Genomic DNA, 66,863 nt, shown 5'->3' with positions numbered 1-66,863 from the left:
GTCCATCGCCAAGGAAAATAAAAATGGGCTAAGGGCTGATCCCTGATGCAACACCATCACAATCGGGAAATATTTTGAGTCTCCTCCCGTTGTACTCACCCATGTCTTAGATTCATCATACATGTCCTTAATCATTCTACTGTAGGCTACAGGCACACCTTAAGCCTCTAAACACCTCCATAGAACCTATCTAGGGCCTTTATCGTATGCTTTCTCTAGGTCAATGAACACCATATGCAAGTCCTTCTTTATTGTCCTATACTACTCCATCAATTTCCTCACCAGATGAATGGTTTCCGTAGTCGAACGACCCGGCATGAAACCAAACTGGTTCTTAAAATAGACACACTCCTCCTCACCCACCCTTCCACTACCCTCTCCCAAACATTCATCGTATGATTTAACAGCTTGATACCCCTATTGTTATTGCAGTTATGGATATCACCCTTGTTCTTGTAAAACGATATCATCGTACTCCACCTTCATTTATCAGGCATCCTTTTTGTCCTAAAAATGACGTTGAACAACCTAGAGAGCCATTCCAAGCCTACCTTACCCTCACTTTCCTAGAATTCTACTGGGATCTCGTCTGGTCCAATTGCTCTATCCCTGCCCATTCTACGCATCGTCCCCTCAACCTCTCCCACACTTATGTGCCTACAGTATCCAAAGTCCCGATGACTCCCGGAGTGCTCCAGATCACCCAGCACAATTTCCATATCCCACCTCCCCCATATTCAAGAGTTTATTGAAGTATGACTGCTACCTCCGACTAATCTGTGCCTCATCTATTAGCACTCTACCCTCCTCATTTTTTATACACTTCACTTGATCCAGATCATGATCCTTCATTTCTCTCACTTTGGCCAGCATGTACAGCTTCTTATCCCCGTCTCTCTCCCTGTCATGACCCAATTTCTCCTTCTGTGAACTATTGTGATGGCACCTAGTCTCTACGACTGGGTAAGCCTAACACTTTGCGGAAATGAAACCAAAATCATTAACCTTAACTACTAATAGTAAAAAATATCTAATAATTAACTGAATACCACTCGGCATATACAATTACCACCTCTGAAAAGTACGAAACAATTCCCAAAATCTGTAACACCGCAAGTCACAAGCTACTAAGAAGTCTTAACTGTTCTATATATCATTTCTACAGAAATAAGGAAAAATGAACATAGGGGAATACAGGGGGACTCCGAGAATCTACGGGCGCAGGCAGATGTACCTTGAAGTCTCCAATAAGAAGCAGCAACTGCAACTAGTGATGAGGATGGTAAGATGAACCTGGATCTGCACACGAAAAACATGTGCAGGAAAGGGCGTGAGTACACCACAACGGTGCCCAATAAGTGCCAAGCCTAACCTCAGTCGAGTAGTGACGAGATCAGATCAGGGCCCTACTGGTATAAATATAATAAAATAATATAGAACGAGATAACACAGTCAAAATAAATATGAAAATCTAACAGGAATATGACCAAAGAAAGACACAACTCAGAATATATAGATAACAACAGGGGATCTCCCGAGATACCGTCTCGTAGTCCCAAACTTAAATGTGTAGGGGGATCTTCCAAAATACCATTCTGTAATCCCAAAGTAAATATACAGAACAGAGGAATCTCCCAGAATACTGTTCCGTAGTCCCAAAGTAAATATGCAGTATAGGGGATCTTCTAGATGTAGGTCAACCAATAGAAATAACAGTTACAGCAAGAAAACCTACAGTTTAGACTAAGTTCAAGTAAAAAAAAGCAAGTAATTTCACTAAACGTGCTGCATAGAGTTCAAATAGGCAGTTAAAACACGTAGGCATGCTATTCTAACTAAACAGGATAGTTGCCTATGCTAGTGTAGTTCAAATAAGGAGAAACAGGTTATGACTTAGTGAAAAATGAGATTTTATAACAAATAACCCATATACGTACTCGTCACCTCACATACACGACGCTCACATATCAAAACAATACCAAATCCTAAGGGGAGTTCCCCTACACAAGGTTAGGCAAGCCATTTACCTAGAACCAAGCTCCAATCAATCCGTTATAATGCTCTTTCCACAACTATCTGAACTCCGAATGGCCCAAATCTAGCCAAAGCCAATTACATAACATAAATATAACTACAAGAAACTAATATAACTAGAAATCAAAGCTAAGGCAAGAAATTGGAAAATCACCCAAAAAGCCTCCCTGAGCCCACATCTCGGAATCGGGTAAAACTCACAAAATACGAACACCCATTCAGTCACGAGTCTAGCCATACCAAATTTACTCAAATTCGATACCAAAATCTCGATCAAATCCCAAAGTTTGATCTAAGAACTCTTCTTAATATTTCCTAATTTTTCACCCCAAATTCGATTAAATGATAAAATGAATGATAGATTAATGGGATATAGCAAAAACCAAGTTAAGAATCAGTACAGAATTGATATCTCTGAAAATCCCTCAAAATCTCGTCCAAATCCGAGCTCCCGAACTCAAGTTTAGATAAAAAAAATGACTAACCCTCGCTTTTGAAAAGTTTATACTGTCTGCCCAGATTTTCTTCTTCGCGAATGCGGCCGCTCTCTCGCGTTCGCGTAGGGCAAAACTTTACTGATAAAAAATCCCTCTTACGCAAATGCGAAGGTCCTCTCACGAACGCGTACTTTCTATTTCCTGAAGCTTCGCGAACGCGACCTCCACTACACGAACGCGTAGAAAAATCCATTGAGGTCCCAGCTGATCCATTTCCTCAACGCAAACGCGATGTCCTTCACGCGTTCCCAATACACTGATGGAATAAACTTCGAGAACGCATCCCTAAATTCGCGAACGTGAAGAGCAACTTCCCCTCTTGTCCCAGGTCCTCTTCGCGAACGCATGACCTCCTCGCGAAAGCGTAGAAGGAAACTAGAGATGGAGTCTCCAGCAAAATCTGCAATAATTTTCTTAAGTCCAAAGGTTCGTTAACCACCCGAAATCAACCCGAGGCCCCCGGGACCTCAACCAAACATACCAACAAGTCCTAAAACATCATACGAACTTAGTCGAGGCCCTCAAATCACGTCAAACAATACTAAAATCACGAATCACCCTCCAATTCAAACTTAGAGAACTTGAAACTCAAAAAATTTCCACAACCGACACCGAAACCTATCAAATCACGTTCGAATTCCCTTAAATTTTGTGCACAAGTCATATTCGACATTACGGACGTATTCTAACTTCCGAAATCGTAATCCGACCCCGATATCAAAAATTCCACTACCGGTCCAAAACTCTAAAAATTCAACTTTCACCATTTCAAGCCTAAATGAGCTACGGGCCTCTAAAACACAATCCGGACACGCCCCTTGTCACACCTCCTTTTTCCCTAACGAAGCGGGAGTTTTTTCAATTTAAGTGACATTAATCTATATGGGATTATTTATTTATTTCAGAGTCGCCACTTGAGATAATTATGACGTCCCTAGTCACCGGTTTATTTTTGTCACGGCCCCAAATGTCCGGTCGTGATGGCGCCTATCACAATACTAGGCAAGCCAACCCAATCAAATATCCACAGTAAATTTCTTTTAAAAAAATGTTTTTCTAACATTAATTAAGTCTCAATTTTTCATAAGAAATATCTAAATCACTGAAATGTACGGAAAACAGTAAAACATCAACCAACACAGCCCACGATCTGGTGTCACGAGACGAGAGCCTCTAAATATAACTAGTCTGACTGTCTATTACATAATAAGTCTAAAAATACGGAAAACAAGGATAGGAAGGAGGAAAGTAGGGTTGCGAACGCTGTGCAGCTACCTTGCAGTCTCCGATAAGCTCCAAAAATGTTGGGGACCCTCACTCTACCGCTCGGGCACCTGGATCTGCACACAAGGTGCAGGGAGTAACGTGAGTACGCCAACTCAGTAAGTAACTAGAGTAAATAAGGTCTGAGTGCAGTGACGAGTAGTTAAAAATCATAAATAAGAGTACACAATAGAGTATCACATCAAACTCAACAGTTCAAAAGTCAGTTACTTCGTAAAACTTCAATTTCAATTGAAATACTTTGAAATCATTTACTTAGCAGCTTTCAACAGAGGCTCATTTTAAAATAAGAGTGAAATCAGCAAGGATATCATAAATGGGCCCCTCCGGCAAGGTATCACTCATAAATATAGCCTTTCGGGCAAGCCTCTCAATCACTCGTGACTCAGCTCTCATCACTTAGTGCTCACACTCAGCACTCAGGCTCAATAATATCTCATAATAGTAATAATCATAATAACCGTTGCGGCGTGCAACCCGATCCATAGTTTATAGTCGACTATGCTCACTGGGGGTGTACAGACTCCGGAGGGGCTCCTACAACCCAAACGTCATATTGCTGCGGCACGCAACCCGATTCAATATATATACTGCTGCGGCATGCAGCCCGATCCATATAAGTATCGCTACGGCTTGCAGCCTGATCCATAATATATACTTATAATACTACTGCGGCGTGCAGCCCGATCCGTAATATTTACAATCCTCACCATTAGGTCCTCAACCTCTCTTAATCATTAACCTCACAACCACTCGGGCATAACAGTGGAAATCAGGGAAACTCAGCCCAAACAGGTTTCACATTTTTTAAGAAATAGAGTGATAAAAACCAGGTTTAAACAGTAAATAGGTAAAACATGATTGAGGATATGCTTTCAAACAAATAGAGCGAGGAAAACAGTAAAAATGCCCCTAAGGGTCTCAACACGTCAGCACAAGGCCCCAAACATGGTATACAACCAATAATATAGTATCAATTTCTAAAATAAGTCATATCATAAGATTTAAAATCAAATACGCGGCTTAATAGTCGCTACGGAATGGACCAAGTCACAATCCCTACCGGTGCACGCTCACACGCTCGTCACCTAGCACGTGCGTCACCGGGGTTTGTACCCTCAGTTCCAGATTTACAATGGCTACTTACCTCAAACCGGATGAAATACTACTCCGCAACACCTTTGCCTCTCGCCTCGGCCTCAACTCGCGCCGAATCTACCCAAAATCAGAATCATAACATTAGAATATGCTGAAGGGATGAAGCCCATGCAAAATTAATTAAATTATACCAAAAATCCCGAAATTGGTCCAACCCGAACCCCGGGTCCACGTTTCGAAATTCGATAAAAATCACATCAACGGAATTCTTATCCTCCCACGAGTTCATACATACCAAGAATACCAAAAATCCGACCACAAATGGCCCCTCAAATCCCTAGATTAAAGTCTCAAGTTTCCAAACCCTAATTCCCCAATTTAGGCTTCAAATCCCCCAAATTTCATGTTCAGTTAGGTAGAAATCACAATAGGATCGGGTATTAATTCCAAAATTCTTCCCTTCAAGAAGTTCTCTTTGATTCCCTCTTCAATCTCTCTCAAAAAGCTCCAAAACCGAGTCAAAAATGGTGAACTTAGGCCAAAAATTACGAAAATAGCCTTTTAAACATTCTGCCCAGTGATTTGAAATCCTTCTTCGCGAACACGGTCAAAGCCTCGCATTTGCGAAGCACAAAATACCATTGACAAAAAAAATTCTCTTACGCGAACGCGACCACCCCTCACAAACGCGATGCCTCAGCCACTTGAACCTTCGCGAACGCGATACCCCATCGCGAACGCGATGAACAATGACCCAGCCCTTTGTGAACGTGGGACCCTCATCGCGAATGCGAAGGCCAACGCTCCTGCCTCACACCCCAACCCTTCGCGAACGTGAGGGTCCACTCGCGAACGCGAAGCACAATTTGTCTGCAACACTACAATAGATTTTCTGCAAATCCTTTTCGACTTGAAATGATCCGTTCAACCATCCGAAACTCACCCGAGGCCCTCGGGACCTCAACCAAACATGCCAACCTATCTCATAACCTCATTAAAACTTGTTCCAACCATTGGAATGCTCAAAAAAATATCAAAACACCAAAATCACATCGGATTCAAGCCTAAGAATTTTAAAAACTTTCAAATTCCGCTTTCGATCAAAAAGTCTATCAAACCTCGTCCGAATGACCTGAAATTTTGCACACACATCCGAAATGACACAATGGACCTACTGCAACTCCTGGAATTCTATTCCGACCTCTATATCAAAATCTCACCTATCAACCGGAAAACGCCAAAATTCCAAAACGCCAATTCAAGCCTAAGTCTACTCCGGACCTCCAAAACACATTCCGATCATGCTCCTAAGTCCCAAATTACCTCCTGAAGCTACCCGAACCATCAGAACTCTCATCTGAGCCCTTTATCACATAAGTCAACATCTGGTTGACTTTTCCAACTTAAGCTTACTCAAAAGAGACTAAGTGTCTCAAACCTTACCAAAACCTCTCCGAACCCAAGCCAACCAACCCGATAACACATAATACAGATAAACAAGGAAATAAGAAGCAGAAATGGGGAAACGGGGTGGTAACTCATGAAACAACCGGACGGATCGTTACAATTTTAAATCCCAAATCGAGGAAAATGACTCTATTTTTATGATCCACGAACACAGAAGATCGGGTAAGAAATTCTATTAACCGGGAGAAGGTGTGAGGCACTCGCGAGTTCCGTGGTTTTAGCATGGTCGCTTAACTATTAATAATTCGCCTGATTATCTATTTATTACATGTTTTTAACCCTATTGTGCATTTTACCTTTACAATCGCTTTTAGTTATTTATGGAGTTTACTTGAACAAGTTGCGATATCGCGCACTCGTTTGTTTTGTACACATTGCGAATCGCGTCACGGGAATCGTACCCACGATCTACAACATGTTTAATTTTATTAATATTAAAAGTTATGGTCTGGTCACATGAAATGCATACCCGAATGAGATTTACGTATAGTGACTATGCCACGGGAACCGTACCCATGACCACGATAATTTATTAATCGTGCCTAAAGCAACTAACGCTTGTTCGTAATTTGTTTAATTACTTCCTAACAGTTGAGGTGATTTGCCACTTATTTATGGAAGGAGTGGATAAGACCAAATAATACGCAAACACACGCAGCTGCTTTTGAGCATTTCTGAGATATGCAAAAACTTCAATCCTTACAAAAATAGGATATTTATATTAATTTAGCTTAAGATTTTTTGTTCAAATTTGTTCAAAAATATTTTAAACCCACTGAGATATGTATAGTAAAAATATAAGCAATATTCAAAAAGTATCTTATACTCTTGTCTCAATTGACCGTGTTGATTTTTCAACATTTGAGGGAAAGCAAGTTATATTATGCTCCACAAAACCTTATATAATCAAAATGCAGAAAAGCAAATATAAAGGGCAAAACGAGAAACTTGTACATTTTTACACTCTAACACAGAGACATAATATTAAAAATAAAAACAGAACACTATCTTTAATACTAAAAAAAAGAAGATCTAACTAGCAAATTCAAGCGTACTAACGTGTCTGAAAACTTTCTTTCAATATTGATGGGATAATGACAAGAGTCTGGCGTGTATAAAATTTAAACTCGTACTCTGTCAAATTATAGTATAGAAAGATATCGAACCCACAAAGAATGGTTTATCTATTCTACAGACGTTTCTTGTTTTAATTACTATTTGAGAAAATTAGGAAGAGTTGAGTTGTGAATTAACTAACTAAAAATGCATGAATAGAGCAATAGAAAATATTTTATTTTTCACAAATATAATAAAAAAGTGTTGGGATCATAACTTCACTTAATATTTCTATTATATAATAGATAAAATTATCCTTGAATTTTTATTTCTCACAAATGTATAAATGCCTTTCACGATTACATTTATATATCATTACTTAAGTTGAACAATTAATTGCATTCTTCTCCGTTATACAAATTAATCGTCAATACAGACAACTAGACAACTAGACAACAGACAACTTGCTCTTTATCCGAACCCATATCATAACATGAAATCTACTTTACTTCCCAACTAGACAACAGGAAAAGGTCATTCAACACACCCACACTCGGGCTACACATTAAATCAAGATGGAAATCAAGCACTAAATAGTTCTTTCTACCCTCAAGCAACCTCTTCTTGCCACGTCCGAACAATCCGAACACATCTCACAATCAAATCATACTCATCACGAAGCTATCCAGTCATCACTTACCTTAATAGGGACACTATCAAACATACAAATCCATATACACGTGCTTACACAATCAGCACCTCTGTGCTCAAGCTGCAGGCAAAACCCGACCTTAAGTCCTCCAGACCGGCCCAACCTCAACGCACAGAAAATCACATCTCACCCCTCGATCAGGGAATCACAAGCCATCGATGCACATCTGATACTGAGTGCTCACGTGCGCATACGAACACGTGGAAGGAATTCAAAGAGTTACATTTCAAGCTGAATCAAGGACGCACGACAAGAATTTCAAGAATGTGAAGCTTGTGCTAAAGGTTCTGCAGCCTCTCGAGGATAAATACAGACGTCTCCGTACCGATCCGCGAGACTTTACTAAACCTGCTCATGACTCGTGAGACCTATGTAACCTAGGCTCTGATACCAACTTGTCACGACCCTAACCCGGACCCGATCGTGATGGCGCCTCTCGTGAAGACAAGACTACCCGACACTTCCCATTTTCCAATTATTAATAGTTAAGCATTTAAGAAATGGTCTAAACATGATAAAATAAATTCGAAATAACAATGATAACATAAATACGCGGAAGTACACCCATACACAGCCCTAACCGGGGTGTCACTGGTCATGAGCATCTATAAGTCATAATACAAATCCGCTAAGTCAATAATCTAGTACAACTGTCTGAAAAGAGATAGGAATGATAAAGGAGTAGAGACACGGGGTTGCGGATGCCAAAAGCTACCTCGTGAACTCCAAATGTCCGCCTGAAGCTGGAGGGATCAACACTCGAGAGCGGAACCAGCTACGCCTGAATCTGCACACAGGGTGTAGGGAGTAAAGTGAGTACTCCAACTCAGTGAGTAACAAATGTAAATAAATACTAAAAGCAAGAAATCACGTAAGGCACACAGTATTCTATAATGAAACAGTAAAACCAATTTAAATCAGTAAATTAGTGAAAGATAGGTAAAATCCTTTAACTCAACGTAGTTTCATGAAAAGCCCTTTTTCAATAATTAAGCAGGTGATTGACAGTCAATTATGAAAAGTAAACATATAAAGGCTTGCCCCTCGAGTACAGTATCAACAAATCCACCACTCGGGCAACATCTCAGAACAGTACCATCCCCTCGGGCTCAAATCACAGATCACAATACCAGCCCATCAGGCTCAATCTCACATCACAATTGGTACCCGCGCTCACTGGGGGTGTACAAACTCCTGGAGGGGCCCTTAAGGCCCAAGAGCAATGTCAAGCCACCTCGTGGCATCATCACTAGGCCCTCGGCCTCATATCAATCAAGCCACCTCATGGCGTACATATCTCAGGCCATCGGTCTCATAATCGGTATCAAATGTTTCCTCACAACATAGGCCCTCGGCCTTACTCGGTCAAAAATCCTCACAAGCCACTCGGGCAATAGTAAAACAACATTTCTCAGCCCAAACATTATTTAAAATATCATTTAAGTATTAAAACTGAGTAAACATGGCTGAGTATGAAAACAATGGAAAATAACGTGACTGAGTGCAAGTATATAGTCAAAACAGTGAGGAAATATCAATAAAAATCCCCGAAGGGATCAAATAGTTGGCACGAAGCCCAGATATGGCATTCAACCCAAATAATGATGATAGCAAATAGATTTCAATCAAATACGTGATAAAACCATCAATCGGGATGGACCAAGTCACAATCCCCATTAGTGCACGACCCCACACTCGCCATCAAGCGTGTGCCTCACCTCAATATAGCATTACAATGTGCAAATCCGGGGTTTCAAACCCTCAGAACATCATTTACAATCATTACTCACCTCGAGCCGGCTAAATCTTTAGCTCGCGATGCTGTTGCCCCTCGAATCGGCCTCCACTCGCGTCGAATCTATCCAAAGACAGAACGAAGATGTCAAAATATGCTAATGGAACGAAGCCCAAGCGAAAACATTCAGTAAATGGAACAAATCCCGAAATTACCAAAACCCGAACCCTAGGACCACATCTCGGAATTTGATAATTTTTACATCAACGGAATCCTTATCCTCCCACGATTCTATACATATCAAGAACACTGAAATCGGAGTCTAAATGACCCCTCAAATCTCCATTTAGAGGCCTCTTAAACTCAAGCCCTAATCCCCAATTTCTCTTCCTTAATCTCCACTAAAACCATGATTAAACAATGGAAAAATGATCTTAAACCCAAGTAATTAAGCTTAGGGAACTTACCCAACTGATATCCTTTGATTCCTCTTAAAATCCTATGCCTTAACCTCTTTCCCGTCTTCAAAAATGATAAACTTAGCAAAATTTCGCGAAGAAGACAATTTATACCTTCTACCTACACCTTTTCGTTCTGCAGTCCCATACCCACTTCTGCGGTACCGCAATTGCGATTCAACGTCTGCCTCTGCGGAATCACTTAAGTTCCCAGCCATCCGCATCTGCGGTTCCTCGCCCGCATTTGCGACATCGCAGATGCAGTTCTCCTAGCCGCTTCTGCGGTCCCGTAAAGCATACCTCTAGTCGCTTCTGCGGCCACTCTCTCGCATATGCGGCGCCGCACATGCGGTCCCCAATTCACAGGTGCAAAAATACCAGAAGCAGCAATTCAACAGCTGCAATAACAATTCAAACTTCTCGTTAACCTTCTGAAATCACCCCGAGGCCCCCCGGGACCTCAACCAAAAGCACAAACATATCCTAATACCTTATTCAAACTTGTTCCAATCATCAAAACACCTTAAACTTCATTAAATCACCCAAAACACATCGGATGCAAGCCAAACTTTCTAAAATCTTCTGAATTCCGCTTTTGATCAAAAACCCAACCAAACCACGTACGAATGACCTAAAGTTTTGCACACACATCCCAAATGACACAACGGAACTACTGCAACTCTCGGAATTCCATTTCGACCCCTATATCAAAATCTTGCCTATCAACCGGAAATCGCCAAAATCTCAACTTCGCCAATTCAAGCATAAATAAACTCTGAACCTCCAAAATGCATTCCGATTGCACTCCTAAGTCATAAATAACCTTCCGAAGTTAAACGAACCATCAGAACTCATGTCTGAGCCCTCTAACACATAAGTCAACATCCGGTTGACTTTTCCAACTTAAACTTTCTTAAAAGAGACTAAGTGTCTCGAACCTTACCAAAATCATTCCGGATTCAATCCGACCAACCCGATACTATAAAACACAGATAACGAAGCATAAAGAAACAGAAATGGGAAAAACGGAGCGGTAACTCATGAGACGACTGGCCGGGTCGTCACAGTTCCACACTTTACTTTATCGCTCAAGCACGATTGTCTTCCATATTTCTTTAAGCAATCGACATCCCCCTTCTTCTTCTTCTTCTTCTTCTTCTTCTTCTTCTTCTTTTTTAACCCATTCACAATTTTTATTTTTTATTTTTTTGAATTTCAGAAGCAACTATTTTTTTCTTTTTATAAAAACATCTCAAGAGATCAACAAGCTCAAATACTTGTTCTTACATCATTTCTTTCCACAATTACACCTCACCCCTAGATTTTTACATTTAGATCAACTCTTAAAGTGCCCAAAGTGAATTGGATGAACAAATAATAAGTCTTAACAACAAACAAGATAAGAGTTAAAGCTTGGCTACCAAAATAATAATAATAATAATAATAATAATAATAATAATAATAATAATAATAATAATAATAATAATAATAATAATAATAATAATAATAATAATAATAATAATAATAATAATAATTTGTTTCGGATTCATTATAAAGCAATTCAAAGATCATCAAGGTAGGTTAATTTAAACTGTGGTTCAACAAAGAAGGCCTACTTTCATTTCTCAACTCAAAGATCTACCTAGAATTTTGCTTCAAACCACATTCAAGGCAAGTTCTAGATTTCCAAATAAGCAGGAGAACTAGACAATATAAGTTAACCGCACAATACACTTGGAACCATAAAAATTATGATTTCAATCACCAATAAGTAAGTATGAGCTTAGAAAGGTAATCATAAAACCCGTGATTGGTACTTAATCAATTTCGTTTTTTTTAAGTCTCATATTTTTCAAGTCAAATCAAGTTTAGCCAACTTATTTACCAAAACAAATTAAACAACTAAAAGTCCTAAAAAAATATTCGATTCAAAATATTATGACCATGGAAAAGAACCGAACAAGAAATCCATGGAAGTACATGAAATAAGTCGCCTTAGGAATAAGGCAACTCAATTTTTATCAAGTTCTTTTTTTCAGTTTTTTTTTACCTTTTGCTTTTAATAGAGGAAAAAGATTTTTTTTAAAGAAACACATATATAACAAAAATATTCCTCTACCCCAAGCTTAAATAATATCATGTCCTCATGATAAAAAAAAAATTTTAAAAAAAAGAAGAAGATAAAGATGCTTCCCTGATTTTTTTCGATTCTGGACTTATTTCCTTTTCCTTGGCTTCTCAAGGTTTTTATCATATTCTTGGGAAATCCTCTCTCTAGTTACCTCAAGACTTTCACAATGAAATTTCTTAATCAAAATCATCAAATCCCTCCCAAACCACCAAACATTGATACAACACAACCTACCACAACGCCTGAACCTCCTAACATAAGTTTCAAATAAATACTTTTGGATGGAATACATGAAGATCAAATATATATGGTAATTGATCCCACTATAGATAAGTTTCAAGAGTTCCATAATGAAACTAATACCACCCATGCAAGCAACCCTACGGATGATCAAGGACAAGGGATCCATCTATCCCCGGAAAACCTTAACTACCACCCATGGAGATTCTCTACCATAATCAAGCTTCAAGAAAAAAAAAAGCTCAACACCACATTCTTAAAAGAAAAATTCAAGAATTTTGAAAAATTAAAGAAAATTTTCCTCTAATTGATTTGGGATCGGATTTCTACATCACCAAGTTTAACAATGAAGATAGTATGCTTAAAGCTCTCCAAAATGGCCCTTGGTTTATCTTTGGAAATTTTCTTTCAGTCCAGAAATGGGTTCCAAATTTCATTGCTTCAGAAGCTAAAATCGCAAACACAGCTATTTGGATCCGTCTTTCTCAATTACCTACTGAATTCTATGATGGTCTCATCTTAACAAAAGTTGGTAACAAAATTGGTAGGTTACTTAAAATTGATGCTTGCACATCATCAACACTAAGAGGAAGGTATGCTAGGCTTTGTATTGAAATCCCCCTTGATGTACCCGTTCCCTCTTACGTCTTCATAGGACAACACAAACAAGAAATTCATTATGAAGGTGCAAATTTTTTATGCAAAAATATGTGGCAGACTAGGCCACTCAATGGTAAAGTGTCTCTACACTTTTCCTAAATGCTCTACTACAACTACCTAAGAAACTCCAGCCAACAGCCAATCCAGGAAATTGGGTGATCCTCAAGACAAAATGGAAGGTTTGACTGCCCAGGCAAACAAAAGTAATTGGCAAACGGTTATGTTTCCCAAGAAGAAAAAATCCAATCAAAGCCTAAAGGTGATGACTCACACTTCTGGTAAGTTGCAACACCCCATCACATTATTTCCAGGTATGTCTCAATATCCCTTATTAAATGAAACTACTACAGGAAAATCTATTGATAATGACAATGCCATTACTCCTACACAGCCTAAAATCAGTGGGAAAAATCAAACCACAAAAATATACATTGCAACGGGCAACATGTTTGAAGCATTGGTTCCTCCACCAAAGTTAATCAACTTTAATTATAATAACATTGATAATAACTCTATTAGCACTAATACTACTTGCATGGCTGCTGACGTGGAAGGGGTCCATGAAATGGACGTCCAAATGGCACCCAATGCAAAGGACCAATTAAATTACATGCAAAATAATCATTCCCTACCCAAGGTAATGAAGACCTTACTTACCCCATCAAGAGCCTAAACAACCCCCCCGACACAGCTCCCCCTAAACAAGCCCCTAATTTCCTCTAAAAATGATAATTCAACTTGCATGGAAAATAACCCTCATCTTCACCCTAGCTTACACGTGCCCATGCAAACTCTAGAATTTGCACAAATGGTTGAACCTATCAACCAAAATCTCCACTCCAAATCTAAACAAAATCTTACGAATACCACTCCATCAAGCAATATCCCAGATATGCATTTAGACTCTACTATAATTACTAGCTCTACTTCATTGGAGAATTCAAAAACAGTAGAAGACAATACTCATTTCCTTCATAATATAAACGACCAACCTCCCTATAAAGATGCGAAGAAATCCAATCTCCAAAGTAGAAGGTTCCGACTAGATCAAATAGTGAGACATCAAAGAGCCATAACCATGTCGAACCCTCCAATTCCTCCAAACCATCAAACAACCAACCAAATCTTCTACATCCAACCACCACTACCCCAAGACCATCAACCACTCTCATGGGTAGAACAAGCTCTAATGGGCCATGCTATAATCTTCAACATGATACTCGATGGCCACGAGACAGTGATAGTCCTTCAAAACTCTCACTTTCTAGCCCAACTAGTGTCGGAGGGAATGCACAAGGCAATGAACAACTACCTCAATCACGTATGGATGAACAACATACTTCATCCACTTGCACCATCGATGAACTTGGATCAAGTCCAAGCCATGAGGCACCAATGGAACCTACCTCCTCATTTCAATCTCATCCAAAACCACTCCTCCCAACTGGACCTACCCTTCTTTCCACCGGGAGAAATCTCAAACATGATTCCTATCATCATGCCATGGTCCCTATCATCGAACAACCCACAAGTCTAGGGCAGCCACAGCATGCAAACTCCCCACATGCAATCCCAGTACAACCGGAAAATCCACAAGTTGCACCACTCCAAATACCTCAAGTTGTCCCACGCCCAGTAGCAAACCTAGATCCACCTTTCCAAGCCCCTCCTAATGCTCTAGAACCAGAAAATGTTCTAATGGAAGAGGAAGAGGAGATAAACTTACTAGGGTCAGGTCTAGTCCTATAATTTTCAAGCCTCAACGAGGTAAAAGTCTATCTCTTCAGGGACCTCCTAGAGAAGAGGTATGTACTCAGTTGCCCCCAAACTCTATACAAATGCTCAATGGATGTGAGGCCACCCCAGATCCTACAGTAGGGAATCATGCAATGATCCTAGTCCCCAGCTTAAGGAGGAACCCAATGTTTCAAAGTCAAACGGACAATGGTCCAACCAACAATCAAGCCATGATATTTTGGCCCACAAACATTATTATCTGGAACATTCGTGGGGGTAACAATGAAAATTGTAGGGTTAACTTCAGAGAGATGATAGACACCCATAGGCCATGCATGGTTACCTTGTTAGAAACTAGAATGGAAAGTCACTTTTCTCTTCTAAGTGACTATGCCTTCTCTGAAATGATTGAAGTTCCAAGTGATGGCCAATCTGAAGGTATGGTTATTCTATGGGATGCTAGTCTTATTATGGTGCATAAATTTGTTAGGAGGAATCAAGAGATCCATGCACTGATTGAGGTAACTCCCCCCCCCACTCCACTTGGTTATTCTCTTCTATTTACGCTAGTATAAAAATAGACCAAAGGAATATCCTTTGGAATAATATAGAAAATATTAGTGCTAATTACAAAGGCCCTTGGTTGGTAGGGGGGATTTTAATGACATGATTAGTTCTAATGACAAACTAGGGGGTAATCCTATTAATCATAGACGTAGTAACTCTATTTAGAACATTATTAATAAGTGTCGTCTATTAGACCTGGGTTATAAAAGCCCGAAATATACATAGTCTAACCTCAGAAAAAAATCTAAAGGACTTATTTTAGAAAGGTTAGACAGATTTTTTTTTAATGAGGAATGGCTATCCTTATACCCCAAAGTTATGGTAGTTCACCTCCCTAACACACACTTGGATCACAACTCCTTACTACTGACTCTTTGCCCTAAAAATGTTAACCACTTTAATAAACCCTTTCGTCTAGAAACTATTTGGTGTAGGCATTCGAATTTTATTAATCTAGTTAAGCAATGTTGGATTAATGATAACCTTGCCAATGGTCAAGACACTTTAGAAATGAAGTCATTAATTGGAAAAATGAAACCTTTGGTGACATTTTCAAAAAGAAAAAAAGGATCCTAGCTAGACTAAGTGGCATCCAATACTCTCCTAATTATCACAAGAGCCACTTCTTACAAGACCTGGAATCCAATTTACAACATGAGTATAACTCCATTCTATCAATGGAACATGATTTCTGGAAACTTAGATCTAGAATAAGCTGGATTAACGAAGGTGAGGCTAACACCAAGTTCTTTCATATAACGGAAAAGCGTCGTAATGCAATTATGTATTTTACTGACGATAATGGTCAAAGGATTTTGGATCCCAATTTAATTCTAGACCATGCGCTAAGCTTCTTTAAAAGTGCTTATAGGACCTCAAAAATATCCTTCCCTAATAACATTAACCTTGATGAGACCTCCTTCACTAAAATAATTGATTTAAGCAGCCTCGACAACCCTCTTAATAATTCTGAAATTACGAATGCCCTATTCTCCTTCAAACCTTTTAAGGCCCCGGGTCCGAACGACATTCATCCATTTTTCTATCAAAAATATTGGCATACTATTGGCCCCTCCATTACTAACTACTGTCACAAAGTTTTTGAATCTCAATCACTTCCTAATGGATTCAATGATACTTTTGTTCGTCTAATACCTAAATTTTCCAACGCAAATAACCTCAAAAATTTCCGGCCAATCGGCCTTTGCAACACCTCCTATAAAATCATCACTAAAATTATTTCTAATAGGATAAAACCTTACCTCCCTTATTTAATAAGCCCAATGCAAGCTAGCTTCATTAAAAATAGGAGAGCGTGTGACAATTCTATAATAATCCAAGAGATTATGAATAATTTACACAAAAACAAGAAGTCTAATTTTGACATGATCATTAAATTAGACTTAGAAAAAGCTTTTGATCGGTTGGAATGGTCCTTTGTTTATAAAACTCTCAGGTTTTTTAATTTCCCCCTAAACTATCCCGTCTAATAATGCATTGCATTTGTACAAGCTCCATGAGTATCATAGTAAATGGTGTGAGAACTAGCTTCTTCCAACCAAGTCGAGGAATTCGTCAAGGTGACCCACTTTCCCCCTATATTTTCATTCTTTGCCTTGAGTTATTATCTGGACTAATAAATTATCAAGTAGATACATTGCAATGGGACCTCATCTATTTTAAACATAAAAATCCTAACTTCTCTCATATCTTCTTTGAGGATGATATTACCCTGGTGGGCAAGGCTAACAAAAAAATGAGTTTTTTTTATCAAATCCTATCTTGATTTATTTTGCACTGAATCTGGACTTGCCATTAACAAAACAAAGTCCAAAACCACTGCCCCCTTGAATTAAAATTTTTTTGAACGGACCTCTTTTGTATTAAATCAACGAAGGAATTTGGCAATTACCTAGGCTTTCCAATTCTTAGCCACTCTCCTAAAGCTAAAGACTTCCAGTTTTTAATTGACAAAATGCAATCCAAATTGTCATACTGGAAGTGTTCCTTCTTGAACATGGCAGGAAGAACCACTCTGGCCTCAAGCACTTTGAGTGTTATCCCTACTCACTCCATGCAATACACTCTTCTACCTCCTAAAATCCTAAAAAAAGACCGACAAGGTCCAAAGGGACTTTATCTGGGGTTTCTCTAACTCCAACAAAAAACTACATTTAATCAATTGGCAAGTTGTTACTAGGGATAAAACTGAGGGAGGATTAGAGATTCATCAAGCAAAGTCAAAAAATCTTGCCCTTCTTTCTAGTCTTGTTTGGAGACTCCTTAATAATACTTCATCTCCCTGGGGTCAAATTTTCCTATCCAAATATGGCACTAGGAATACCATACATAACTCTTCCTTCATCTGGAAATCTATTTTGCAAGGTTGGAAAGTTTGCAATAAGGGGATTCTATGGCACCCTTGTACCAACTCCAATATTAATATTTGGAACAACATTTGGATTTACAATTATAAACCACTTAGAAGCCTAATTGAAGGTCCCCTCAACATAAATGATCAGGACCTTTGTTTAAAAAACCTCATTCAGAGGAATGAATGGAATAGCAAGGTCATCTCTTTTGAACTACCTGACAATATCCTCAACAACAGCCTCTCCCCTCCTACTCCTGACAAAGGTTCAACAACTGACAAAATAAGTTGGCATCCTAATTCTTCAGGTAAATATTCGACTAAGTCTTGCTATAAACTAATCTATGATTATGACCCTACCACAAGACCCTTTAAATGGATTTGGGAGCTCCATTGCCCGGTTAAAATTAAATTCTTTTTATGGCAATGCATGCACAACCATATTCCTTGTCGGACCTACTTAGCTAAAAGAGGTATCAATATTGATCCCAACTGTACAATCTGTTGAGCAGGAGTTGAAGACATAAAACACATCTTTACTATTTGTTCTATCTCAATGCACTTTTGGGATAAAATGGGCTTACCACCTCTGAATATTGAGAATAATAAAAACTGGCTAGCAAACTTAAGAGATTTCTTCATTGGGATTTGCAATTATTCCGGAAAGTGGACTACTATATTTCCCTATTGTATATGGGAACTATGGAAAAACAGGAACAATAATAACATCAACAACTTAAATAACAACCTAGACATAAGAAAGGTCATACATGCATCTTGGGAATTTACTTTTTTCACTGAAAGAAAACTTTTTGTGGAAAGAACAATCAAGGTAGAAATTACTTGGATAAAGCCTGACAAAGGCTTTATTTAATTAAACTGTGATGGTGCTTTTGATAACAAGAGTAGTAGGGAAGGACTTGGAGGAGTCTTTCGAAACAACAAAGGTGACTGGATTGTAGGCTTCCATAAACCATGCAAAGCAATTTCTCCTATCCATGCAGAGCTACAAGCAATATTAGAAGGGTTAAAAATAGCAAGAGACATGAACTTCACAAGGATAGAAATTGAAACTGATTCCACTGAGGTTATTAAGCTCATTTACGAAAATAACTCTAACTATTCTAATGTTGTTTGTGAATGCAGATGGCTAATGCACCAGTTGAAGATCCTAACGCTGAAGCATCATTTTAGAGAAGGAAATATGGTGGCCCATATACTAGCCAAGGAAGCCATCAAAAATGTTTCAACGTCTAAATGTTATTACCATGCACGTCCACCTTTTTTTGTTGAGCAAGAAATTACAAAGAACAAACATGGAGTTTGTAATGACATTAGAACTTTATCTAGCAATGTCTGTAACTATTTGGCATCCATGGGTAATGTTAGTGCCCTCAAACTTTATGCCATGACTATATAATTTTGCTTAGTAATATATATATAATATTCGTGTGTTATGTTAAAAAAAGGTTTTTCTCATATAACAAAAACCAGATTATGGCAAAGAAAATATTCTTTTTCATGATAGGACACACACACACACACACACACACACACACACACACACACACACACACACACACACACACACACACACACACACACACACACACACACATATATATATATATATATATATATATATATATATATATATATATATATATATATATATATATATATATATATATATATATATATATATATATATATATGTGTGTGTGTGTGTGTGTGTGTGTGTTAATACAAACATGCAATTATTATTTTTTTACTCTTTTTTTTATAAGAAGAAAAGAAACTAAATTTATTAAATAAACTTACTAAAAAGGAAATATTATATGTTACTACTAATTACTTAAGCAATTAAAGTGAGGGAAAGAAAATAGTTCTGAGTTTAACGTCGCCAGCTCGACTTATTTTAAAAATTAGGCAAAAAGGATTGTTGAAACCTGTTTGTTGAAGAATCTGCTGATATAAGGCTTCAAACGATGACCGTTTACTTTGAATTTGTCTATGTATGTTATGTTGTATTTCAATGGAACCATAGGGGGTAACTTCTGTTACAATGTACGGTCCTGACCAACGTGACTTGAATTTTCCCGGGAATAATCTCAACCGGCTATTGTATAAAAGAACTTGGTCTCCAATTGTAAACTCCTTATGGCGAATGAAGTTATCATGCCATTTTTTTGTTTTTTCTTTGTACATTTTAGCATTTTCATATGCTTGAAGTCTGAACTCCTCCAATTCATCAAGCTGCAATAGACGATTTTTACCTGCATATGGCAAATTTAGATTTAACAACTTTATAGCCCAATATGCTTTATGTTCAAGTTCCACGGGTAATGACAAGCTTTTCCAAAAACTAATCTATAAGGAGAAGTGCCTATGGGAGTTTTGAAAGCAGTTCTGTATGCCCATAAAGCATCATCTAACTTTAAAGACCAATCTTTTCGAGAAGAACCAACAGTTTTTTCTAAAATTCTTTTTAATTCTCTATTGGATACTTCAATTTGTTCGCTTGTTTGAGCATGACATGGAGTTCATGTTTTATGATTTACTCCATATCTTGACAATAAACTAGCAAATTGTTTATTTACAAAATGAGTTCCCCGATTTCTTATGATAACTCGTGGAGTTCCAAATCTAGAAAAAATAATTTTCTTGATAAAAACACAAACAACATGAGCATCATTTTTTCTAGTGGCCGTTGCTTCTACACATTTTGAGACATAGTCAATAGCAACTAAAATATATTCACAACCGTTTGAAGGAGGAAAAGGACCCATAAAATCAATGTCCCAAACATAAAATATTTCACACATAAGGATAGAGTTAAGAGGCATCTCATCCCTTTTTGAAATGTTACCGCTTCATTGGCATTTGTTGTTACAACCCATATTCACGTACGTTAGTTCATGCCATAAGGTAGTCGACGTAAATCCATGAAGAGATTATCTTTAAGTTGATAAGAAGTTAATCCTATTGGTATTAAATGATACAAAGGTGTATAAGGGTGGTTAACAAGTATTAGAACTTAAACGAATCAAGGATGTTGTCAGCCATATTTTTGGGTAAACCTAGAGGTGCTTAATATACTCAAGAGGTTGTGTTTTAAGGTATTTGAATCATATAATATCCGTATTATAAGACTTGAAGTCAAACTAGTTATGAAACAAAAGTCAACAAAAGTTGTCGCAACTTATGTTCATAATTATACTTAAGCATTAGGTCAAATGTTACTAAGATTTTCTCTCAATTTACTTAGAATTACGGGGTTATCTACCCACTAAATTGAAGATCTATGAGTTTCGTTTCCAATACATTAAACCGTTTGTCGATATGATCTCGGAATAGAGAGATATTTGCATTTTTGGGAGACTGCGCCAAGCACCTCTCTATGGGGCCCCTTAGGTAGTTTAAGACATTTGGATATATATATATATATATATATATATATATATATATATATATATATATATATATATGATGCCTCCAACCCATTTTAAGTCATTTTTTCAGTATATTCAGACCTTAAAACCCTAGAAACACCCTCTCAAGGTTCTCTCAAGATTCAAGACCCAAACAAAGGGCAAACAACAAAAATCAAGTGTTGGGTATCCCGTGGCACTAGTAAGTTTCTTGTTCTTCTTATTGTTGCTCATTTTTGTGTTGTTCTAGCTCGTGTGGGAGGTTGTTTTAAGGGGTTTATGTTCTGTAAATACTCCCTCAAGTTCTTAATATCAACCCTAGGTGATTTCAAGTCTTCTAAAGTGATTCTAGTACCGAAAAACCCTAATTGATTGCTAGTTTTGCTTCCTTGTTGTTGTGGCAGCATTGGAAGGTCAAATTGGAGTTGTTCTTTCTATCTAAAGTTAAGGAAACTCTTACTCTACATGTATTTAAGATTATCCAAGTTGCGGCTAAGTCATTGAAGCTAGAACCTGTGAAATATATATCGAAAGGCTTGGTAGTAATGTTATCGGTTGGTGGACTATTTTGGGAGGCTCAATATGATTAACATTGATGTTGTTTGGTCTGTTTGGTGATTGTTTTCACTTGTGTGAAGTCATATAAATAGGGGAGGTGCTGTCCGTTTCATCGTAAAATAGGTTATGGTCGGTACATAATAGTTATGACGCTTAAACATTAACGATAGTGTCATTTCTCCTACTGTAGACTAAGGAGTCATGACATTTGCATAGCTTGAGGTTGGGAAGTATATATAAGGTATGTGAGGCTATCCCTTTCCTTCTTTTGCATGACTCCGATTGTACATAATGTAATGAACGAGCTTCTAAAGATATTCTACTCTTAGAAGCTAGCAGTACTTACATTGTTTCCTCTCTTATGGAACGATTGATGTTGATGTTGCTTCTCTTATTATTATGTTATCAATGTTGTTAGTAATTTCTGATTCTTATAAGGCTCATGGTGAAGAGTTGGTCCTAATAACGTGTACAGAGGATACCGACCTTACGTCACTCCGAAAGGTTTAGAACGTGATTCCATGAGTCGAGCAATAATATATATGTATCTATTTTACTCTACCGATCCATGCTATAGTCGACCGGGTACGACACCTATTGTGCAACCACTGATCAATTGGGTTTTACCGAACTCCATATGGCTGGGTACGATTTTACCAAACTTTTTGATGGCCGGATACGTTTTTACCAAGCTTATTATGGTCGGGTATGATATGATGATGATGATGCCCATAGAGGCATATGTTTTAAAAGTTTATGTATATATACACATGTATCATGCATTTCATGTCAATAGCCCTCAGAGGTACCCAGATGTTACAAGTTGTATATTCTCTATCCCGGCTTACATTACTATTCGTACTTATGGTTCCCTACCTTACATACTCAGTACTTTATTCGTGCTGACGTCCTTTTATTTGTGTATGTTGCATGTCGTGCTGTAGGTCCTGATAGACAGGCAGGCGCAACTCCCCCACCATAGTAGGCGCTGTCCAGTTTAGCGGTGATTGGCGAGATCCCTTCTTCGAACTTGCCGTGGTCTTGGTATGCATTTTTGTTATAGACATTATAGGTATGTCGGGGTCCTGTTCCGGCAATATCGCAGCACTTACATTTCTTTAGAGGCTCATAGACAGGTGTCGACTCATGTATAGTTTGGTATGTCTTGTCGGCTGATTTTTGTTGTATAGTCTTTCATGGTAGTGTGGTAGCTCGTACCTTATATATAGTTTCTTGATTGTATTTGTCATCCCATGTTATGTATATTCATACCATCATCTTTTATTGTTGGTTGTCCATGATCAATGTCTACCATTTATATTGATCTCGTCGGCCCTAAAAGATAATAAAGAAGGTTAGATAAAAAGGTACGTTGGTGCTCGACAAGTATGGTCGGGTGCTAGTCATGGCCCTCCAGTTTGGGTCGTGACATTTGTCACAAGTGGCGACATAATTTCTTGCATCTCTAAATAAAGTGGGCCAAAAAAAAACCAACTTCAAGCACTTTTGCAGTTGTTCATCTTCCTCCATAGTGTCCTCCTACAGCTCCATCATGACAGTGGCTTAGGATATTGTTCATCTCTATTTCTGCTACACATCTCCTGATCATACCATCTGCACAAAATTTAAAAAAGTAAGGATCTTCCCAAAAATAGTATCTTATTTCTTTTTCGAGCTTTTTTCTTTGTTCGTAAGATAAATCTTTTGGGATCCATCCTCCAACTAAGTAGTTGGTAATGTCAGCAAACCAAGGTGTCTGATTTGTAACTGTAGCGATTGTATAAACATGCTCATCAGGAAATTCCTCCTTGATATCTGTTGTTTCAGTTGGAGGATTTCCAAACGTGATAGGTGGTCAGCCACCTGATTTTCTGAACCTTTTTTATCTTTTATTTCAAGATCAAATTCTTGCAAAAGAAGTATCCATCTTAGCAATCTAGGTCTAGCATCTTTCTTTGCTAAGAGGTATTTTAAAGCAGCATGATCAGTAAATATTATAACCTTCGTTCCTATCAAATAGGAACGAAATTTGTCAAATGCAAATACTACTACAGGTAGCTCCTTCCCAATTGTGGCATAATTCTTTTGAGCTTCAATGAGGATTCTACTGGCGTAGTAAATAGGCCTGAAAATCTTGTCTCTCTTTTGTCCCAATATTGCTCTAACTGCTATATCACTTGCATCACACATTATTTCAAATGGTTCGCTCCAATCAAGAGAAACAACAATTGGAGCATTAGTCAAATGTTCCTTGAGAATCTCAAATGCTTTCCTGCAATTATCTGAAAATTCAAACTTCACATCTTTCATCAGTAGGTTAGTTAGAGGTTTTGAAATTTTTGAAAAATCTTTTATAAACCTTCTATAAAAACCTGCATGCCCTAAGAAGCTTCTAATACCTTTAACAGTGGTAGGAGGGGGTAATCTAGCTATAAGATCAATTTTAGCCTTATCAACTTCTATTCCTTTAGCAGAAATTTTATGTCCTAAAACAATTCCCTCCATTACCATGAAGTGACATTTTTCCCAATTAAGAACCAAATTTGTCTCTTCACATCTTTTAAGCACCAAAGTTAAATTATAGAGACAATCTTCAAATGTCATACCAAAAAGTGTTAAATCATCCATAAAAATTTCGAGAAACTTTTCAGTCATGTCTGAGAAAATTACCGACATGTAATGCTGAAATGTAGCAGGAGCTTTACATAGTCCAAATGGCATTCTTCTGTAAGCATACGTACCTTGGAGGCATATGAATGTAGTTTTTTACTAATCTTCTGGAGCAATTAGTATCTGATTATATCCTGAATATCCGTCAAGAAAGCAGTAAAAACCATGGCCTGCAACTCTTTCAAGCATTTGGTCAATAAAAGGTAAAGGAAAATGATCTTTCCTTGTGGCATCATTAAGTCGTCTATAATCAATATAGACTCTCCATCATGTGACTGTTCTAGTAGGTATGAGTTCATTATTTTCATTTTTTATTACTGTCATACCTCCTTTCTTTGGTACTACCTGTATAGGACTCACCCAAGGACTATCAGATATTGGATAAATGATACCTGCTGCTAAAAGTTTCACCACTTCTTTCTTGACGACTTCCTGCATTGCTGGGTTTAGTCTCCTCTGGGGTTGGACTATTGGCTTGTAATTATCCTCCATAAGAATCCTATGTGAGCAAATAGCTAGACTGATTCCATTGATGTCAGCTATAGTCCATCCTAAGGCTCTTTTGTGTTCTCTTAACACCTTCATTAGTTTTATTTCTTGTTCTACAATCAAAGAAGATGAAATAATTACTGAAAATAATTCAGGTTCAAGAAAAACATATTTCAAATGAGAAGGAACAGTTTTGAGTTCAATTTTTGGTTGAACATCTTCTAGTGAGACTTTCTCATTTTCAGAATCTTTTTCCAATATTTCAGCTTCTTTTCTGATTGTGATATCATCATCACTTATGGTACCTGACTGTGCCAAACATCTTTCCAATGAATCAGTAATCAGTTGATCATCTTTATATTCATCTACAAGGTGATTCAATAAATCAATTTGAAAACAAGATGATGATGACTCATCCTCAGGATATTTCATTATTTTCTGCATAAAAAAATCACTCTTTCCTCATCAACTCGCAAAATTAATTATCCTTGACGAACATCAATTATTGCTCTTCCTATTGCAAGAAATGGTCTGCCTAAAATTAATGGCACCTTAGTATTTTCTTCCATTTCAAGTACTATAAAATCTACTGGAAATATAAATTTATCAACTCTAACAAGGACATTTTCAAGTATTCCTTTCAGTTTTTTAGTACTTTGATCAGGCAATTGTAGAGACACACCAGTGTCCTTCATTTCACCAAGTTCTAATTTCCTGAAAATTGAAAAAGGCATTAGATTTATTGAAGCACCTGAATCACATAATGCTTTTTCAAAGTGAGCACCTCCCAAAGTACAAGGAATTGTAAAACTGCATGGATTACCAAGTTTCTGTAGAAGCTTATTTTGAAGTATAGCACTATATTTTTCTGTAAGCTTAACTACTAAAACTTCTTCCAGTTTTCTTTTAGTTAACAAAATTTCTTTAAGAAATTTAGCATAGGCCGGCATTTTCTTCAAAGCATCTGTAAAAGGTATGTTAATGTAAAGCTGTTTTAAAATTTCTAGAAACTTTGAGAACTGTTTGTCAAGCTTTTCTCTTTTTAGCTTTTGGGGAAATGGAAGGGGTACAGAGTAAGGATTTGTCATCAATTCATTTTCTTGTACTTTTTTTCCTTTATCTTTTTGTTCTTTTAGAAGTTCAGGGTCTATTTTATTCTCACCTTCATTTACGTGTTTCACTTCTTGTGGCTTTCCTTGTCTATCTACATATGGATCATCAAGAGTTTTACCTGACCATAGAGAGATGGCTTTGAGGTGTTCCTTTGGATTTTTCTCGGTGTTACTTGGTAAAACACCTTTTATTTGCTCAGATATGAGGGTTGCTAATTGGCTTACCTGAATTTCCAAATTCTTGATAGTTGAATGTTGACTTTCAACCTTCTCGTAAGTAGCCTTAATGAATTTGTACATCAGGTCTTCAAGGCTTTGTTGATGAGCTCTGTGGGGCTGGTGCTGATTTTGATTAAAAACTCCTTGAGGATTTTCAGCACCATTAGGATTACTCCATTGAAATCCTGGATGTTTTTGTGCCATGGGACTACCGAATGAGTAATTATTTCTATAACCGATCATACTTACATGTTCCTCTTTTTGTGTTGAAGTTTGACATTCATGATTGGGATGATTACCTCCACAAACGTCACAATTCTCAAGTTGAGATGATGATTGAGTATTTACTTGAAAGGCCTCAACTTTTTGTGTCAGAGTTGCAATTTGTTGCGCTAATGAATTCCAAGCTTCCACTTGATTCACTCCTGCTGCTTTTTTAACAATCATTCTGTCAAAGGGCCATTGAATAATATTTTTTAAAATTTCATTAAGCAATTGCATAGCTTCTGCAATGGTTTTGCTCATTATGGATCCTCCTGATATTGCATCAATAACATTTCTAGTAGATGGTTTAAGACCATGATAAAAAATATATAAGATATCAGGATCTTGGATACCATGGTGTGGACATTTTCTTAACATTGCTTTTAATCGTTCCCATGCTTGGTATACAGATTAAGAATCTGTTTGCATAAAATTATTGATTTCTTGCTTCATTTTAAATGTTTTTGCAGGTGAAAAATATTTATTAAGAAATTTCTGAGTCATTTGGTCCCACGTAGTGACTGAACCTCTTGGCAGACTTTGGCACCATATTTTTGCTTCACCTTTTAATGAAAAAGAAAAAAGTCGTAACCTAATAGCGTCTGTTGTGACTCCATTATACCTGCAAGTTTCAACTAATTCAAGAAAATAAATTAGATGGGTGTGAGGATCTTCACTTGCATCACTAGTAAACTGACATGACTGTTGAATGGTTTGAATCAAGCCTATGCGAATTTCAAAGTTGTTTGCTGCAATTGGTGGTCTCCTCACACTTGATTCTCCTTCAAAATAGTTCGGCCTTGCATAATCTCTGAGTATTCTGTCACGTCGTGGAGCCACCTCATCGAATTGTTCTTCCACTTGATGTGGTGGAAGTTGGTTATTATTAAGCTCTTCATTCTCCATTTCTTCACAAGTTATACTTTGAGGAGATGATGTTTGTCCTTTCCTGCGCAATCGAAGATATTTTTCAATTTCTGAGTCGTAATTCGCTAACTCTTTTGTAGAAGAGCAGGTCATAACTACTTGAATTCCTTAAAGAAAAGAATTTTTTTTGAAAGAAAATCAAACTTAGTTCCTAAAATAGTAGTGGTGATACTAAAAAGAAACAAAATGTATATTAAAATAGTAGTAGTAATTAATATAACTAGTGATACTAATTAAAAATAGAAAATAAAATATGTTTTTTTTATGAAATGAGCTAGCTGATCCTAGAAACAACAGAATGATACAGTAGAATAAAAATAAAAATTAAAAAGATGAAGAAAGAAACGATAGGAAAACAGTAAGTAGTAATATTATTAATAAGAGAAAACTAGAAAGGCATTACTGTAATAATAGTTACACTAGTAACAAAAAAAATAAAGATAACAATAATACTAATACTAGTACTACTACTACTACTAATAATAATAATAATAATATGTTCTCAAATTAATCACAAAACAATTAATCTGAAGTAGATGTTGCCAATCCCCGGCAACGGCGCCAAAAATTTGACGAGAGTCTGGCGTGTATAAAATTTAAACTCGTACGCTGTCAAATTATAGTATAGAAAGATGTCGAACCCACAGAGATTGGTTTATCTATTCTATAGACGTTTCTTGTTTTAATTACTATTTGAGAAAATTAGGAAGAGTTGAGTTTTGAATTAACTAACTAAAAATGCATGAATAGAGCAATAGAAAATATTTTATTTTTCACAAATATAATAAAAAGGTGTTGGGATCATAACTTCACTTAATATTTCTATTATATAATAGATAAAATTATCCTTGAATTTTTATTTCTCACAAATGTATAAATGCCTCTCACGATTACATTTATATATCATTACTTAAGTTGAACAATTAATTGCATTCTTCTCCGTTATACAAATTGATCGTCAAAATAGTAATATTAAAGAGCCAGAAATATATGTTTAAACCAAAACTTGCTCTTTTTAGTAAGTCCCTTTCGAACCCCTACTTGTCATAACTGATTACTACAATATTCGTCTCTTTCGATTACAAATAAGTGTAGAATCAATTTTAACATATAAGAGTTAGATGTCACTAAATAAAAGTTAACATTTATCAATACCAACATTAACTATATTACTCTTCCGCCTCTTTCGATTACAGAATTAGTAAGAAGTTAATGTTTAGTGCGAAATAGATAGATGTTAACAAATTAAACAACACCTAACTATAAAGCAGACAAAATTTAAATGAAAAACTTCAGCTCAAACATGTGAAATTGAGGGATAATATCTACTATTATATAGAAATATTAAGATCCATCACTTTCCCAACACAAGAAAAGTTACTCCATAATGGAGTTAGTACTGACAACGGAAATATTCTTGCCCATTAAATAAGAAAATAGAGAGAAATATTCAAGATAATAATTTCCCTTATTTAATTAAAAATATGTGCTAGAGTAATTTCCAATATTATAATTTATTCGGAACTAGAAATGAAGATACTGTAATAGCTAAAAGAAGAAAAGAAAGTAATGAAAGAAGCAAGGAAAAGAAGAAGCTCTCTCAATTTTGTGTCTTTATCAGAAGCTCAATGTAGTACTATTTATAGATGGAAAAGTATATGATGTACATTGATTTCTCACATATATTTTCCCAAGTTGGCAACTTGCAAGTGCTTGTAGTTGTAAAGTTTGCTGAAATGTAATCCTCCAAATCGGTAGGTGGACCATTTGCTTGGACTTTTTTCATGTGCACAACTACTTTCATCATTTGTAAAGTTGCATATACCACTTTACTTTTAATTTTCAGCATTATAGTTCTTCTTTGCAAATTTGAAAAGTGAACTTTTTCTTCTCATTGTTCCTTTTTTCTTATTAGTTTAATTGTTTCCTACAAAGAAAGAGAAAAATATTAGTACTAAAATTTAGATTCCAGCTCAACTTATGCATGATATTTTTCTCTTATCAGATAAAACTCCAAATAAAAAATTCGAACAGAATGACTAACCGATGGATCAAAGCTTTAGAAATCGGCAACAAGATTTCAGCAGAAAAAGGGACCACGACCTGAGCTTCGGCAACCTCAACTGAAGGGAGTTTCTCAACAACGAACTCGACAGCTACTTCGAGTTTTGGACGATTATTAACCCCTCAAATGACTTCAATTCCCACAGTAGGAGAGGATATTTCTATGTATGAAACGGAGTTTCGTTTGCCTACGAAAAACAAAGGTGGGCGAAGGTGGTTTAACAGAGTTAGGTCGGTGATTTAGGAGCTAGTTTTCACTGGTTTTGGTGGAGTTTAAAAATTACTTCAATGGCTAAGTTTCAGCCCGTTTTCATGGTTATTGAGTGATGAAGTAGGAGATGGGTCGTTGAGTGCTTACATTGATTTCGTGACTGATTTTTGCGATGAAGGAGTTGCTGCCTCTCTCGTTTAATGGAGCTTGACGGCTGAAATTTGTTGTATTCTAATGAAGAGAAAGGGTCTATTTTTGGGCGATTGAAAGCTGCTCTGTCTCTCTCGCTTTCCTTAAGCTGTTGCGCAACTTTTTTCCCTTTTTGCTCTAGATTTTTTTTCAACGAAGAGATCTGTTAAGTAGGTGAAGAGAGGGATATGGGTCAGGCGGGTCGGCAGATGGGTCAGTGTGTTTGGGAATTGGGGCTGCCGGTTTGGGCCTATTTGAAGGATCTGTTTTGGGCCTTCTTGTACCTCTTAAGTGAAAATAAATCAAGAATCATCCTAAAATTCATTCTCTCCTGATAAAATGTTAATCTATATTAAAAATAAAACTATTATTTTTTTGTATTATTATTATTATTAATTTTTTTTTTCAAAGGCTATATTAAATGAAAAATAAACAAAGATAGGCTAAAATCATAGTAAAATTAAAATACAACAAATATAAATATACTAATTGACCTTCAACTAAAGACAAAAGATATTTTTGTGTTTTTAAATTGTAATTTGAAGTAAAAATTGATTAAAACTCCATAAAAATTAAAGTTACGTTAAATGAATGTTTTAAACACTAAAAATAGCCTAAAAACGTGACGGGTCAAAAATTACATGCTTACAACTGCCTCTCTTTGCTTGGAAAAATGAAGTGTTTTCGAGCAAAGAATTAAGTAAGCGACATAATTGGTTCCTGACCCGACACTTATTCAAGACAAAACAAAGATGGACAAAAAATCGTGACCGAGCCCTGGTATCTGAGCTGCCTACATATCCTTGGCTATAAAGGAATCAGACCACGTATAGTTCAGAAGTGAATGAAGTGATGGAGTGTGTGGAGAGGATGAAAGAGTCGAGTGAAACATAGTTCCGTCGAGGTTCCGGTCCGCGGTCCTTGTTATTATATCAAATCAAAATCTAAAAGAACTAAGCAAGCCTATCAGCTATGAGTTACAAGATTCCTATCTATAAATCTACTGAAACTTGATCTTGAGTCTTGATTGGTTCTTCATGCAGACTTTTGATTTGAACCTTGATGCTTGTCAGCTGCAGGTGCAGATTCATTCTTCCACGTCTTCTTCGGATCAAGACGGGACATGTAATGCTCGTAACTTCAACCATGTCTTGAGCAGTTCACCTATTCTGCATTTTGGATTCACTTCTTTTTTTCTTTTCTTTTATTATGGATTGATACTTCTTCTTTTGGTCATCTCAGACTGTCGACTCGCGTTCTTGAGGCGAGCTTCTCTACTTCTAACTTGAATTGAATTCTGAAATAACTTCTTTCATTCTCTAGTGGGCTCCTGCTATTACAGCAAAACAGACAAAAATAAAGAAACTTTTCTACCCCAGTTTACATGTCACGACCCGGATTTTCATCCCTCGGGAGTCGTAATGGTGCCTACTGATGTAAGCTAAGCAAGCCAATTATTGAACAGATTACATTTATCCATTTTTATACCTTTTTAGCATTTGCAAAGCAATAACGTAAAAACAGCGGAAATTTCAATAAGCGGAAGAAATATAGTAAAACATTCGACATATGAATCTAATACAATTGTTTAAGCCTTAATCACCCAGAACTGGTGTCATAGTACCACAGACGGTCTAAGAGTGCTAAATACAAAGTCTGAAAACAAAAGATACATTGTTTCTGAACCAAAGATATGAAACAGGAATTAAAGGATAGAGGAGACGCCAGGGCCTGCGAACGCCTGCAAGTCTATCTTGAATCTCCGCGTGGACTGAAGGTAGCCACCCAAATGCTATGGTCCAAGAGCTGCTCCGGAATCTGCACATAGTGTAGAGTGTAGCATCAGCACAACAGACCCCATGTGCTGGTAAGTGTCTAGCCTAACCTCGGCGAACTAGTGACGAGGCTAGGACCAGACTACCAAATAACCTGTGCAATTATATAATATACAGCGGAAAATAAAACAGAAATAAACAAGTAAAGATGGGAGGGGGCACATGCTGTGGGGGTATATCAATGTCAACAGTAATCAAGGGTAACAACATAAGAACTTAGATTTCACAGCAAAACAATAAGAAACTTGTATCCAACTTATAAACACTTTGTATCAACAATTGTTGCGGCGCGCAACCCGATCCCAATATATATAACAACATTGTTGCGGCGTGCAACCCGATCCAAATCATTTATCACTGTTGCGGCATGCAACCCGATCCACATATAATATTGTTGCGGCATGCAACCCGATCCAAATATATCATTTTGCGGCCTGCAACCCGATCCACATATTCAATCAACAACAATCATAACAAGAGTCCCGACAAGGGATCAATAAAGAACTACATTATCCCTGCAAGGGAATCGACAGTATAAATAACTACATCTTGGCAAGGGAGAAACAATTATAATCAATCTTGTTCCAACATCTAATTACCTTAGCTAACACCAATACTTAGTCATAAGTAATTTCCACGAGAATAATTACAATCCTTGCTCAATATAGAGAATCATCAATTCAAGCATCTGTAGTATTATTTAAGAACACAATAAATTACAACTCAAGACTTATGGTCATGCTTGACACCAATGTATAGATACTCGTCACCATGCCTATACGTCCTACTCAACAAGAAACGCGTAGCAAATAGGACACAACTCCTAATCCCTCAAGCTAAGGTTAGACAAAATACTTACCTCAAACTTCCACGGCCAACTCAAGCCTCAAACATCGCTTTTCCTTTTGAATTCTGCTCCAAATCAATTGTATATAGACATAATCGACTCAATAACATCAATAAACGCTAAACAATCTAATTTCAATGCTTAATTATAGCTTTCCCATCATTCTTCCCAAAAAGTCAAAAATTGACCCCCGACCCGCTTGGTCAAAACACGAGGTTGGGACCAAAACCCGGTCACCCATTCACCCACGAACCCAAATATATAATTAGTTCCAAAATTCGACCCCAAAACGAGGTCTAAATCACAATTATACAAAAAGCCCTAACTCTACCCAAATCCCTAATTTTCTACCTTTAAGAACATGATTTAAGCCTAGAAATCGAATGGGTGTTAACGGAAATTGAAGAAAATGAGGCTAAGATTACATGCATATGAATTGGTGGTGAAATCCCCTTTCAAAAATCGCCCAATTTGGAGTTTGGAAGAAGAAGTTATGAAATTTTGGCTAAATCCCGTTTTGGTTCTATTTTAAAATCACTGGACAGGCCTTTATCGCGTTCACGACAGGCCTATCGCGTTCGCGACGGGTCAGGCCAAATAAACCAATGCGTTCGCGACACAAGGCTCGCATTTGCGAAGCTTCAGCCCCCAGAGCCTTCGCGTTCGCGTTCGTGTGGACGCGTTCGCGTAGGGTAAAATACCCCTCCCCCTGCCTAGGCCCATAAGCCTTCGCGTTCGCGATACCAGGCCCGCGTTCATGAAGGGAAAACCCCCAAAGCTTCACGTTCGCAACATGGGCCTCGCGTTCGCGTAGAAGAAAATTTACTTCAGCCTGACTAACTCATCGCGTTCGCGAGGGCCCTCCCACGAGCGCGAAGGACATACCAGAACATCAGAAACTGAAACAACCTGCAACTTTTCACAAGTTCTAAACCTTCCGAAACCCATCCGAAACTCACCCGAGCCCTCGGGACTCCAAACCAAACATAGGTACTAACTCAAAAACATCATATGAACTTATCCGTGCAATCAAATCACCAAAATAACCTCTTAAACAACGAATTAAACCTCAAAATCAAAGAAATATTTCAAAACTTCTTAAAACATCAAATTTTGCATTTAAGGTCTGAATCACGTCAAATGACATCCGTTTCCTACCAAATTTCACAGACTTATCTTATTTCACATATAAGACCTGTACCGGGCTCCGAAACCAGAATACAGGCCCGATACCATCAAATTCTAAATGCATTTCATTTCCAAAACTCATAGAAATTTCCAGAAAATAATTTTCTTTAAAAATTCATTTCTCGCGCTTGGGACCTCGGAATTCAATTCCGGGCATACACCCAAGTCCCATATTTTTTCACAAACCCTCCGGGACCGTCAAATCATAGATCCGGATCTGTTTACCCAAAATTTTCACAAATAGCTTTCCGGCTATGCGCCCGGACTTCGCACGCAAATCGAGGTGATGCCGAAAGGAGTTTTTAAGGCCTCGGAATGCAGAATTTATTTTTAAAATAGGTGATGACCTTACATTCTCCACCTTCAAAACAACCATTCATCCTCGAACGGACATAAGAAGGAAGTACCTGAGTTGGGGAAAAGATGGGGATAACGGCTCCGCATATCGGACTTGGACTCCCAGATCGATGCCTCAGCAGACTGACCTCTCCACTGAACACGAACAGAAGGAAAACTCTTCGATCTCAACTGATGAACCTGCCGTTCTAGAATAGCTACCGGCTCTTCCTCATAAGACAAGTCCTTGTCCAACTGGACAGTGCTGAAATCTAACACTTGGGATGGATCGTCGTGATATTTTCGAAGCATGGACACATGAAACACTGGATGCACGACTGATAAGCTCGGCGGCAATGCAAGCCTATAAGCCACCTCCCCCACTCGATCAAGAATCTCAAATGGGCCAATGAACCTAGGGCTAAGCTTGCCCTTCTTCCCAAATCTCATCACGCCCTTCATAGGCGACACTCAAAGCAATACCCGCTCACCGACCATAAAAGCCAAATCTCGAACCTTGCGGTCGGCATAGCTCTTTTGCCTGGACTGAGTTGTACGAAGTCTATCCTAAATAATCCTAACCTTGTCCAAGGCATCCTGAACCAGATCCGTACCCAACAATCGAGCCTCTCCCAGCTCAAACCATCCAACCGGAGAGCGACACTGCCTACCATATAAAGCCTCAGAAGGAGCCATCTGGATACTCGACGGGTAGCTGTTGTTGTAGGCAAACTCTGCTAAAGGCAAAAACTGATCCCACGAGCCTCCAAAGTCAATGACACAAGCTCGGAGCATATCCTCCCAAATCTGAATAGTCCGCTCGAATTGCCCATTCGTCAGAGGATGAAATGTTGTGCTCAACTCAACCCGTGTGCCCAACTCTCGCTGAACCGCTCTCCAGAAATAGGAGGTAAACTGCGTACCTCGATCCGAAATGATAGACTCGGGCACACCAAGAAGACAAACAATCTCCCGGATATAGATCTCAGCTAACCTCTCGGAAGAATAGGAGACTACCACAGGAATGAAATGCGCTAACTTGGTCAGTCTATCAAGAATAACCCACACTGCATCGAACTTCCCCTGAGTCCGTGGGAGTCCAACAACGAAGTCCATAGTGATCCGCTCCCACTTCCACTCAGGAATCTCAATCTTCTGGAACAAACCACCCGGCCTCTTATGCTCATACTTAACCTGCTGACAATTCAAACATCGAGCCACATATGCAATGATATCCTTCTTCATTCTTCGTCTCCAATAATGTTGCTGCAAATCTTGATACATCTTTGCGGCGCTCGGATGAATAGAGTACCGGGAAATACGGGCCTCCTCTAAAATCAACTCTCGAAGTCCATCCACATTAGGCACACAAACTCGACCCTACAATCTCAAAACTCTATCATCACCTAAGGTAACCTACTTCGCACCTCTGTGCTGCACTGTGTCTCTAAGGACACACAAATGGGGATCATCATACTGCCGATCACGGATACGCTCGAATAAAGAAGAGCGAGCGACCGTGTAAGCTAACACCCGACTAGGCTTAGAAACATCCAACCTCACGAACTAATTGGCCAAAGCATGAAAACCCCTCTACAAACCGACGATAGTAGCCTGCCAATCCCAAGAAACTCCGGATCTCTATAGTAGATGCTGGTCTATGCCAGTTCTTGACTGCCTCAATCTTCTTCGGGTCCACTTGAATACCCTCTGCTGACACAACATGACACATGAATGCAACTGAACTCAACCAGAACTCACACTTCGAAAATTTAGCATACAACTGACTATCCTCAGAGTCTGAAGAACCACTCTAAGGTGCTGTTTGTGCTCCTCCCGGCTGCAGGAATATATCAAGATATCATCAATGAAGATTATTACAAACGAATCCAAGTAAGGCATGAACACTCGGTTCATTAAATCCATAAAAGCTGCTAGGGCATTCGTCAACCCGAATGACATCACCAAGAACTCATAATGCCCGTACCGAGTGCGAAAAGTTGTCTTAGGGACATCGGATGCCCTAATCCTCAAGTGATGGTAGTCAGATCTCAAGTCAATCTTCGAAAATATTTTGGCACCCTGAAGCTGATCAAACAAATCATCAATCCTCGGCAATGGATACTTATTCTTGATTGTAACCTTGTTCAACTGCCGGTAATCTATACATATTCGCATCGTTCCATCTTTCTTCTTAACAAATAACACCGGGTCTAATGAAACCCTTTTCAAGCAAGTCTTGCAACTTCTCCTTCAACTCTTTCAACTTAGGCGTGGCCATACGATACGGCAAAATAGAAATGGGCTGAGTGCCCGGAGCCAAATCAATGCAAAAGTCAATATCCCAGTCGGGTGGCATACCGGGGCAGGTTTGAAGGAAATACCTCAGGGAACTCACGAACAACAGGCACAGACTCAATAGAAGGAACCTCGGCACTAGAATCATGAACATATGCCAAATAGGCCAAACACCCCTTCTCGACCATACGTCGAGCCTTCACATAAGAGATAACACTACGGGTAGAATGACTGGGAGTCCCTCTCGACTCTAAATGGGGTAAACCCGGCAAGGCTAAGGTCACAGTCTTGGCATGACAGTCCAAGATAGCGTGGTAAAGTGATAACCAGTCCATCCCCAATATGACATCAAAATCAACCATATCCATGAGTCATCAATCCACACGAGTCTCAAGACCCCCAATCACAACTATACAAGAGCGATGGACTCGATCTACCCCAATAGAATCACCCACCGGTGTAGACACATATACAGGGGCACCCAAGGAATCACTAGGCATGACCAGATATGGTGCAAAATAAGATGACACATAGGAGTATGTAGACCCTGGATCAAATAAAATCGAAGCATCTCGGCCGCAGACCAGAACAGTACCTGTGATAACTACATCGGAAGCCTCAGCCTCAGGCCTGGCTGGAAGAGCATAACATCGAGGTTGGGCCCCACCACCCTGGACTACATCTCTGGGACGACCTCTAGCGGTCTGAGTTCCACCTCTAGCACCTCTACCTCCACCTATAGCACCTCTACCCCCACTTCTAACTGGTTGGGCGAGTTGTGGAACACCTGGTGCCTGAACCATAGCACGGGAACCCTGCTGCTGCGACTGAGTTCCCACCAACCTCGGACAATCCCTCCTGATATGATCATACTCACCACACTCAAAACATTCACTTGAATGATGCGGTTGAGGAAACTGAAATTGACCCTGGTGACCTGAATGACCACCTTGAAAACTCTAGAGCGGCGATGCACTGATAGGAGCTGGTGGTGCACTATAGGGCTGCTGATCAGAATACTGCATGTGAGAACCACGGCCGCCTGAAGCACCGTGAGAAACCTGAAGTGCTGACTGAAAGGGCCTAGGAGGATGACCTCTACCATACGAATCCCTGCCTCCAGATGAGGCACCACTGAATCTGCCTGAATGACGGGACGTCTTGTCCGACCCATGACCACCTCCCTGTGACAGAACCATCTACACTCTCCTGGCCACATTGGCCGCCTCCTGGAAAGAAATCTCACGCCCTGTCTCCCTAGCAATCTGAAGACGAATCGAATGAATAAGTCCATCAATGAACCTCCCCACCCTCTCTCTCTCTCTCAGTGGGAAGTATGATTAGAGCATGACGAGCCAAGTCGATGAGTCTGGTCTCATACTGGGTAACAGTCATAAAACCCTGCTGGAGACGCTCAAACTACCTCCGATAAGCCTCTCTCTGAGTAATAGGGAGAAACTTCTCCAGAAATAGCTGAGTAAACTGCTCCCAAGTCAAGGTTGGCGATCCGGCTGGTCTAGCCAAACAGTAGTCTCTCCACCAAGTCTTGGCGGATCCAGACAAGCGAAAAGTGGCAAAATCAACCCCATTGATCTCTACTATCCCCATATTCCTGAGAACCCCATGACAACTGTCTAGATAATCCTGGGGATCCTCAGAAGATGCACCGCTGAAAGTAGTAGTGAAGAGCTTGGTGAACCTGTCCAATCTCCACAAAGCATCGGCAGACATAGCTGCTCCATCACCGGTCTGAGCTACCACACCCGGCTGAACTGCTCCAATTGGCTGAGCTGCTGGAGTCCGAAACTGGGGAGCCATCTGCTCCGGAGTGCGAGTAGCAGGAGTTGGGCTCCTCCTCCAACCTGAGAGACGATTGGTGCTACATGAAGCAAGCCTGCCGGGTGACACTCTCCATAAGGCCCACTAGACAGAACAGAGCATCCTCGAGGACTGGGGTAGCAATAAACCCCTCTGGGACCTGAGCTGGGGCCATCGAAACTATCTAGGACGAAACCTCATCATCAACGTCAACCTGAGGCTCCGCCACTGGTGCTGCTGCTCTGGGCTGAGCTTTGCCCCTACCTCGACCTCTAGCACGGCCTCGGCCTCGCCTTCTACCCTTTGTGGGAGCTGCTGCTGGGGGCTCGGGTTGTTGGTCAGTGGATGAGGAAGCGCGTGTTCTCGCCATCTGCGAAAGAACAGAGTAGAAACTCAATTAGCATTGAGAAACCAAATCGCACGATAGGGAAGAATAAATGTGATATTTTTTTTCCTAACTCTATAGCCTCTGGGATAAATTCAAACGTCTGTGTACCGATCTCTTAGACTCTACTAAGCTTGTCTGTGAACTGTGAGACCCATGTAACCTAGAGCTCGGATACCAACTTGTCACGACCCGAATTTCCCACCCTCGGGAGTCGTAATGGCGCCTACTGATGTGAGCTAGGCAAGCCAATTATTGAACAGATTACCTTTATCCATTTTTATACCTTTTAGCATTTGCAAAGCAATAACGTGAAAACATCAGAAATTTCAATAACCGAAAGAAATATAGTAAAACATCCGACATATGAATCTAATACAACTGTTTAAGCCTTAATCACCCAGAACTGGTGTCACAGTACCACAGACGGTCTAAGAGTGCTAAATACAAAGTCTGAAAATAAAAGATACATTGTTTCTACACCAAAGATATGAAACAGGAATTAAAGGAAAGAGGAGACACCAGGGCATGCGGACGCCTGTAGGTCTACCTTGAATCTCCGCGTGGACTGAAGGTAGCCACCCAAATACTATGGTCCAAGAGCTGCTCCGGAATCTGCACAAAGTGCAGATTGTAGGATCAGCACAACCGACCCCATGTGCTAGTAAGTGTCTAGCCTAACCTTGGCGAAGTAGTGACGAGACTAGGACCAGACTACCAAATAACCTGTGCAGTTATATAATATACAACAGAAAATAAAACAGAAATAAAAAAGTAAAGATGGGAGGGGGCACATGCTGCGAAAGTATATCAATGTCAACAGTAATCAAGAGTAACAACATAAGAACAACTTAGATTTCACAGCAAAACAATAAGAAACTTGTATCCAACCTATAAATACTTTGTATCAACAATTGTTGCGGCGGGCAACCCGATCCCAATATATATAACAACACTATTGCGGCGTGCAACCCGATCCAAATCATTTATCACTGTTGCGGCATGCAACCCGATCTACATATAATATTGTTGTGGCATGCAACCCGATCCAAATATATCATTTTGCGGCGTGCAACCCTATCTAAATATATCATTATTGCAGCATGCAACCCGATCCAAATATATCATTGTTGCGGCCTGCAACCCGATCCACATATTCAATCAACAACAATCATAACAAGAGCCTCGGCAAGGGATCAATAAAGAACTACACTATCCCTGCAAGGGAATCAACAGTATAAATAACTACATCCTGGCAAGGGAGAAACAATTATAATCAATCTTGTTCCAACATCTAACTACCTCAGCTAACACCAATACTTAGTCATAAATAATTTCCACGAGAATAATCACAATCCTTGCTCAATACAGAGAATCATGAACTTAAGCATCCATAGTATTATTTAAGAACACAATAAATTACAATCCAAGACTCACGGTCATGCTCGACAATAACGTATAGATACTCGTCACCATGCCTATACGTCGTACTCAACAAGAAACACGTAGCAAATAGGACACAACTCCTAATCCCTCAAACTAAGGTTAGACCAAACACTTACCTCGAACTTCCACGACCAATTCAAGCCTCAAACACCGCTTTTCCTTTTGAATTCGGCTCCAAATCAATTGTATCTAGACATAATCGACTCAATAACATCAATAAACGCTAAACAATCCAATTCCAATGCTTAATTATAGCTTTCCCATCATTCTTCCCAAAAAGTCAAAAATTAACCCCCGGCCCGCTTGGTCAAAACACGAGGTTGGGACCAAAACCCGATCACTCATTCACCCACGAGTCCGAATATATAATTAGTTCCAAAATTCGACCCCAAAACGAGTTCTAAATCACAATTATACAAAAAGCTCTAACTCTACCCAAATCCCTAATTTTTTACCCTTAAGAACATGATTTAAGCCTAGAAATCTAATGAGTGTTAATGGAAATTGAAGAAAATGAGTCTAAGATTACATACCTATGAATTGGTGGTAAAATATCCTTTCAAAAATTACCCAATTTGGAGTTTGGAAGAAGATGTTATGAAATTTTTGCTAAATCCAGTTTTGGTTCTTTTTTAAAATCACTGGACAGGCCTTCATCGCGTTCGCGATGGGTCAGGCCAAATAAACCACGACACAAAGCTTGCGTTCGCGGAGCTTCAACGCCCAGAGCCTTCGCGTTCGTGTGGACGCATTTGCGTAGGGTAAAATACCCCTCCCCTGCCCAGGCCCATAAGCCTTCGCGTTCGCGATACCAGGCCCGCGTTCGCGAAGGGAAAACCCCCAAAGCTTCGCGTTCGCGACCTGGGCCTCGCGTTCGCGTAGAAGGAAATTTCCTTCAGCCTGACTAACTCATCGCGTTCGCGAGGGTCCTCCCGCGAATGCGAAGAAGGACATACCAGAACATCAGAAACTGAACAACCTCAAAATTTTCACAAGTTCTAAACCTTCCGAAACTCACTCGAGCCCTCGGGGCTCCAAACCAAACATACATACTAACTCAAAAACATCATATGAACTTATCCGTGAGATCAAATCGCCAAAATAACCTCTTAAACAACGAATTAAACCTCAAAATCAATGAAATATTTCAAAACTTCTTAAAACATCAAATTTTGCATTTAAGGTCTGAATCACGTCAAATGACATCCGTTTCTTACCAAATTTCACAGACTTGTCTTATTTCACATATAAGACCTGTACCGGGCTCCAGCACCAGAATACGGGCCTGATACCATCAAATTCTAAATGCATTTCATTTTCAAAACTCATAGAAATTTCCAAAAAATAATTTTCTTTAAAAATTAATTTCTTGGGCTTGGGACCTCGGAATTCGATTTCGGGTATACGGCCAAGTCCCATATTTTTCCACGGACCTTCCGAGACCGTCAAATCACTGGTCCGGGTCCGTTTACCTAAAATGTTGACCGTAGTCCACGGACTGCGCACGCAAAATCGAGGTGATGCTGAAAGAGGTTTTTAAGGCCTCGAAACACATAATTCATTTTAAAAACAGGTGATGACCATCTAGGTCATCACATTACATTAGGAAGATTTATGAGTTGCTAGTAGAACTATAAATCACATGTGTTATTGATTAAGGATGCAATGATGAGAGTAAAACTAAAGGTTCGACTAGGATGTGCGTCTCTTGTGAGTAAAACTGAAAAATTAGGAAGTGCATCTCCTAGGAACAAAATTGACAAACTTAGAGTAGGAAGTGTGTCTTCTAAAAAGTATAATCTGAAAGACCCAGATAAGAAATGTGTCTCCTAGGGGTAAAACATGAACGACTCAGACTAGGAAGTGCATCTCCTAGGATTGAAACTTGTAATCTAAAACAGGAAGTGCGTTTCCTAAAATGAAATGAGATAAACCTAGACTTCCTAGGGGTGAAACTTAAACGACATCAAACTAGGAAGTGCATCTCCTAGAGGTGAAATCTCAATTTAGGAAGTGCGTCTCCTATAAGTATATCCTGAAAAACCTAGACTAGGAAGTGCGTCTCCTAGGGGCGAAACTTCAGTGACTCAAACTAGAAAGTGCGTCTCCTAGGAATGAAACTTGAATGAACCAAACTAGGAAGTGCGTCTCCTAAAACAAAAATATAACTTGAAAACCTGGACTAGGAAGTGCTTCTCCTACAGGTGAAACTTCAATGACTCAAATTAGGAAGTGTGTCTCCTAGGGATGAAATCTCCATTTAGGAAGTGTGTCTCCTAAAAGTATATCCTAAAAGACCCAGACTAGGAAGTGCGTCTCCTAGGGGTAAATTAAATGAACCAAACTAGGAAGTGCATCTCCTAGGGGTGAAATCTCAATTTAGGAAGTGCGTCTCCTAATATAAAAATATGACTTGAAAGACCTAGACTAGAAAGTGCGTCTCCTAAATAGTATAACCTGAAAGACCCAGGCTAGGAAATGCGTCTCCCAGGGGTAAAACTTGAACGACTCAGACTAGGAACTGCATCTCCTAGGAGGGAAACTTGTAGTCTAAAATTAGGAAATGCATTTCTTAAAATGAAATGAGAAAAACCTAGACTAGGAAATGCGTCTCCTAGGGGTGAAACGTAAATAACATCTAACTTAGGAAGTGCGTCTCTTAAAACAAAAATATAACTTGAAAGACACAGACTGGGAGGTACGTCTCCTACGGGTAAAACCTCAGTGACTCAAACTTAAATGACCCAAACTAGGAAAAGCGTCTCCTAGGGGTAAAATCTCAATTTAGGAAGTGTGTCTCCTAAAAAGTATAACAAAAAGACTCAGACTAGGAAGTAGATGTGAGACTGAGCTTGAGGAAGATTATAAACTAAGCTTAACTAAAGTAAAAACTAACCCTATTATCCAGGCGGGACCCTTGAACTCAAGGAAAACTAATGATTATCTGACTTAACAAAATTGAAAACTGACCCTATTTTCCAGGCGGGACTCCTGAACATAAAGAAAGCCAAACATTCCTCTCAACAAGGGAAAATGCCTAAGAGGTATGGTTCTTCTCAACTAGGGAAAATGCATAGGAGGTGTGATCTTCTCAATAGCCTTTGCGTAAGCAGAATTGAGGCATTACACCTGAAAAATACAAGCTTCCAAGCTTTGATATGAACATAGCTTTCATCCCTATTTCAGACAAAGAAAACTTGTGAGTTTAAAATATGGTGGTTAGTTTGTGACCTTGACTACGAGGACGATTTCTCTTGCACTTGTCACGATCAACTTGGACCTCAACTTGGAAGACAGTGCTTGTTATCGACCAACCATTTTTCCGGACAACCCTTACCACAAGAAATATTCCTGATGCGTTCATGTCCAATACCTTATACCTGATGCACTGCACTCGTATTCACCAAATCATTGCATTTTACATCAATCCCAAAGAACATCTATTATCACTTATGACGACCAGGCCAGTCGTCTCAAGAGTTACTGCCCCGTTTCCTCGATTTCTGCTTCTTTATGCTTCGTTATTCGTGTTTTATGGTATCGGGTTGGTCGGATCGAGTCCAGAATAATTTTTGGTAAGGTTTGAGACACTTAGCCTCCTTTACGGAAGTTTAAGTTGGAAAAAGTCCACCGAATGTTGACTTATGTGTTAAAAGGCTCGGGTGTGAGTTCTGATAGTTTGGTTAGCTTTGGGAGGTGATTTATGACTTAGGAGCATGACCGGAATGGGTTTTGGAGGTTCAGAGTAGATTTAGGCTTGAATTGGCGAAGTTGAGATTTTGGCGATTTCCGGTTGATAGGCGAGATTTTGATATAGGGGTCGGAATGGAATTATGAGAGTTGCAGTAGCTTCGTTGTGTTAATTGGGATGTGTGTGTAAAATTTCAGGTCATTCAGACGTTGTTTGGTTGGGTTTTTGATCAAAAGCGTATTTCGGAAGATTTTAAAAACTTAGGCTTGAATCCGATGTGTTTTGGATGATTTGATATCGTTTGAGGTGTTTTGAAGATTGGTACAAGTTTGAATAAGGTTTTAAGATATGTTGGTGCCTTTGGTTGAGGTCCCGGGGGCCTCGGGCGAGTTTCGGGTGGTCATTCGGATCATTTGGAGTTAAGAAAGATTGCAGAAAGATGGTTTCAGCTGTTGTAGGTGATTTGGTTTTCGCGTTCGCGAGAGGACCCTCGCGTTCACGAAGGGTCAGGAAGGGAGGCGTCATGTTTGGCCTTCGCATTCGCGAAGGGTAGTCCCGCATTCGCGAAGGGCTGGATTGGTAGGCATCACGTTCGCGTGAGCCTGGGTCGCGTTCGCGTAGGTTAGTGAAGCTGAGGCATCGCGTTCGCAATGGGGTATCGCGTTCGCGAAGGGGTATCGCGTTCGCGAAGAAGAATTTCGGTCAACGGAATTTTTGTGCTTCGCGAACGCGAGGCTTTGACCGCGTTCGCGAAGAAGGATTTTCAGGCCTGGGCAGAATGTTTAAAAGGTCGTCTTCTCCGCGAATTTGGGTCTATTTTACTCCATTGTTGGTCGTTTTTGGAGCTTTTTGAAGGAGATTGAAAAGGGATTCAAGGGGAAATGGTTGGAGGTAAGAATTTCGGACTTTAAACTCGATCCTATTGTGAAATCTACCTAATAAATCATGGAATATAAGCCAAAAATTGAGGAATTAAGGTTTGAGATTAAGACATTTTAAATGAGGATTTGAGGGGTCATTTGGACTCCAATTTTAGTGTTTTGATATGTACGAACTCGCGGGGAGACGAGGAATCTATTGATGTAAAAAGTTTTGAATTTTGAGATGTGGGCCTAGGGGTCGGGTTTGGCTAATTTCGAGATTTTTAGTGTTTTTCGATTGTTTTCGCTTGGGCTTCGTTCCCTTGGCATATTTTGACGTCCTCGTTCTGATTTTTGATAGATTCGACGTGCGTGGAGACCGATTCGAGTGGAAAAGGCATTGCGGAGTAGTTTTTCACCGGTTTGAGATATGTAATCATTGTAAATCTGGAACTGAGGGTATAAAACCCCGGTATTTGACTTGTTTTTGATAAATGCGGTGACGCACATGCTAGGTGACGAGCGTGTGGGCATGTACCGGTAGGGATTGTGACTTGGTCCGTCTCGTAATGACTATTAATCCCTTATTTAAGTCATTTATACTGTATTATGGGTTGTATGCCTTGTTTGGGGCCTTGTGCTGATCTGTAGAAACCTTTAAGGGTATTTTGACTGGTTTTCCTCACTTTACTTGCTAAAAGCATATCCTCAGTTATGTTTTACTTGTTTAAATGTTAAAACTAGTTTTATCACTTTACTCCTAATTGTGAGGACTGCTTGGACTGAGATCCCTAAGTTCCATGGTTATGCCAGAGAGGCTGTGAGGTTAATGACTGAGAGAGGTTGAGAACCTAATAGTGAGGATATGATATGTATATATTATGGATCGGACTGCATGCGCAACGATATATATATATATATTGGATCGGGCTACACACCGCAGCGATATATATATTGGATCGAGCTGCACGCCGCAGCGATATATATATATTGGATCAGGTTGTGCGCCGCAGCAATATGACGCTTGGACTATAGGAGCCCTTCCGGAATCTGTACACCCCCAGTGAGCGTAGTAGACAATTATATATTGGTCGGGCTGCACGCCGCAACGGGTACTATGATTTGTATTATTATGAGATACTAATGAGCGGAGTGCTGAGAGTGAGTACTGTGTGACGAGAGTCGAGTCACGAGTGACTGAGAGGCTGCCTGAGGGGCCATATTCTGAGCGATTCCTTGCCCGAGAGGCCTTGTTATGATGTTTTCACTGATTTCACTCTTCTTTTAAATAAGCCTCTATTTGATATACCGCTAAGTATTTGATTCCAAATGTTTAAACTGGAAATGTGATTTTATAACAAAAACTGATTTTAAACTGTAAAGATAACCTGATATTCTGTTGATTATCCAGTTATGTATTTTTGAACTGCTCGTTATTGCTTTCGGTCCTTATTTACTCTAGTTACTTACTGAGTTGGCGTACTCACGTTACTCCCTATACCTTGTGTGCAGATCCAGGCGCCCGAGCGACCGAGTGAGGGCTTTCAGCTGTTTTAGTATTGAATAGAGACTTCGAGGTAGCTGCATGGCGTCCGCAGCCCTGTTCTCTCCCTCTTATCTTATTATCTTTCCGCATTTCCTAGACTATTGATGTATTAGGTATTCAGACTTGTATTAGAGGCTCTAGACTCGTGACACCAGATTGTTGGGGCTATGTAGTTATTGTTATTTTGACATTCCGCATATTTATGTTGTTTTAACACTTATAATGACTTCAGTATTTAAAACTTATGTTAGAAAATGGCTTAAATTTTTATGGAAAATGGGTCATGGTTAGTTGATTGGCTGGCTTGCCTAGTAATGTGATAAGCGACATCCCGACCGATATTTGGGTTCGTGACATCACCAAGTCAATGCACACACCATTCTCCTATGTCTTATGCCATTTTGACATGCTTGCTAGACTCTGCTTTGTGTGACTAAAAAGCTGGTAGCAGATTTTGAAATCATTTTTCACTTGTTTCGACAAAAATAGACTCAGAATGAACTCAAACAAAATAGGAGGAACAAAGTAAGGAAAAGAAGAAAAAGAGATGGCATCTAATAAGAAAATTGTCTACCCAGGAAAAAGAACAAAGTAGAAACTAATCTGATTTGGAAACCTGCTCCACTGATCATGACATGCATTTTGGATTAAGTGACCTAATCCGTCCAACCAATCACACTTTCAGTTCATGTCCCGTCTTCATACTTCAAAAATCGGGCTTTCAATGATCCAATTTCTCTATAAAGTCATGAACCTCATTCGGTTTGTAGTGCCCCGAAGGGTTTTCATAGCAGACCTCTCTCATTTGTTCATCTCTCAACTCACCATCGCCATACGGTGCCTGCGAGTATTTTCACCAATAAGACTGTTATTTTAAATTTTCTCTCAGCTCTCCATCGCCTTACGGTGCCCGCGAGGATTTTCAACAATAAGACTCTCTCATTTTAAATTTTCTCTCAGCTCTCCAACACCTTACGGTGCCCGTGAGGGTTTTCACCAATAAGGCACTCTCATTTTATTAATTTTCTTTGTACCCATGAACAAAGTGTTACCCATGATGTGAATCATACATCTATCTCGCTTGAATTGGAATTCCTCAAAGATTGATCGAAAGGTCTTTCTTTGGACCGTAGTGTAAGATTTTGGATAGGGTTAGAAAGAAAGAGCAGCATGCAGGCTGAAAACGGCTTAAGATGAAAGGGTTCAAGGTTACAACTTTTGGAATCAGATCTTTTGCAAACCCAAAACTTTTGCCCCAGTTTCTTTGGGTTTGGGAAATTTTGGATTTTTATTTTGAGGGGACCGAACCGTTTAAGGTTGCCTACGTATCATTAAAAGGAATCAAGTCGAACGTAGTTCAAGCATAAACGATGTTTTGTTTTTGTTGCTTTTTTTTCTTCTTTTTCTTTTTTTTTCTTTTCTCTTTCCTTTTCTTTCTTTTCTTCTTTTTTTTCCTTTCTCTATTTTCTAATTCTACTTCTGGTTCCAAAAGAGGGGTATGAAAGAAAGTAAATAAGGCTCAAAAGGGGTAGTAAAGGATAATAGTATTTGGGTAACAAAATAAAATGCCTTCGTCATACCAAACTTCGAGAAATCCAAATACAAATCATGCAATTGAAAATAAGAAGAACTATGCACAATGTCTCTTGATGGCATCAACACAAACTCAAAGTGCCAATGGGCAATACCTTTGTCTCAATGAATGACCCTCGCCAGTTCGAAGCAGACTTGACTCAGCCTTATCTTGATGTGGAGGGATGCATTTCAACACTGACTGATCTACCTCAAACTGCTTGAGAGACATTTCCTTGTATGTTCTTATCAACCTCTTGATTTCCTAGACTAACTGCTTAAGTTTCACTCAATTCAAGCTTCAGGTTATCTTAGAATGCGTGAATCTTTACTTGTTCCTCAAACGCATCTGTTTATCATATTCAAAATTGTGTTTCATTATTCCACGATTAAACTAGATTTCAAGATCTGGCTAAAGACTCCGCATACATGCCATGTCACTAAATCTGGCGTAAAGAGAACTAAGCACGAAATGGCACAAAAGGACAAACGATATTTCATTGAGTAACAGATGGAAGGGTTTAACGACAAGAAAAAAACAACCTAAAATTCGAGTTACAACCCTAAAATAACCCGGATAATGAAAATACAACAGAACAGACAGACAAGACTCGCATAAACACAATAGATGGATAGAAGGGTATGACACAATAAAACCAATAAAATCTGGATCACAACCCCGAAGTAACCCAGATAATAAAAAAAATCAAAACAAGCTACCAAGATTCTTCCTAGTGAGGAGGAAAGGACTTTTCAATTGCTAAGCTCGACATTTAGCTACAAATTTGCTCATTAGAATCACCAGAGCCCACTCCAATTTCAATATCATTAACTTCAGTCAGTAAGTTTCCAAGAGGATTCTCATACTCCCTGTCACCACGCATCATCCCCAAAGTGTGCATCATCATGTGTAGGTAAAGGATTATGTGCGATATTCTAGGTGTCACTATCCTGGATCACAATTATCCCTTCTTGAATCATTCTTTCTATTTCCCTTTTCAAAGCACGACAATCTACGATGTTATGCCCTTGGACATTAGAGTGGTACATGCACTATACAGCAGGATCAAAACATTTTGCCTATGGGTCCGGATTATAGCCAAGGAGCGGCTTAATCAGGCCAGAATGTTTTAACTTTTCAAACAAGCTTGTGTAGCATTCTCTGATTGGCGTGAAACTATTTCTTTGCCTTTGCTCCCCTCCATGCCCCAGTTTTTTAGGGTTGTTGGATGCTCGAAAATGTTGTGAAGGAAAAAGTGTATTATACGGTGTTGGCGCTTGCCATAAAGAGTGACTTAGTGGTTGGACAAATGATCGTACATTGTTTGGAGAATAATATTGAGGTGGATTATGTGGATCTCGGGTATAGGTTTGGGGTTGGGATTGGGATCGAGGATGAGTATATTGGTGAGGTGGACCCGTTGAACCATGTCCTGATCCTGAGACAACCATAGCAACATCATCATGTTCCTTCTAACCCAGCAAGCTTCTTGTGTCGTTCTAAATTGCTTGTATTGTGGCTTTTAGAGCGGAATAGCTTATGATCATGCTCGACTTCAGCCCATTTTCTACCATTTCTCCCATTTTTATCACATCATTAAAAGGCTTACCCACAGCCGAGATCAAATGCCCAAAGTAAGTAGGCTCTTGGGCTTGAAGAAAGTACTCGACCATCTCATCTTCTTCCATCGGGGGATTGACTCGGGCAGCTTTCTCTCTCCATTTGAGCCTGTATTCCCTAAAGCTTTCATTAGGCTTCTGTTCCACCTTGGTGAGGGACATGCCATCCATGACAATTTCTATATTGTACTGAAGTTCCGGGCAAAGGCCTGAGCCAAGTCATCCCATGTGCCACCTGCTAGTGTCTTGGCGGGTGTACCATTCCAACGCCGCCCCACTCAGGCTTTGACTTAAATATGCCATCAGTAATTCATCTTTCCCACCGGCACCTCTCATCTTACTGCAATAACCTCTCAAATGGGCCACAGGATCTCCATGTCCGTCATACAAATCAAACTTTGGCATCTTAAACCCAATAGGCAATTGGACGTCAGGAAACAAGCACAAGTCTTTGTAAGACACGCTCACCTGGCTCCATGTATCTTGCATGTTTCTTAGAGATTGCTCTAAGATTTTCACCTTCTTGGATATCTCATCTTGCTCTACTGTCCTTGTGCATTTTTCATTCTCAACATGAGGCTCATTTCGAGAGCTAGGATTATATGAGACTGGGACCTGGCGGGCCAGCTCTGAGAGTAATACTAGGTATCAAGAGGTTTGAACCGGTGTTCACTATTGGATCTATGAATGAAAGGTTGTTGAGAAGTTGTGATACTGGGGAGTGGATATGACATGAGGGCTATTTTTGGGAAAGGTAGTTGGAGGACGAACGATGCAGCTACTAGGGAGGTTAGGAAAGCTATGGTAAACGGGAAAATCTGGAGAATATGGTGGGTCATTTGACACTATAACCGGAGCTTGGGTAAGGGTATCATCTATGAAGCTAGGTGGTGGCAGGGGTGGTGCCTTCCCAGTCATCCAAGTCTGATACATGCCCGCCATATGTTTTCTCAACATCCTTACCTCTTCAACCAACCCAATCTCTAGTTCAACCAATTGTTTTTGGGCACCAGTATCAACCAACTCAATTCCATTATCGTTTGCCATTGCCTTTCAAGTTTATATTGTAGGGATGAGTTACCAGTTTAAGAACTACAAACCAATCACTTTTCTGCTCTATAAAGATAACAAAGAAGAACAAATGAAGTTATCACATTAGCGTTAGGGCTTTTAACATAAGATAATTTCACATTATGTGCAATGTACCTAATCACAATTATCGGTTCTAAAATGATTTTGAGGGTGCAAAGTCAACTTGGCATCATCCCAATTTTACTTCTCTTGCCCCTGTCTTCTTCATTTTCTCTCTAGCGCTCCTTGATTTGCTCATTTTCTTTCCTCTCTTTTTCCTTTTTCCTTTTTCCTTTTTCCTTTTTATTTCTTTTTTAAAATTTCAAAAACGATTAGATCGAACCCTATGTAAGTTGCCTACGTATCATGTGGAGACATGAATCAGATCTCGCGTAGTTCGGAAAGATTGGGAATAAAGTGAATAAACTAAGTCTTTTTTGGATTTTGAATTTTTTTTCTTCTTTTTTTTTTAAAAAAAATTCGAAAGAAAGACTTATAAAGGAGAAAGAAAATATTTTTGGATTTTGATTTTTTATTTTATTTTGATTTTTTTTGGATTTTGAAAGAAAAACTTCTAAAGAAGAAAAAATATATATTTTTGGATTTTTGGACTTTTACTTTGAATTTACGAAAGAAATACTTTGGAAGAAAAGAGAAAATATTTTTTGAATCTTGAATTTTCTTTTGAATTTTAGAAAGAAGAATGAAAATATTTTTGGATTTTGAGAGATATTAAAAGAAATATTATTGTATTTTTAAAAAATTGGGGTCTAAAAGAAAGACTTTCTAAAGAAGGAAGTAAAGGAAAATATTTTTGATTTTTTTGAAAATGGTGGTCTCAAAGTAAGACTTTTCTAAGAGAAAGTAAAGGAAAATATTTTTGATTTTTTTAAAAAAAAATTTTGGGCCGGAACCGATTAGGTTTGCCTACGTATCTCACATCTGGTGAGAATCAGCCTCACATAGTTCGTCCACTTTTGACGGAACAAGGAAACATGACTTTTTGAAAACATTGGCTTATTTTCTTCTTCTTTTTTCAAATTTCGCAGAGTTTCTGATTTCAAATACTTACCTCACTCTTGTTTTTTTTTTTAATTTTCTTTTTCCTTTTTTTTCCTTTCCCTATTCTAGAAGACATTCAACATGCAAGCCGAAACAAACATATGTGCAAGTAACACGTAAGATGCATCATGATGGTCTTTTTAATTTGGGTACACCTGTCTTAGACGGACCTAACCCCTATGTTGAGTCCCCAAAGTCAAATGCACGTGATGCAAATAAACGTTCCTACTAGGGATCCGACATGAGGCTATGTTATTCTAAGATTAAATCCTAGGGTATATTGTTCTAGACCTGGCTTACCCGAGCAGATAACTCGAGCCGGAAGGCAGCGTACCGGGAATACAGAAGCTTTGCCGGCTTGCAACTTATCTGAACCTCGTTCTAAAGTTAAGATATGACTCTAACAGAAAAGGAGCCACGTGAAGCGCACGCTCCCGGGAAGATTTAGAAGACTCAGAGAGAAAAATGGTTTTGTAATAGTTTTATATACAGTTCATTGAACGACCCGACCGGTCGTTTTGAGCTCTAGCGCGTCGTTCAGCAGTTTGGGGCCATGAGCAGCTTCACTTCAGGTGTTATGACTTGTACGCATGGTCAGAATTGAATTCCGGGGAATTCAGAGTTGATTTGGAAAGGGAATTCTCATTTCGAAAGCTTTAAGTTGAAAGAATTGACTAAGATTGGACTTCAGAGTAAACGACCTTGGATTCGGGATCTGAAGGTTCCAGTAGGTTCGTATGATGATTTCGGACTTGGGTGTATGCCCGGATCGGGTTTTGGATGACCCGGGAGCATTTTGGCGCCTATTGTAGAAGTTAGCATTTTGGAAGAAATTTCATAAGTTTGGGTTGAATTGCATTTTAGGGTTATCAATGTCCGTTTGGGATTCCGAGTCTGGGAATACCTCGGTATGGTGATTCTGGAGTTGGGAGCGCGATCGGAAGTGAATTCGGAGGTCCGTAGTTCATTTTGAAGTCATTTGGTTAAAGATAGAAATTTGAAAGTTTTTGAGAAGTTTGACCGAGGGTTTGACTTTTTGATATCGGAGTCGGATTCCAATTCCGAAAGTTGGAGTAGGTCCGTGATATAAAATATGACTTGTGTGCAAAATTTGAGGTCAATCGGACGTGAATTGATAGGTTTTGACATCGAATGTAGAAGTTTGAAGTTCTAAAGTTCATTAAGCTTGAATTGGGGTGCGATTCATAAATTCGATGTTGTTTGATGTGATTTGAGGCTTTGAGCAGGTCCACGTTAAGTTATGGGACTGGTATGTGTGATTGGATGGGGTCCTGGGGGGCCCGGGTGAATTCCGGGTGGTTAACGGATTGAATTGGGGTTGGAAAGAATAGATGAAGCAGCTGATATCTGGTATAACCGCACCTGCGAAGATTTGCTCACATGTGCGGAGCCACAGAAGCAGCCAAAGGGACGTAGATGCGATGGTAAAGGGTGAAGGCTGGGACCGCAGATGCGATCAAGTCACCGCAGAAGCGGGGCCGCACCTGGGGAAGAATGAGCACAGAAGCGAAAATGGGCTGGGAGCCCCGGATCGCAGAAGTGGCCATTGGTCCGCACTTGCGGGACCGCAGAAGCGGTCAAGAGACCGCAGGTGCGAAAGGATTGGAGGCAGTGAGCTCTCTTTAAAAATCGAGCTTTGGTTCATTTCCACCCATTTTCACTTCAGGTTGGACGATTTTGGAGCTTTCGGAAGAGAAATTTTCTTCATCTATATCAAGGTAAGTTGTTCCCACTCATTAGACGTTAAATACATGGTTTTGTTTCGGATTTGAGCATGAAAATTGGTAGAAACTTAGGGTTTGAGGGGAAACTTAGAAAATTCGTATTCTTGGAATTTGACCACGATTTTGGGTATGAAATAAGGAGAAAATCATATATTTGAGTTCATGAGTTCATGGGTAAACTTTATCTTCGAAAAATTTCGAAATCCGGGCACGTGGGCCCGAGGGAAATTTTGTCAACTTTTCAATCGGGGTTAAGAATTGTTATAAATTGGTTGTAGTGAGTAATTGAGCTTATGTTAATAGATTTGCATAATTATTGACTAGTTTTGGAGCATTATGCATCGATTTTTGTATTCAGAAGGGTGTGGAATACCGGTTATGGATCTTTGGAGCGAGGTGAGTCTCCTTTCTAACCTTGTAAGAGGGAATTGTCCCCATAGGTGAGTTAATTGGTTATGTGCTCTTATTTGCGGGGACTACGTACGCACGAGGTGATAAGAGTCCATGCGTAACTACTATTATGCTTAAGTCCGGGTAGTTTAGGGCCCAAAAGCGTGCTTTCTTATAGTACTTGCAACCTTGTTGACAAATTTAAAATGCTTAAAACATATCGAACGTGTAAATGAATTTCTAAAAAGGGCTAGATATCATTTCTTGACTTTTAAAAGAGAAACTTGTTTTTTCTTGAATATTTGCTCCTTGATGAATTATTGATTTGATTGTTTGAATGTGTTTATCTATTGTAGAACGGGCTGAACGCCTCGGTAGATTAAATAGATGCATCTATCGTTCACGTCATTCGACCCTCTGGCAGTGCACAGTTTAAATATTGTTGGATCGGACCGTACATCCTCGGCATGATTTGTGTATGCTTGCATTACTTGCCTTGGGATTTATAGATGTTGATATTTGTTCTCCCTAACTTGAGAATAAATGTATAAAAGATGAAAAGGAATTTGAAAATTTCCTATAAAAGAAAGAATTGTTTACTTGCTTCATTCTATTGAATTACAATCCTGTTATAAAAATCTTCGATTTATTATATTATGGACGTATCATTATTGGACCACTAGTAAGTGTCGAAGTCGACCTCTCGTCTCTACTTTTTCGAGATTAGACAGGATACTTACTGAGTACACATTGTTTTTGTACTCATGTTACACTTGCTGTGCATTTTTGTTGCACAGGCATATGTATTCCTAGTGGCCTACTGGGCATAGCAGCATGGATGATACGGGGACTAGGTGAACTGCATTTCTCGACGACCCGCACCAGTATAGTCTCTTTCAGTGTATTGTATTTACTTTCTGTCCAATTTGTATTCCGGACAGTTATTGTACTTTATTCGATTCCTTAGTAATTTTGCATGCACTTGTGACACCGGATTCTGGGATGTCTATGGAAGTAGTCAGTATTTTGAAATTGTTAAATGTTTCATTATTTATTCAGTGGAATTTATTATATATTGTTTAAACGTATAGAAAAAGTGATTTCAGAAATATTTAAAACGAGAAGTTACTAGTTATTTGTTGTTGGCTTGCCTGACAATGGTGTCCGGCGCTATCACGACCCTTAGTGAATTTTAGGTTGTGACAGTTCAAACAATATCAAAACGATAAAAAGAAGTAATTACCACATTAGGCTCAAACACGTAAAAAATCAGATAATACACCAAAGTCAACTATAACAGTTATTCTAAGCTCAAATTCTGAACCCTGAACCAAAAGTTCTGGGTTCTCATCCCTAGCAGAGTCGCCAAAGCGGTCACACCTCCTTTTTCCAAAGGAAGCGGGAGTTTTTCTAATTTAAGTGACATTAATTGAAATGAGATTATTTATTTATTTCAGAGTAGCCACTTGGGATAATTATAGTGTACCCAGTCACCGGTTTATTTTAAATCCCAAATCGAGGAAAATGACTTTATTTTTACGGTCCACAAACACAAAAGACTGGGTAAGGAATTCTGTTAATCAGAAGAAGGTGTGAGACACTCCCGAGTTTCGTGGTTTTAGCACGATCGCTTAACTATTAATAATTAGCCTAATTATCTGATTTATTATATGTTTTAAACTCTATTATGCATTTTACCTTTAAAACCGCTTTTAGTTATTTATGGAGTTTACTTGAACAAGTCGTGATATCGTGCACTCGTTTGTTTTGTACACATTGCGAATCGCATCACTATCTGCATGTTTAATTTTATTAATATTAGAAGTTATGGTCAGGTTACATGAAATGCATACCCGAATGGGATTTACGTATCGTGACAATGCCACGGGAACTGTACTCATGGCCACGATGATTTATTAATCATGCCTAAAGCAACTAACGTTTGTTCATAATTTGTTTAATTACTTCCTAACACTTGAGGTGATTTGCCACTTATTTATGCAAGGAGTCGATAAGACTAAATAATACGTAAACACACGCAGCTGCTTTTGAGCATTTTTGAGATATGTAAAAATTTAAATCCTTACTAAAATAGGATATTTATGTTAATTTAGCTTAAGATTTTTTTGTTCAACTTTGTTCAAAAATATTTTAAACCCACTGAAATATGTATAGTAAAAATATAAGCAATATTCAAAAGGTATCTTATACTCTTGTCTCCATTGACAGTGTTGATTTTTCAATATTTGAGGGAAATAAAGTTATATTATGCTTCACAAAACCTTATATAATCAAAATGCAGAAAAGCAAATATAAAGGGAAAAATGAGAAACCTGTACATTTTTACACTCTAACACAGAGACATAATATTAAAAATGAAAACAGAACACTAAAATTAGTACTAAAAAAAGAAGATCTAACTAGCAAATTCAAGCGTACTAACGTACATTTTTACACTCTAACACAGAGACATAATATTAAAAAAATATTAAAAATGAAAACAGAACACTAAAATTAGTACTAAAAAAAGAAGATCTAACTAGCAAATTCAAGCGTACTAACGTATCTGAAAACTTTCTTTCAATATGGATGGGATAAAACTCCAAATCAAAAATTCGAACAGAATGACTAACCGATAGATTAAAGCTTTAGAAATCGGCAACAAGATTTCACCAGAAAAAGGGACCACGACCTGAGCTCCGGCAACCTCAACTGAAGGGAGTTTCTCAACAACGAACTCTACGGCTATTTCGAGTTTTGGACGATTATTAACCCCTCAAATGACTTCCATTCCCACAGTAGGAGAAAATATTTCTATGGATGAAACGGAGTTTCATTTGCCGTCAAAAAACAGAGGTGGACGAAGTTGGTTTAACAGAGTTAGGTCAGTGATTTAGGAGCTAATTTTCACTGGTTTTGGTGGAGTTTAAAGGTTGCTTCAATGGCTAAAGTTTCAGCCCGTTTTCATGATTATTGAGTGATGAAGTAGGACATGAATCGTTGTATGCTTACATTGATTTCTTGACTAGTTTTTGCGATGAAGGAGCTGCTGCCTCTCTCGTGTAATGGATCTTGAAGGCTAGAATTTGCTGAATTCTAATGAAGAGAAAGGGTCTATTTTTGGGTGGTTGAAAGCTGTCTCTCGTTTTCCTTAAGCTGCTGCGCAACTTTTTCCCTTTTTTGCTTTAGGTTTTTTTTTCAACGAAGATATCTGTTAAGTAGGTGAAGAGAGGGATATGGGCCAGGTGGGTCAGCAGATGGGTGTGTTTTTGGGAATTAGGGCTGCCGATTTGGGCCTCTTTGAAAGATCCGGTTTTGGGCCTTCTTGGACCTCTTAAGTGAAAATAAGTCAAGAATCATTCTAAAATTCATTCTCTACTGATAAAATGTTAATCTATATTAAAAATAAAACTATTATTTTTTTTTGTATTATTATTATTAGTTTTTTTCAAAGGCTTAAAATAAACTTAGATAGGCTAAAGTTATAGTAAACTTAAAATACTATAAACATAAATACACTAATTGACCTTCAACTAAAGATAAAAAATATTTTTGTATTTTTAAATTGTAATTTGAAGTAAAAATTGATTAAAACTCCACAAAAATTAAAGTTACGTTAAATGAATGTTTTAAAAACTAAAAATAACCTAAAACGTGACGGGTCAAAAATTATGTGCTTACACCCATAAGCCCAAAATCACTCAACGAAGCTAACGGAATCGACAGAACTCTATTCCGGAGTCGTCTTCATATAGTTCCGACTAAGATGCAAATCCCAAGGCTTAAACCTCCATTTACGGACTAAGTGTCCCAAACATTTTCAAAAACCAAAATGAAACCTCCCGGCAAGCCACAATAGCAGAAATAGATACTGAGAAATTAGTTAATAAGGGATCGGGGCTCTAACTCTTACAACGACCAGTCGGGTCGTTACATCCTCCCCTTCTTAAAATAATCGTCCGTCCTCGAACGAGTATAGAGACATACCTGGAGTGGTAAAAAGATGAGGGTAACGACTGCGCATATCCTGCTCGGTCTTCCAAGTCACCTCCTCGACCGACTGACCCAGCCACTCAACCTTTACTGATGCAATGTTCTTTGACCTCAGCTTTCGAACCTGTCTGTCCAAAATAGCCACTTGCTCCTCAACATAGGATAGATCTTTGTCCAACTGGACTGAGCTGAAATCAACACATGAGATGGATCGTCGTGATACTTCCGGAGCATCGAAACATGAAATATCGGGTGAACTCCTGCTAGGCTGGGAGGTAAGGCAAGCTCATAAGCAACCTCCCTAACTCGCCGCAACACCTCAAAGGGACCAATAAACCTTGGGCTCAGCTTGCCCTTCTTTCCAAAGCTCATAATGCCTTTCATAGGCAAAACCCGGAGCAAGACCCGCTCTCCGACCATGAATGTCACATCGCGAACCTTCCGGTCCGCATAACTTTTATGTTTAGATTGGGTTGTTGATCGGGTCCAAGCCTGTACTACTATTGAGTAGCGAGGATAGTCGATGCAGTTTTACCCAACAAGGTCGGGATCGAATTCACAAGGAGTTAATTTATTTAGAGTTAGGTTTATATCTAAGTAGAGATGCGGGTTTTGCTCTTAGTTGCACTTCCACAAATGGTTGGTCTGTTTTCTACTTCTACTTCTATTCTATAGCATGCAGTATTTGAAACTAAGTACAATATTTTTGTTGGTTGTTTTCAACGATTTGAAGGGACTAGGGTAGTGACTTCCGCCTAGGTGGATATCTAACGGGTAGCTAGAATATAGGTAATCATGTAATTAATTGGGGTCGTAATATAGCTATCACACCCGGGTACTCACTCTATACCTCTCAGTAGTTTGAATGATTTTGCCCAATTTGGTTTTCTCAAGTCCAAATGGGTATTAATGCAATTCAAGTGATTTTAGCTCAAGTCCGGTATTATTATCTCTAGGTTTAACCCTTTAATTGGGGCTATCAATTTCTTGAGTTCACCCCAATTCCTTTTTAGCCTAGTTTTCCTAGACTTAGTCCCTCTTTCTCAAGAAGAGACTAAGTCATAAAGGCATGAATCAGTGTTTGCAACCCAACAAAACATATCTTTTCATGTCATACTATCATAAATAACTGAGCCGGAGAGGCTGCCGTGAAATAGGTAGAATACAACAGGTAATGTCAACTTATACATAAGACATATATGGCCTCTAAGACCAAAATAACTACTTGAACACTGAACATAGGCCGATAAGGCCATACAATCTTTTACGTATATGACATCTGTCTACAAGCCTCTAAGAATACATAATTTTCATAAAGTTCGGGACAGAGTCCTGCCATACCAAACAATACACATCTAACTTATACTAACCAAACAAGCAACTTCGAAGCAAATGGAGCGCACCAACATCTTCCGCTGAGCTGATAGCCTACTTGGAGAGCTCTCGACCTGTCTATCGGGATCTGCGGGCATAAAACACAACGTCCCCAGGCAAAAAGGGATGTCTGTACGAATAATGTACTGAGTATGTAAGGCACATAATAAGTACATAACAGACATGAAGGAAATATTGAGTAAATGACTCCACCTGTAAGTCTGAAAAGCTTTGTATATCATGAAATAATTATAGTATCATGCATATGTGTATCAATGTCATGTCGTGCATATGTATATATTTCATAAAATCATCAACCTCTGAGGGCATCCCATCATATCATCTTGGCCACTGTGGACAAAATTATCAGCGTATACCAGCTAATCAGGTGATGGTATGTATATAATGCCATAACCTTTCTCATATCCCATATACATATATATACATGCATATATATGCGTATATAATATCATCTGGTCATGGGTCAATGTACATGAATGCAATGCATGAAAAGTACGTTAATAAAATCTTTCGGAATGTCATAAGACCATTTTGCCTTTGAGTAATATCATAAAGTAAACTCTTTCAACTTTTGTATTTTTCTTAGACCCATGAACAGTTGATAGAATAATATGACACATGGGGAATTAAGAATATAGGCACCCCTAGTATTTTTAAGAATAGAGTCATTTATGAAAGTTGCGTATTTTGCTCGTTTCATTTGTATCGTATGGATCATGGCAAAAGAAAGAAGGGATAACCTTAACATACCTGGATCGATTTTGTTGATAATTCCTCTAACATACGTCTCTTGTGATAAAACACGTAATGACAGACCGAAGTAGGGGAAAAATCCGTATGATATTCTTGAGAAAGATTGTATCGGGCTTTCTTTGAATTAACATTTCACGTTTGGACATTGTAGTATTTAAGAGAATTTCACGTTTTGGATGTAAGGGAATTTCACGTTCTGAACTTTCACGTTCTGAGTAAAGAGGAAGCAACATGCTTGACTGCTAGTGTATTGGGAATGTTGAAGGTGACAAACTTGAAATGATAGGCTTGTTGGCTTTTCTTAGGGAAATGCCAACTAGAAATGTAAACTCTGAAAGTTGTAGGGCAGACGGTTTGGAGTAATTTTTCCCGTTTATTGGTCATCTCTTTTTAGAGGTATTGAATATATTAAAGTAAATATTGTGGCTTTTTGCCACCTAAGTATAAGACTAGTAAGAGTCATTCTCTTATTATTGTGGCGTTTTGCCACCTAATCATAAAACTAGTAAGAGTCGTTCTCTTACTATTGTGGCTTTTTGCCACATGTAATTTCTATCCACTTATTAGTTAACTGGATAATGTCCTGTTATCCGGTAATTAATCAATTACCCGCATAATTTAAAAAATTATCTCAACTTAATTAAAATACTACTCTTTTGTAATATACCTTGTACACCTTACTAGCATGGTCATGTAGTACCTTGTATGACACTAGTCCATAAATACCGGATATTTTAGCTCGGGCCGTATTTTACCCCAAAATGCCAAACTTTAACGAAAATTTATTTTCTTTGACTTGCTTCCCCTTTCACCTTCAGGAATTTACTCATCACTTGTGAAATAGCATAATTCTTATGATCTCCAAATAATCTTTTACTTGGACTGATGTCAATTACCTTACGACAAATTCAACGTGCAATACTACAGGGTGCAACATCATCATAACTTAATGTTGCAAAGCGTAACATCACCGTAATGTAATACTGCAGGACGTAACATCATCATAATATTGCAGGGTGTAACATTCTCAAGCAGAGACTAAGTCGTAAAGGCATAAATTAGAATTTGCAACTACTAATTCAATAGCTCTAGCAAGAAGTAGGCTAAAAATCACTAACCCATACACATTCAAGCCCTAAAATTCAAGACCAATTAAATACCCACATTACGATTGGGTCACAACCCTAGCTATGGATTTAGCTACTCATGAAAATAACAGAAATCAAAGATAAAGAGAAGAGAAAATCCATAATACTAAATTAAAAGATGAAAATTTAATGTTATAAAGCAAATCTTGTACAAAATTGCCCAAATAGGAAAAACTAGTTGTCCCATGTGCTCAGCAAAACATAACATAATCTAAAAATGTGAAAACAACTATTCATACTAGGATAAATTTTTCACACAAAAATGCCCCTGTGGAGGTTTCGCGGCCGCATAATTCTGACAGTGGCCACACACTTACTTTTGCGGCCACGTAATATTGAGCGCGGTCCGCATTTCTGTACTTCTGAGACTGGGCTGGAACTTGTTTCGCGGACCTCGTATTTTTCATCGCGTCCGCATGGGCGATTTTTGCGGCCGCGTATTCTTGATGCGGACCGCTTTCTTCGTTTTTGCATAACTTGCAAAGTCTCTGATCCTTAGCACACAATGTCAGCAGAATTCCAAACGCGGTCGCGCCAGTAATTTAGCGGCCGCATCTTTCTGTCGTTGTCTACGCCCATGCTTGTTCTCAAAACCATTTCTCTAAATCTCTACTTCGTGGTCCACGAATTATGGCCGCCTCAGCGTTGATCCTTACGCGGCTGCACTTTTATGTCGCGGTCTGCGCTCTTATCCCAGTCTTGGATTTGTTCAAGTTTGACTCCTTTATGAGTTGATTATGGCTTCTTTGGCTCATTTCGAACAAACCCTGCAAGCAAGAACATTAAGTTAGTTTCGGGAATACCTTCACGCATTTTGACCCAAAACCTAAGTAAAAGAGAGCAAATAATAGGCTAAAATCCTTACTTATCAACTCCCCCAAACTTAAGCTTTTGCTTGTCCTCAAGCAAATAAGGTAATTCCCACCTCCACAAGAATACGAAGGGAAAATTTCAGCTGTCCTAAGATGTCTTCATCAAGCATCAATTGGGACTAACAATTACCCTCAACACAAATGAATTATCAACAACACAAAACCTTTTGAGTACCATAGTTTTAATGCAACACTAAAGCATCAAGAGTTGACTGAATTCGCCAAGGAAGCTCGCTCTATTACGTAGGTCGTTGTGGAACCCAAACTCTTTCTCCTCTACTCTTCATAAGCAAATCTCACTTAAGAATTGTAGTACTCAAAATAAGGATTGTGAAGAAGTACACTCGTTTCTCACAAGGGGATGTCACAAGTCTGGCTCTAAGTACCATAAGCTTGCCCCTTATGTGAATCACCACTAATGTAAGCTCACTCAACTCGAAATTATATAGGGCTTTTGCGGGAATGTAATGAAGGCTTTTGGATCAAGGTAGGATTTATCGATCTATGAAGGTTTCATCTTTCCTTAAGCACTTCATTCTCTCGTTTCGACTCACACTTTCTTGACTCTTTGAGTCATTTTCTTTTTCCTTAGGGGCACTAGAGAGACACACTGTCACTTTTTCTTGTTCATGACGATGATTTTTCTCCTTTTCTAATCATTCCATGCTTTTCATCATTGCATTCATTGAATCACTTCACTTTTCTATCTTATTCACTTTCTTTTTGGCTTTCATTGGCTTTTTGGCTTTTCTTTCTTTTCTTTTGACTTCCCTTTTCTTTATTTTCTACCTTTTATCACTTTCACATTCCTCGTCTCTCCCCCAAATTTATGTTTTTGTTGGGTGCCAAGAGAGGGTCATTATAGAACGGATAAAGGCTTGTATCATGGTTATTAAAAGAAAAAGGGCTTCGGCTCAACGGGGTTGACTAGGGGTATCATATTTGGTAGGCTATGGATGCTTTCAAGTTTCAAATTGGATCAAGCAGAGCCTATAATCATTTCTCAAGTCGAGCTACACTTAGAATTTTTCCTAGACAAACATTCAGGGCAAGTTCTAGACTTATTGTCACAGGACTTGGACTTACAATTTAATACCTCACCTCACAAGATGTTGGATTTCTAAAGAGAACAGAGTCGAGGGCCCACAACAACCCTAGCTAAGATTGAGCATCACAAATGGCTCCAAGAAGTCACTCGATGATTGTTTAGTTAACACAAGAGTCTAAAGGTCACAACTAGAACTATTCTTTGAAAGTTAACTTGTTTCTAACCATAAGGTCGAAGTTAAATGTGCTAGTCCCAAGTGAAGCTTGCCTGAGACACTTTTATTCACTACTACAACATATCAATGCAAAAAGAAAAACGGAGTAAGAAGGTTGCCACGCCATCCATCGTCAGGAAGAGCCACCCGATTCACACAACATACACCTTTGGAAAGAACCGTGGCATTAAGAAAACCAAAGGCTTATTGTTCACAAAAATATAAAAAAGAAGCTAACACCTTAAAAAGAAACTACTAAAGGAAATAAGAAGTTATGAAGTAAAATTACGAAAGAAGTTATGAAGTAAACTACTTAAATCAAATTGAATATATACAAAATTAAAGTAAAGCGAATATTTACATAAATGAAAATGAATATATACATCAAACGGTAAAATATATACATACCAAATGTGAAAGTAATAAATATATACATACCAAAAGTAAAATAACAAGAAGTAAAGATAAAAGAAAAAATAGTCTCATAGTTATTACATACAAATGTTATCCAATTATCACCAAATCAAAATAGACCCCCCCCCCCCCCCCCAAAAAAATAAAAGATAGTATTGTCCTCAATGCTAATATCAAAACAAAATCAGGGAAAGGGTTAGAGAGTAAAGAAAACTCCCTATGTGGTTTGCATCGGGTTCGGCAAATGAGTGGGGTCCGCGGACTGCATAGGATCAGTAGCTCCCTCCAGGTCCTCTAACTGGATCTCCAAATCTGACTAGGGGACCACGGGGTTGTAGAGTATCTGAATCATCTCTGCAGCAACATGTGTAGTGGCAGTTGGCACCTCAAATTGGCCAGTTGTTGGTGCCTCATGCGTTGCTACTTGTGCTGTTGGGACGTGCTCCTCCAGGAGCAAGTCTAGTGGGATGTCTCCAGCAGAAGTGAACCTCTCTACATCCTTCTTCAGCTGCTCCACCGACTCCTTTGAGGCCCGAGTCTTCTTCATCTTCTTGACTTGCTTGCCCAGATCCTTTATAGCCTTGCCATGATATATCTAAAGTGTTCATGATCTTTTTCTGGTTGTCCAGGAGCTTCTTCTTGTTGTCCAGGAGCTTCTTCTGGTTGTCCAGAAGCTCCTTCAACGACTCCTCTACTGATGAAGGTACCTGAGGCTGTGCTAGGGCTGACTGAACTGCTACTGTGCTGGATAAGACAGACAATTTGATGTAGTTGCCTGCATCCAGTTATTGATGCTGGATAAAGTCTGAGAAACCTACAGTGCAGTCTGAGGTTAAGTGGAAGAAGAGGGCACAGACAATGGCATGGTGATGGATAGCCTGGATGAAGGAGGAGGTATGGCAGCTGAAGATCCCCCTGCTGTGGAAGGCTCTGACCCGACAGCCACTACCCCTGGCTCTTCAGACTGGCCAGTGGAGATAACGGCTTTACCTTTTGCTTTAGGGTTGTCCGATCCTTTGGTGTTATACCAGGAGAAGGGCTTCTTTGGCTTTGTCTTAGGGTCATAGATCTTCTTCTCAACTCCTTGGTCCTCGAAATACATGGTGAGGAAGTTGGTGTAGGGGTAGGATCTTTCTTCCTTTCCAACTGCCTTTGTGATGTGATAGTACATGAGGTTCCCCACATTGATAGGATACCCCATCGTGATGGAGTCTATCAAGACATACCGTGTGAGTGGTAAGATATTGTCATGCTGACATGGATCCAGCCAGCTGCATACAAATGTGGACCACCCTTTGGCTTCAAAGCTGAGGGTGTTTCTAGCTATTGGGACTCCAACTGTGAGCCATGACGGTGTCATCCCTGGGGTTAATATCACTGCCAACCATGGATGAGTTACTTCACCAAGTTCCAGCTTCTCCAAGTATTCCACGGTTTCCACATCCTCGAAACCGACATATTCATTCAACGTGTGGCCATTAAACCGGATCTTCAAATTTCAGACTTTTGTCACAATGGTGCCCTTTTTTATGTAGGCAACATTTGCATAGAACTCTTTGACAAGGTATTCATTAGCATCCGGAACTTTGCTGGTGAACCATTTCCACCATATTCTCTCCTCAAACTGCCTCGTGACATTTGGATTGTGGGGAAGAAGGTCTCTCTCTATGAAGTGTCTCTCAAGGGTGAGTGACCTTTGGGGCCACCATTCTCGGAACTTCTGATAAGCTAATTCGCTCACAAATCTATGTTGCCACACCTCCGGTTTTCTTGACCTTTCCAAACCCCAACATTAGTATCACCCCCTCTCCCGTCATCCGGGACCTTGTCATCATCAACATCAATAGGGACCGCTGGTGAGTCGAAGTTGTAGCATGTGAGGAAGATGATGCCGAAGCCTCACTACTTTCCTCTGATCCATCAGACGACTCAGAAGAGGGTGTAGGTTCATCTCGTAACTGGAATTTCTCCTGGAATTGTGTGGGGACATGAGTTGGCCCAGAGTCTCCTTTCGAAGCTTCCCAGGAAGGGACATACTCACTAGTTCTGAATGGTCCACGGCTCTATCTGCAGCTTTGATTGCAACTCTCATCTTGCCAATTTACTTTTGTGTTGTTTGGGGTATTTTGGTCTTTCCTTTGCCCCTGCCTTGGGAAGGTTCTGCCCTTCTTTTAGATGTATCACCTCTACCTCTTGAGCGTACCATTGTCTGCAGCAAACAGGTAGTGAAAGATCATTAGAATTGGGCTTCAATTAATCCTTAAAGAAATGCAGATGAAATGAACACAGTGCTTCTCAGAACATGGCATCGTTGACCGCTAAAAAGTGAGTGCGGCCGTGGAAGGGCCATCGCGAACCGCGTAAAAATGGGTGCGGCCGTGAAGAGGTTGGGTTCAGAATACCAATTCTCTAATCATGGTTTTTTGTGGACTGCGAAATAATGGGCGTGGACGCAAAAGACGGAACGTGGTCCGCATAAAAGTGAAAGCGGCCGCGGAAGCAGTTATCAAACTCTCTGAAACTCAATAATGTGGACCGTGAAATTTAGGACGCGACCGCTTAAATTCAAATGCGGGCCGCGGAAAAGTCACCACGTCCGTGAACATGCATCCATTCTTAGTTCTCATAAATTAGGAAACGTGGACCGTGGAATGCGAAGTTCAAACAAATCGGGCCCTGATGAACATTTGAAACCTAGGGTTTTCACTAAGTGCAAAAATTAGTGTAATTAACATGCATAGTTAATAACTCTATCCCCCCATTAGGCATGTAAAAATTACCCACATGAATTTAAGTATCAATTTAAGATAGTATTCAAACCCTAACTAAAAAGAAAAAATTAAAACAAAAAGAAAAGAAGAGCAAAAGATAAAATGAATGCAAGGATTTGAGCAAACCAGTTGTGAAATTTAGTGGAAATTGGACTCTTGATTAGTGTGAAATGAGATTGAGAGCCAAATGAGATGAAGGTGAATAGTGCTATAGTGTGGGGAAAATTTGTGGTTCTAAAAGTGTAAAAGTGTTAAGGACCTTCTATTTATAACAAATAGATGGGGACCCACAGCCTTACCTGAGCGCGGTCCGCAAAATTCTACCGCGATTCGTGCTTTTTACCTTTATACAGAGCTGCTGCAA

General features: G+C 39.1%; 1 long non-coding RNA gene and 1 other non-coding gene across 2 annotated transcripts; one reads left to right on the top strand and one right to left on the bottom strand.

The window, feature by feature from the left end:
• Positions 1-27,139: 27,139 nt before the first annotated feature.
• Positions 27,140-27,246, top strand: LOC142162485 (small nucleolar RNA R71). The gene has a single exon (XR_012693747.1). It is a non-coding gene; the product is annotated as a small nucleolar RNA R71 (small nucleolar RNA).
• A 4,465-nt stretch (positions 27,247-31,711) lies between these two features.
• LOC142182681 (uncharacterized) lies at positions 31,712-57,072 on the bottom strand. The gene is made up of 5 exons (XR_012711593.1): positions 56,525-57,072; positions 39,780-40,106; positions 39,411-39,503; positions 38,385-38,873; positions 31,712-31,999 (listed from the first exon to the last, which is right to left on the bottom strand). It is a non-coding gene; the product is annotated as an uncharacterized LOC142182681 (long non-coding RNA).
• Positions 57,073-66,863: the final 9,791 nt, after the last annotated feature.

Source organism: Nicotiana tabacum, chromosome 7 (assembly GCF_000715075.1).
Source record: "Nicotiana tabacum cultivar K326 chromosome 7, ASM71507v2, whole genome shotgun sequence".
NCBI classification, from domain to species: Eukaryota; Viridiplantae; Streptophyta; class Magnoliopsida; order Solanales; family Solanaceae; genus Nicotiana; species Nicotiana tabacum.
Note: the sequence above shows the minus strand (reverse complement) of the source record. Positions and strands in the feature narration are given on the sequence as shown.